The sequence below is a fragment of the Zingiber officinale genome, chromosome 6A (assembly GCF_018446385.1).
Source record: "Zingiber officinale cultivar Zhangliang chromosome 6A, Zo_v1.1, whole genome shotgun sequence".
NCBI lineage: Eukaryota > Viridiplantae > Streptophyta > Magnoliopsida > Zingiberales > Zingiberaceae > Zingiber > Zingiber officinale.
Window position 1 is genome coordinate 13,248,527 of NC_055997.1, and position 72,089 is coordinate 13,320,615.

General features: G+C 39.0%; 3 protein-coding genes and 2 long non-coding RNA genes across 7 annotated transcripts; 2 read left to right on the forward strand and 3 right to left on the reverse strand.

Moving 5' to 3' along the window:
- Positions 1 to 16,018: 16,018 nt before the first annotated feature.
- Positions 16,019 to 18,423, reverse strand: LOC121993732. The gene is made up of 2 exons (XR_006115380.1): positions 17,502 to 18,423; positions 16,019 to 16,255 (listed from the first exon to the last, which is right to left on the reverse strand). It is a non-coding gene; the product is annotated as an uncharacterized LOC121993732 (long non-coding RNA).
- An 8,756-nt stretch (positions 18,424 to 27,179) lies between these two features.
- LOC121993733 lies at positions 27,180 to 29,394 on the reverse strand. Of its 3 annotated transcripts, none has more exons than XR_006115383.1 (4): positions 29,018 to 29,394; positions 28,807 to 28,950; positions 28,640 to 28,720; positions 27,180 to 27,356 (listed from the first exon to the last, which is right to left on the reverse strand). It is a non-coding gene; the product is annotated as an uncharacterized LOC121993733 (long non-coding RNA). The 3 variants fall into 3 exon arrangements; XR_006115382.1 differs by having other exon boundaries at positions 28,640 to 28,731; XR_006115384.1 differs by having other exon boundaries at positions 28,640 to 28,739.
- A 2,568-nt stretch (positions 29,395 to 31,962) lies between these two features.
- On the forward strand, positions 31,963 to 39,189 carry LOC121995866. The gene is made up of 23 exons (XM_042549635.1): positions 31,963 to 32,417; positions 32,492 to 32,597; positions 32,688 to 32,789; positions 32,930 to 32,989; positions 33,063 to 33,141; positions 33,288 to 33,435; positions 34,139 to 34,262; positions 34,404 to 34,584; positions 34,827 to 34,855; positions 34,963 to 35,111; positions 35,463 to 35,565; positions 35,660 to 35,755; positions 35,842 to 35,882; positions 36,003 to 36,126; positions 36,260 to 36,322; positions 36,434 to 36,493; positions 36,571 to 36,732; positions 37,295 to 37,368; positions 37,433 to 37,526; positions 37,961 to 38,097; positions 38,175 to 38,255; positions 38,786 to 38,891; positions 38,986 to 39,189. Exons 1-23 carry the CDS (start codon positions 32,026 to 32,028, stop codon positions 39,058 to 39,060), a joined length of 2,586 nt encoding a protein of 861 aa, XP_042405569.1. The 5' UTR covers positions 31,963 to 32,025; the 3' UTR covers positions 39,061 to 39,189.
- An 82-nt stretch (positions 39,190 to 39,271) lies between these two features.
- LOC121995865 (protein PROTON GRADIENT REGULATION 5, chloroplastic-like) lies at positions 39,272 to 40,272 on the forward strand. The gene is made up of 2 exons (XM_042549634.1): positions 39,272 to 39,735; positions 39,970 to 40,272. The coding sequence occupies exons 1-2, from the start codon at positions 39,469 to 39,471 to the stop codon at positions 40,072 to 40,074; spliced, it is 372 nt and encodes a 123-aa protein (XP_042405568.1). The 5' UTR covers positions 39,272 to 39,468; the 3' UTR covers positions 40,075 to 40,272.
- Positions 40,273 to 40,403: 131 nt separating this feature from the next.
- On the reverse strand, positions 40,404 to 42,006 carry LOC121995864 (putative F-box protein PP2-B12). The gene is made up of 3 exons (XM_042549633.1): positions 41,622 to 42,006; positions 41,335 to 41,453; positions 40,404 to 41,068 (listed from the first exon to the last, which is right to left on the reverse strand). Exons 1-3 carry the CDS (start codon positions 41,895 to 41,897, stop codon positions 40,612 to 40,614), a joined length of 852 nt encoding a protein of 283 aa, XP_042405567.1. The 5' UTR covers positions 41,898 to 42,006; the 3' UTR covers positions 40,404 to 40,611.
- Positions 42,007 to 72,089: the final 30,083 nt, after the last annotated feature.

Here is a 72,089-nt window from a genome sequence, read left to right on the forward strand (position 1 = left end):
TCTGGATCGATCCATGGATCGATCCAAAGCCTCCCCGATCGATTGGGAGCAATCCAATCGATCGGGATCCGACCGTTGGCGTCGATTTAAGCCGCAGGCGTTCGTTTCCTTCGGCAGAGCTTCACACGTTTCATCACCGATCTACAGCAGCTTCTCCACAGCGATCCTTCACTCTCAACGCCAGTTCTTGAAGGATCTTGGAGGTTCTTCCAAGTCAAGAGGCGTGACTACTACAAGAAGAAGATGCTAGGGTTAGGGCATTTTGTACTCATTGTAAGCTTGTGCTTGTATTTCATTACCTTTCCCTTTCTTCTTGTATTGAGAGTCTTGTAGGGCTTCTCCGCCTTTGGTAGTAACCATAAAGGAGTGTTTTATTAGTGGAGGGTGCGTGAGTATGTGTGGATCCTTGGACTAGTCACCTCTTGTGAGGTGGATACCAAGTAAACCATCCTTGTTAGCGTTGTGTGTTTTTGTTTTCTTGTATATTTCCACTGCATCTTTGAAGAAACAAACAACGACGAGCACCTAGCACGCGAAGAGCTATTCACCCCCCCCCCCTCTAGCTACTTTTCGGTCCTAACACTCTACATGTGTAATTATGAATGTGTTGAAACAATCCCTAATTGATGAATTGATGAGTTTGGACATCGTTGATTCTGTGAGACTAGCATAAGTTATACTCCTTGGTCTAACTAATCAGCTATTCCTCACTATTGAAGACATTGGATGTTGAGAGTTAAACATGGCTATTAGTTATGATAACTAGTTTATTGGAGTGACCTGCTTTGATACTTCATATGATTCTCTACATATATAGATATGTCAATGAAAATCTCATTGCAGTTCAAGTGCAAGTTTCCTTTAACTTAAGGTATTCAAGTCACTTCGATCATGAAGACTTATACTTTGACATCTTAAATAAGAATCTTTGTAGAGGTATGGATTAGGAAATGATTGGGTATAAGTTGAAGGACCCGAAGGTGTTTGAATAACTTACAGAGGATTCACCACTCCTTGCAAGGAGATGTATACTCTATAGCCACTTATCAGAATTAGTATTTAAAGTCTTTGGTCAAAGCATCACATGTTAAGAGTATTGTACTCTTGGGCACATGTACGAGTAATTTGAATCCATAGGACGAGGAAGTATTTCTTGAGCTAGGTGTAACATAATCAGTTTAGTGGGGGTTGACACATAGACCATGTCCTAAACTAAATGGGTATAAGATGAGTGAAAGGAACAAGACACGACTGATTGTAGTTGCTGAAGGATTCAAAAATAGTTCTAGAATCAACTGTAATTTTCTGGTCAATTGAGAATCATGATGTATTACTAGGTATCACTCATAATCATTCCATAATTAATAGTTAATTATGGACAACCAATATAACCAGGAATCTAGAAGGTTACACGCACTACGAGTTTATCTTAAAGACTTAAAATGAGTTTGAGAATTAGGTTCTCAAATCGAGAGAGAGACAAAGTTTGGTTGGACTAAATAAAAGATAAATGTGGAAAGATATTTGTTAAAATGAAAGTGCAGACAGACCATGACTAATGTAGGAGAAATGGATTCATTATGGTTTGATAATAAATCAAAAAGGTTATAGTTTAGTTATGAAATAAATTTGTTTAATAGTAAACCAAAAGGGGTTGGTTTAATTATGAACTAGGATGGTTTGGTTTTGAACCAAATTTAATCTTAATGATAACAGATTAGGTTAACTTTGCTTATTAGATTTGAGAGATCACTTGTTCTCCATGTCATGTAGAGGTGTATAACTACCCCTCTATGAGGAGAAGAGATGAGTAATTTTTATTATTTGAAATAAAACTCTAAATTAGGGCTTCTTCTCATCCTCTTCTCCCTCTCCCTCTATCTAGCCGCCGCCCAAGCTCTTGTCACCCAATAGTTACCACCGGCTATCTCTAGCCACCGAATTCAGTGTTAAGGAATTCAGTGTTGATGATTTCAGTGCCTACGATTTTGATGTCGACAATTTCGGTGTAGAAGAATTCAGTGTCGATGATTTCAGTGCCACGCCACCCACCAAATCGTGTTGTGGGGGTTATCTTGGATTGGTTCATCTTCACGCTTGGCTAGTACTGAATGGAGACGAATGACTTATGGCTTCGTGAAGTCGTCTCAATGATAACTCAGTGTGGATACAAGTAGAGGCAAACTCCGTTGAGTTTGCTAGTTGATGCCCTTTCCACTTCGCATTATCCGTTAGGTATACGAGAGTAGAATTTATTTTATTTTATAATCATGTCATTCCATGTTGTATCCTTGAATGCGTGTGGTGCGTGATGCATTAATTAGAAATTATTATATTTTTATTTCCGCTGCGTATGCTTTCTAAAATGTGTTTTAGCACACAACCCCATCGGACATTCCCTAACAGTGGTATCGAAGTCTCATCATATTTCAATATGATCATAAAATTATTTTATGAGTCATAGTTGGTCATAAATTAATTTATGAAATTTTTCCTATTTTATTAAGAATTTTCATTTTTGGAAAGTTTTTTAATTTATTAAGAAATTCTAATTTAGAAAAGTTCAAGAATAATTTAGGAAATTTTATTTTACAAATATTCTGAAAATTAATTTCTAGATTTTTTATTTTATTATAAATTTTAAATTTTGGAAAGTTTCCTAATTTGTTAGAAAATTTTAATTTTAAAAATATTCTATAAATAATTTAGAAAATTTATTTTGGAAAGATTCTTAAATTATTAGTAAATTCAAATTTGGAAATTTTCTAAAATAATTTAGAATAATTCTAAATATAAAAGTTTCTAAATTAATTAAGAAATTCTAATAATAAATTTTCTAATTTGTTAGGTAAATAAAATTAAGGAATTATTTCCTAATTAATTAGATTTTCTTGATTGGGAATAATTTACTATATAAAATATGTAATTAAAATTTAGAAAATTATTTCCTAATTTAATTAGAGAATCTTGATTTATGAAAATTAAATTTTTAATCATATTTTATATAAAGAAAAATTATGACAATATTTATGGGATGTCGTATTTGTATGTCATGTAGATGTATTAGATGTATATGATGTGTTATTCTATTATTTATTTCATGCATGTGTTGTGGCATGTCATCATTTATGTCATCTATGTGATTTCATGCATGATGATGATGAGACCTAAATCTTTTACATCAATATTAAAGTATACGCATTTCGTTAATATGATAAGAACTAGAGTTTAATTTCTTATTGTTGGGCTCACTCCAAGCTCGACCTGAAATTAGATATGTTCGAACCATTGAGATATGATCTTGTGATTAACGAGTCAGCTTTAACTTGAAAGATTAGCTTGTTGGACTCACTCCAAAGTTAATGTGGATAGGGGTAAGTTGGGTGATATACAAATGATATATACTTGTTAATGAGTTAATAACCTGATGTTTATGTGAATATTTAAATAGTTGATAGTATAATGTGATAGTTATATATAAGTGATACATAATCGGTATTTGTGATACCTACCACTATATCTAAGAATGACTTGTTAAACTCACTCCAAGATTATTCTTATTTATGGCGGATATCAATACATTTGGAGAAAAACCTATGATCTCTCTAATTTATAGTAAGAGTTCTTAAATTCGATAAGTGAATGAGATTCTTAAATGTATGTAAATTGTTTACAAATATATCATAAAATCATCTCTCTCATATTATTCTCAATTTTATATTTTCTAGGTTAATAATTTCATCATGACGTCTTTAAATTTGCGTTCGATTTTGGACTCAAATAAACTGACTGGATCATACTTCTTGAACTGGCTTAGAAACCTGAAATTGTTCTCAACATTGAAAATCTTATATATTCCCTTGATGAGCCTCTTCCCACTAATATAGGAGATGATGCAACTACAGACTAATTGTTGGTCCATCAGAAGCATACAACTGATTCTGAGCTTGCTAGTTGCATCATGCTAGTTTCGATGACTCCTGAGTTATAGAAGCAACATGAGCATATGGATGCTTATAGTATTATCAATCATCTTCGTGAGTTTTTTTATGAGCAAGCTAGATCCGAAAGGTTTGAGGTCTCCAAGCTTCTCTTTCTCTCAAGATGCAGGAGAGTTTATCTACGGTGCAATATGTACTAAAGATGAATGACTACATTGAGTGGATGGGATCACTCGAGGTTATAATCGATCTAGAATTAAGACTTAATTCTATATAGTTTGCCCAATTGTTATTCACAGTTTGTGATGAACTATCATATGAATAATCTTAAATCCACCATTCCTAAAATGATCAACATGCTCAAGACTGTGGAGCCTTCTATTAAGAAACAGCAAAAGACTTAATGTTAGTTGACCCCTTAAGAAAGATTCTAAGTGAAAGTAAAAAACATCAAGCTAAAGGGAAGAAAAAGGCTAATAAGGAAGAATCAAAACAAAAGGGCCCATGTCACCATTGTGGCAAGATGAGTCACTAGAGAACAAACTGTAAGATCTATCTAGAGTCGCTAAAGAAGAAATCGACATTCGATGCCCCATCTGCTTTAGGTATCTTCGTTATTGATTGTTATGTTATTTCCTCTGACACTTGGATATTGGATACTACGTGTGACTAATATATATGTAATGACATACAAGGCCTAAGAAATAGTAAAAGACTTGCCAAGGGAGAAGCAAATCTGTGAGTTGGAAATGGAGAAAAGGTTGCAACTATGGCCATCGGAACATATTTGTTGAAGCTTCCTAGTGGACTTGTCTTAGAATTGAATAATTGTTATTTCGTTCCTTCATTAATAAATAGCATTGTTTCTATTTCTTGTTTAAATAAAAAGAATTTCCATTTGACATTTAGTAACAATTGCTATTACATAACCTTGAATGACGTTCTTTATGGTACTAAAATTTTATGCAATGACATCTATGCGTTAAATACATCTGGTGGCATATTTAATATCAAAGTGAGCAACAAGTATGCTTGAAAAGATGATCAAATAACCTCCTACTTGTGGCATTGTCGTCTTGGCCACATTAGCAAGAAATGCATGTTTGAATTACAAAGACTTGTAATTATGGAATCATTTGAATTAGATTCATTTGATTGAATCATGCTTAAAAGGCAAGATGACCAAGTTGTCTTTTTCAGGACAAAGTGAACAAGTGGGAGAGTTGCTCGACCTTATACATATTGATGTATGTGGACCGATGTCAACTCAAGCACGAGGAAGTTATAACTACTTCATTACTTTTATCGATGATTACTCACAATTTAGGTATATATATTTAATAAAATACAAGTCTGAGGCCTTTGAAAAGTTTAAAAAATTTAAAAATAAAGTAGAAAAATAACTTGGCAAAAGTATCAAGATACTTTGATCCGATCGAAATGGTGAACACTTAAGTCAAGAGTTTGAAGATTATCTAAGGGATAATAGAATATTGTCTCAATGGACTTTGCCTGATACACCACAACACAATGGTGTATCTGAAAGGTAAAATCGAACCTTGTTAGATATAATTAGGTCAATGATGAATCATGCAAGTCTTCCCAAATTCTTTCGGGTTTACACACTTAAGACAACTGTTTACTTGCTAAATAGAGATCCGACCAAGGTAGTCTCTACTACTCCATATGAGATATGGGCTCGTAAGAAACTTCAACTATCTTACTTGAAGACATAGGGTTGTCCTACTTATGTGAAGAGGATAGTATCAGATAAGCTGGATGCTAAGTATGATAAGTGTTTATTTATTAGTTACCCTAAGGAAACAAGGGGTTACCCTAAGGAAACAATGGGTTACCAATTCTATTATCTCTTAAAATAAAAGGTGTTTGTTTCAAGGCATGTTGTATTTCTAGAGAAAGAGTTTCTCTTACAGGAAAATAGTGGAAGTATGGTTGAATTTGAGGAAGTTCAAGAGACTCCAATAGACATAAAAAAGACACCTAGTCAAGAACCACAACTGATTACTCATAATGATGAGCCATCGGATGAACCAATGGAGACACAACCTCTTCGTAGATGAAATAGGACACGTAATATTCCTAAGAGATATAGATTTCTCGTAAGTGAATTGAATGACATGTTGCTCATTGAAGATAAAGAACCTACTGATTATAAAGAAGTTCTGAAAAGTTTAGAAAGGGAGAAGTGGCTAACAGCCATGAAATCGAAAATGGATTCTATATATGAAAACCATGTTTGGAACTTGGTGGACCCACCTAAAGGCATCATGACTACTGGGTACAAGTGGGTTTTCAAGAAAAAAAACTGACATGGATGGTAATGTAATTACCTACAAAGCGAGATTAGTGGAGAAAGACTATTGTCAAAGGCAAGGTGTTGACTATAATAAAACCTTTTCACGAGTAGTTATCCTTAAATCCATTTGGATTCTCCTAGCCATATCATCTCATTATGATTATAAGATATAACAAATGGATGTGAAAATGACATTCCTTAATGGGAAATTATTTGAGGATGTGTATATGACACAACCTGAGGGTTTCATATCTGTTGAAAGAAATAAAATATGCAAGCTTCAACGGTCCATTTATGAACTAAAGCAAGCATCTAGGAGTTGGAATATTCGTTTTGATGAGATAATCAAAGAGTTTGATTTCTCACAAAATCCTGATGAACCTTGTGTGTACAAAAAGGTTAGTGGGAGTTCGATTGTGTTTTTAGTGTTGTATGTCGATGACATATTGCTCATAGGAAACAATGTATTAGTCTACAATCAATCAAAGTTTGATTGTCCAAAATACTCTCCATGAAAGGCATGGGAGAAACAACCTATATCCTCAAGATTAAGATCTATAGAGATAGATTGAAACGGTTGCTTGGTCTTTCATAGTCTACATATATAGATAGAGTATTAAAGTTGTTTAACATGTTTGAATCCAAGAAATGTTTTATACTCATTAGGCATGTGATTCACATTTTGAAGTCTATGTGCCCATGCACAGAAGATGAAAAGATTTGCATGAGTAAGATTTCTTATGCGTTAGCAATATGATATATCATGTATATTATGTTATATATGAGACCCGATGTATCATATGCTTTGAGTATCACGAGCATGTTGAAACCAAATTCTAAATTTGGATATCGTGTTTCTACACTCCTATGCACAGCGAAAATTTAATTTTTATTTATGATTTAACAATTAAATCAAAAAAGTGTTCGTATGGTTTTAAAACAAATATAAGCATGATTTTTATCTAAGCATGCATTACAATCTAACTGTATAAGTAAGATCCTAAAAGCATAACAAAGATAAACTATCATGTGATTGATTCATATAATGCTAATTTAATCATTTTATTTAAGCATGCTAAACTATCTAAAATAAACATATTAGATCATTTAAGCATAACTTAAATAAAACTATTAACACGCATGTGTATGTATATATATATATATGAACCAAAGTAAATGCATAAACATACCTTCCAAATAACCTGTGTTTGGGAATGACTCCAACTATTCTGATTGTAGTGAAATAACTCTTCGTTGATTGTCACGAGCTCGTAATTCATTCATTTAATCTGGTCCACGATCGGAGTCCTCTTTCCAACACTTGATCACACTAGAGATCAAGGGTCGTTTTTCATCGAGATTGTCGAAACGTCTTCCTTGAAGATGAAGAAGAGGCTGCTCAATTACCCCTTCACAAGGCGATGTCTAATAGCCCTTAACAAGGGGCTACGCCTTCTAAAATTCTGCAAGAAGGTGGGTGGCTACAATGCTTCTCAAAGAGGCGAAGCAACAACAAAGAGATGAGACTTTTCGATAGAAAAGAGGGAGAAGATCTCTATCTTCTTTCTTTGAAAGGTGACTACCAAAATTCTCAAGTAGAATAAGGAAAATGCTTGATGTCTGAATTTAGCAAAGCTCTAGAAAAATGTGGTTGTCGTATCTCTTTTCTTCAAGCAATTAGCCAGAGAGCTTTCTACTCTAATAGTTTAAAAACAAGAAAACGAGAAAACAAAACGTGATTTTATTATTTCCAAAATGTGGTGGAAGTGGGTTAGTGGATGAGTGGAGGAAATGCCCTCCATTATTTCCAAAACGTGGAGGGTAAGAGGAAAAACAAATTTTCTTGATCTCATCACGTTGAAACTAAATCCTCCTTTTTTTCTATTTTATTTTTTTTATTTTTCATGATGCAATTTAATTGTAATTGTATTTTTTTCTTGGGCTTGAACTTTCCAGGGTCATTATCTCTTCTATCTTTATCTATCGGATGTTTAGAATTTTTCTATAACTTAATAATGTGAGTCCATTGTAATCATATCAACGATCCAATATTGTTGACGCGACAAACACACTTGCTCGCTATTACAATAATATAAATCTAATTTATAGAGTTTGTGTGGAACTCTTTCACTCTCCTTGTTTCCATTGAGTAGAAATCACTCTAACATTTGATCGATCATATTAAACTTTCTTTGTTAATACACTGTTTGATCACATCAAACTTTATTCGTCAAATTTAACTACTTGAATTTTACTTTCTCAATGAGAAATAGGGAAACCAATACTTGTGTGACCCTCAATGGTTCAGGGATACAGCTAGCCGTGGGTTCACAACTCTTTATGATTTAAGACTATACTTGTCCTTTATTCGGGCATACTCTTAATAGCCTCATCCTAGGATCAGCTCCTTAATTGTAGGACGTCAAAACTAATTTTGATTCACACCCAATGAATCATGGTAAGAGCATCTAGTAGCACTACCCCATGATTCCCTAGATATCACCGAATAGTGTCTGCAAGAACCAATCAATTATGGTTAATGTACAATCCGATCCCTTCATCTCATATATATATCCCGGTCGAATCTACAACTATTGGTACATCGAGGGTTGTATATTGATTCAACAACCATGTGATATATCTTATAGTGATATCACATGTGTAATTAGGAAACTCTTTTCCTAAAGTATATCTTATAGCTCTGATCAGAGACTTCATACACTATAAAATAATATATTACATAGGATATCCATACTTGTGGGTGTATGGTGAATCCCCGATTACAATACACTGACTTCTATATGTTTCATTATTACACTCAATTTCACCACCTGGTGACCCTAATAGAGTCGGTAAATGATTCAAAGTGCAGCCCTAGCATATAGAGTCTCAGTGTTGTTCCGAGTCATAAGGACTACTAGTGTACAACCACAACCAAAGACTTATCCACTCGATAAATGATTACCACTTGAAAAGTCTATATGAGGGATGTTCGATGAACTCATCGTATATCACACATCTGTATGTTTAAACATCTCTATGTCCTTACCAATGAAATATAGTACACTACATCATAGATGCTAGTCTCTAGCTCAAGCAACCTTTTATCCTTGTTTATTAGGAGACCTAATTGACTAGGAATAAATTTAGAATATACATTGAATATTGATGTATTTCATGATGACCATCATATGTACCACCACATCTCACTATAGTATATTCAAGGACTTTATCTATGCATCTAGCATGGGTATAAAGATAAAGTAAATTGCCAAACTGAATTAAATTATATTAAAATAAAGGTTACTTATTTACAATAGTTAATAAATCCCTAAACAACAGTTGACTTGTAGGAACCTACTCTAACAGAGCAGATATCAGTCAAATCTAGGAATGGATCATTGGGTGGCTATCAAGATAATCCTAAAGTACTTAAGAAAAACTAAGGATGTGTTCTTAGTATATGGAGAAGATGATATGATAACATGAAGATATATAGATGCCAACTTCCAGATGGACAAGGATGATTCCAAGTTTCAATCTAAATACATAGTCATATTAAATGGAGGTGCAATAAGTTAGAAGAGTTCCAAGCAGGACACCGTCGCTGATTTGATGACTAATGTAGAATACATTGCAGCTTTAGAAGCAATAAAGGAAGTAATTTGGATCAAGAAGTCCATCACTAAACTTAGAGTGGTTCGGAGCATTGTTGATACATTACTAGTTCACTGTGACAACAATGAAGCCATAGCACAGGCTAAGGAACCCAAATCTCACCAGCGATTTAAACATGTGTTTCGTCGCTATCATTTGATCAGAGAGATTATTAGTAAGATAGAAATACAAATTGAGAAGATTCCCATTGAAAGGAACCTTGTGGATTCTTTAACAAAGGCTCTGTCACAATGTAAGTTTGAGAGTCATATCTAAACATATAGTATTAGATACCATAGCGATTGACATTAGGTCAAGTGGAAGTATATTATATTTGAGAGGTGTCCTAAGGCAATCATGTTATGATTTGTACTTATTTATTGGATAAATAAAGTTTTACTAATTGAGTATACATTCTCTATGTGCATTATTTGATCTTAAACTCATTTACTGAATGTTCATAATACGATTCATAACATGAGAGAATTTGTAATTGGATCACAACTTGTGAGCATCTATACATGTATAATTATGAATGTATTGAAACAATCCATAATCAATGAATTGATGAGTTCAAACATCATTGATTTTGTGAGACTAGTACGAGTTATACTCCTTAGTCTAACCAAGCAGTTGTTCCTCACTGGCTGGAGACATAGAGATGTTGAAAGGTAAACATGGATGTTAGTTATGGTAACTAGTTTATTGGAGTGACCTGCTATGAGACTTCATACGATTCTCTACATATATAGATATGTCAATGAAGATTTCATTACAACTCAAGTGCAAGTTTCCTTCGACTTAAGGTATTCAAGTCACCTTGGTTATGGAGATTTATATTTTGACATCTTAAGCAAGCATCTCTGTAGAGGTATGGACTCGGGATGATTGGGTATAAGTGGAAGTGTCCGAAAGTGTTTGAATAGCCTAAAGAGGATTCACCGTTCCTTGCGAGGAGATGTATATCCTATGGCCGCTTGTTGGGATTATTATTCAAAGTCTTTGACCAAAGCATTACATGTTAAGAGTATTGTACTCTTGGACACATGTATGGGTAATTTGAATTCACAAGACGAGGAAGTATTTTTTGGGCTAGGTGTGACGTAGTCAGCCTAGTGGGGACTGATACATAGATCATGTTCTGAACCAAGTGAGTATAAGACGTGTGAAAGGAATGAGACATGACTGACTGTAGTTGCTAAGGGGTTCAGAAATAGTTCTGGAATCAATTGTGATTTTCTGGTCAATTGAGGATCATGATGTACTACTGGGTGTCACTCATGATCATTTCATAATTAATGATTAATTATGGACGACCAACATAACCAGAAATCTATAAGGTCACACGTACTACGAGTTTATCTTAGAGACTTAAAACAAGTTTGAGAATTAGATTCTTAAATCAAGAGAGAGACAAAGTTTGGTTGGACTAAACAAAAGACAAATATAGAAAGATATTTGTCAAAATGAAAGGCGGATGGATCATGACTATTATAGGAGATATGGATTCATTATGATTTGATAATAAACCAAAAGGGATTTGGTTTAGTTATGAAATAAATTGGTTTAATAATAAACAAAAAGGGTTTGATTTAATTATGAACCAAGTTATTTAGTTTCGAAGTAAACTTAATTTTAATAGTAATTAATCAGGTTGACTTTGCTTATTAGGTTTGGGAGATCACTTGTTCCCCAAGTCATGTAGAGGTGTATAAATATCCCTCTATGAGGAGAAGAGATGAATACTTTTTATTATTTGAAGTAAAACTCTAATTTAATTAGGACTTCTTATCATCCTCTTCTCCCTCTCCCTCTCCCTAGTCGCCATGCAAGATCTTGCTGCCCAAGAGTAATCGTCAGTCATTTCTTGCCACTGAATTCAGTGTCGATGATTTCAGTGCTGACGAATTCAGTGCCGATGGTTTCAGTGTCAATGATTTCGATGTCGCACTTGTTAGAGTGTATACTAAAAGCCTAGCTTTTGGTATAAACATTTATCTAGAAATAAGAATCACATTGGTCAAATGTCTACATTTGTGATAAATGTAGTTGTTCAATTAATTTATATTGTAGATAATATGGTGTGTGGTGTCACACACAGAAGATCATGTTATCAGTACCTTATAAATTATAAATAATAGCTCACGACCATGATGGAAAGGAACAAACCATTGGAAGGTCGTAGTGTAATTAGGTGTTAGTTTATCTTAACTATATAATTACACTAGTACACTAAGAGTGTATTGAGTAGGACCATTAGAGGTCGTTTCTTTTATACTGACTTTATAAAGGGACAAAGACCTCAGTTATTATGGAAGTGTGTGCTCTTAATCCTAATATAATAACAATCACATATATTTGATATTTATTTCTTTAATTTATCAATGAGTGAGATTTAGTTCGATGAATCAATAAGCCCGATAAGTTGGGAAATGATATTACTTATAGTGTGTGTTGTTGATTATAGAAGGAAACTGTGTCCTAGAGATACTAGGTTGATAATGTCCTCAAGAGGAGCTCATAAGGATTGTCATGTTAAACCCTGCAGGTGGACTTAGTCCGACATGAAAATAAAGTTGAGTGGTACTACTCTTGGACTAAGATATTAATTAAATGAGTTGTCAGTAACTCACTTAATTAGTGGACATTAGATATCTTAAACACAGGGAGACTAACACACTCATAATAAGAAGGAGCCCAAAAATGTAATTTGGGATTGGTGCGGTAGTTCAATAATAGTTCTCTAGTGGAATGAATTATTATTGATAAAATTAAGTTGTGTGTTCGGGCCGAACACGGGATGCTTAATTTTATCGGGAGACCAAAACCAATTCCTCCTCTCGGTCCCTATCGTAGCCTCTTATTTATAGAGTACTATACCCACCTTCTATACCCACCAATAGGGGGTCGGCCAAGCTAGCTTGGGAACCAAGCTAGGGCCGGCCTAGGTATAAATTGGGGTGGCCGGCCCTAGCTTGAACCCAAGCTAGTGGGGGCCGGCCAAATTAAATTAAAAATAAATTTTAATTTTAATTTTTATTAGGTGGAAGAAATAATTTATTAAATAGAATTAAAATTAAAATATCTCTCTTGTAAAAGATCTACAAAAGATTAAAGAAAGAGATTAGATCTCTTTCCTTATTTGTAGATTGGTGAGATATTTTATTTTCTCTTTAAAATTATCCACATGTTGATAAAATTAAAATTATAGAAATTTCTTTTTATCAACCATGAAGAGATTTTTAAAGAGAAATTTTAATTTTTAAAAATTTCCGGAAACAAATTAGGAAGTTTTAATTGTTGATTAAAACTTGTCTAATTTACTTCTTTTGATGTGGCCGGCCATTAGAGATTAATTGGGGAAATTTTATTTTATTTTTCTCAATTAAATCATGTCAAGGGAATTAAGGAAATTTTATTGTAATTAAATTTCCTAATTTGCCTAGGTCAAGGAATATAAAAGAAGGGGTGAGGGTGCCTTCATGAGATACAACATCTATTATTTCTCTCCCTCTTTTATTCCTTGGAGTGGCCGGCCATCCTCTTCTTCTCTCCCTCTTTGTGGTGGCCGAATCTCTCAAAGGCTTGGAGCTCTTGTGGCGGCCGGATACTACTTGGAGAAGAAGAAGAAGAAGAAGGAGAGAAAGCTAGCATCTCTTGGAGCTTGGTTGGTGTTTTGTTCTTCATCCTTGGTTAAGCTATTTGTGGCCGAACCTAGCTAGGAGGAGAAGAAGGTGGTTGGTGGTTTCTCATCTCGGAAGATCGTTGCCCACACAACGTCCGAGGTTAGAAGAGGAATACGATAGAAGATCAAGAGGTCTTTCTAGAAGGTATAACTAGTAGTTTTTCCTTTTCCGCATCATACTAGTTATTTATGGAAATAATACCAAATACAAGAGGCTTATGATTCTAGAATTTCGAATATGTTTTTCGATGTTGTGTTCTTTTGTTTTTTCTTTTCCTTATGATTTGATTGTTCTTTTCGGTTAACCTAAAGTTATTGTAGGAAATTAAATATTAGCTTTCTATAAAAGGTTTTGTCTAGTCGGTGGTGGTTGCTCCCATATCCAAGAAGGCCATGTGCCTCGCCACGTCAGTACTGGGAACCGATTATGGAAATTAATATTTAATGGAATTAATAACTTAAGGTGATTTGGGTCGAACGTGTTAAGTTCCGCAGGAGACCCAAGTCAAAACCTAAAAGAACGAATAGATTAAGTTTTGGATCAAACGTGTTAAGTTCCGCAGGCGATCCAAAATTTAATTTAAAAGAACACATGGTAGGTAGGAAAAGGTTCAGACCTTTGTACAAAATTTTTGTACAGTGGAACCTCTAGGTTTTCCGAGTAGCAACCAACAGCACTTCCTACCAAATCGTGTTGTGGGAGTTATCTCTGATTACTTCATTTTCACGCTTAGCTAGTATCGATCAGAGACGAACAACTTGTGGCTTCGTGAAGCCATCTCAATGATAACTCGATGTGGATACGAGTAGAAGCAAACTCAGTTGGGTTTGCTAGTTGATTCTCTTTCCACTTCGCATCATCCGTCAGGTATACCTAGTGTAAAAGTTATTTTAGGAAATTTTATTTTATGATTATGTCTTGTTGTATTGTATCCTTGCATATGTGTGGTATATGCGATGTAATAATTAGAAATTATTATCTTTTTATTTCTGCTGTGTATGTTTTCTAAAACGTGTTTTAGCACACAACCATATCGGGCACTCTCTAGCAATCACGTGGTAAATTTATAGAATTGCGCAAGGAGCAATTCTCGATGAAGTCGATATAAAATATCCTCTCACATGGTGACCTATTCGATTTCATAATTTAGATCTCTACATATGACTGTAAGGTTAGCTGTGTGGAGCGCTCGAGGTCAGTGTATGACCTTTTACAAAACTATTGGAAAAATATGAATAAAACAAAGTGATGGATGGAAATAGACATTGATGTGAATGAAATATTAGTTCTACATTGGGAGTTGCGTGAAATTAGGATTGAGACATAGTTGTTGATATTCAAATCTTGAGCCCAGATTTTTATAACTCACTTATGTGTGAACGCTACCGAATGTAGCAGACACAAGCCAGTGTTTGTCACACATCATTTTATTGTTTAAGTCTTTGATAAAGATTTGTTACTCAAGCGAATGAAAAAACTTATTGTTCAAGGAGGATTCCTTTTTCATTGTTTTGTGTTGGTGCAGGAAGCATCCGATGATCGAATCTGTGTTTTGATTATGTCAAAGGGTTCAAAGTTAAGTTGTTTTGTTATCTGATATGTTTGAATGAGCTTTGCAAGAAAGTCCTAAGTATACTTAGGTAAAAGTCCTAGCTACGGTTAGGCGGGTGGAAAACCCTAGGGGTAGGTACTAGGGGGTGGTAACCCTAGGTCCTAGGGGGTGGCAACCCTAGGTAAAGAAAAGTCCTAGCTGTGATTAGGCAAAGGGAAAACCCTAGGGGGCGGTAACCCTAGGTCCTACGGGATGGTAACCCTAGGCGGAAAGTCTTGGCGAGTCGAAGTCTTGGGCAAAAATCCTAGAGTCGGGGACTCTAGGTTGAAAGTCCTAGTGTCGCGAACCAGGAGGAAGACTGGACGGGTCGTGGAGCGGATGTCCAGCATGAAGACCGGAAGACTCGAGCGCCGAGCAAAAGTTCAGTCGGTCTGGATGATCGGACTGGCAACAGGTACACTCTCCTGAGAGGAGTAGGTGAGGGTGCGTTCCCCGATGAGGGAACAGGAGGCATCAGTTCGACCTAGGGTGTTTGGTCAGGAATCCGAAGTCAGAATTGGGCAGTCAATGACTGTCAAATAATCATATTTATTGTGTTTAATTGTGCAAACTCTGTTTTGCAGGATATGTTTTTGGATTCTGGACTAATCTATTGTCACGCCCCGGAGGAGTCCTTGTCCGAAGAAATTTCGACAACATCTCCCCTGTACGGCGGACAATCTGAAAACTTTACTACATCACCATATACCTCAGCCACATGCGGCTGGAATAATAACAATAATAATAAACAAACAACCACACCATCCACACAGTTTAATAAGCAATGATAATAAGACTCAAAATCCACCCTACTCAACTACACTCATAAACTTAAATCCGACGATAAAATCAACTTACCTCTTCTGCCGTCTAGGTAGGCATGTAGTAAAACAAATCCAAATCCAAACCCATCAATATGTAAAAACAAAATCCATACACAAGATCCAAGTATCAAAACGTAACAAGTCTAAATACAGACTAATAAATAAAACCACAAGATCAACGCTCGTCCTCGTGGACTGCAGGGGACTAGCGACTGGAACTCTCTCCTGACAGCATCAACCTGAAATAGTAAATATCCACGGGGTGAGTCAACTCCTCACCGGGTAACAACTGATATATATAGTAGAGAAATAACATCTAGCACTAATCATGCGTACAGTCTCCTAATATAAGAAGGATAAAATGCAACTGTAGTAAACAGGAGAAAACTGTACTAACCAGGACCTGGTACAAGGATAAACAGTCCGAGAAGTATAGAAATCCTGTATGCATGTCAAGCATGACATCCAACCAATATGCAACAAATAAATGCAGCAAACACAATCACAAGAAATAAATGCATCAATGTGTATGATGCCAATGATGCGTCCTGGTCACCCCTAACACCAGTCAACCATCTCACACACAATAGTGAGACAGAGTGGGTAGGGCTGTGACAACCGTTCTTGATGAGTGACCGAGTGGACGGGATGCTTTGAGTACACCTATCCTCCTACCCCAAATCATAAATGGGGGAGCTCAATGCTCTCATCTCGAGGAATCTCTGCCGGCTACCACGCTGCGTCACACTACCCATGAGCGGACCAACGAAGCCAAACAAAGTCCCTGCTGCAACACACTCTGCCTGAATCGACCACTAACCCATGAGTGGTGGTGTGTGCAGATCCATGTAACTGGCGATGTGCTCAACAATAATGGAGCGGACTATAACACAGCATGCAATCATGCGAATGGTGCATGACACTAACCATGTAAATATCCTGAGCTAAACAATATATATATAGAAGGTGCACCTTAAGTCAATGAATCAAATCAAAGGTACACAGATAAAACAAGGTATAAAACCTAGGTCCTGAACATGGTGAAGCATGGTATATCACTGCCCCCTATAAGCATGTATAAGCAGGTAAGAAATAACATGATATGCAAAACAAGTATCAACCAAGCATGTAATAAGTATCGGGTAGTGACTAACCGAAACAAATAAGAAACATAATTATTACAATTTGTTAAATTCACTACTATGCATATCAAACGACATAAAGTCAGGAGTACCTGCCTCCAATAGGAATGTCCAAATCCGACATCGAGATACTCGTCTCGCGTCAAAGTCCTGTATCCAATAGATATACGATTATTTAGCTAAATTCCTATAAATAGCTAAATAAATTCTTTAACCCTAAATTAGGGCAAAACCCTAATTTAAAAAACACATAAACCTAATCAACATGCACATGATCGTCTAACCAAATCCTCCAATTCGGAACATGATCTACAACAAGTATTCAAATACGCCTAATCCTTACCCTAATTCACAGATCTCTGCTATTGATCCGCAGCCAAAGAGGTGCTGCCGAAACCAAGATCAATCCACAGCAAAGCAAGCCCTACAGGAAACCTTCCCCACTGCTCGGATCAGATTGAGACACAAATCACCAATCAAAAATCCTAATTACATAACACAATTTCTTACCTCCCAGATCACAGTTAGGGAACTAAGTCAGAAATTAGGGCACGGGAGGACACCGACGTTGTTGGAGAGAGTTGCTGCTGGAACTAGGAACAGCCCACAACACCCAATTTCTAAATCCACCGAACACCACAACGTGGAGGCAACCTGCACTCGAAAGAGAAGGAGAAGGGTCGACACTAGGGAAAGATCTCCCACAAGGGAAACTGCCTACCGGCGGTGGCTTGCGCGTCGTCGGCGCATGGGAAGATGAAGAGAAGAATCGGGCGGAGGATGGCTCGGCTAGGGCACAAGAGATTGGTACCGAACCTGGTGGCCGGCGCTCGGCCTCGTCTCGGCGCGACAACACAACTCGAGAGAAGGCGTTGATGCTGCTCCGTGCGGTGCCGATCTAGGGCAGAGGCGTCGCGAGGGAGGAGGAAGAGGGATTGGCCGGCGATGCTACTCGGTGCTAGAGAAGAAAGGATCGGGGAGAAGCGGCTGTCAGCAGAGGGAGAGTGGAGAAAAAGAAGCGAGAGGCGCCGGTTAGGGGCAGTTAGGGCACGGGGTTTCGGCGGCGTCGGGCGCAAGAAGGGAAACGAAGAGAATAAAAGAAATAAAGAAAAAGGAAAATGAATAAACAAATTCGACTTTTCCTCGCTTTAAAATGGGTAACCTAAACAGGCTTTCTTGGACCCCGTTTTTATCCCTGTTAACTCGTCCGTACGAACTCCGAAAAATTCTCGAAAAAATTCCAAAAATTTCGAAAAATTCCCTTATTAACATTCGCCTATTTTCATTATTTTACATTCTCCCCCACTAATAAAAATTTGGTCCCCAAATTTTATTATCTACCATCAGTAAATATTAACAACAGGTAAAGTGTATAAATGTTGAACGGTAAATAAATCACATACCTCAAGTGAAAAGATGGGGGTATCGAGCTCGGATAGTATCCTTGAGCTCCCAAGTAGCATTCTCATCCGAATGATTCTGCCATCCGAATTTAACCAGCCGGAAGGTCTTGTTCCACAACTGACGCTCCTTCCGGTCCAAAATCCGTACCGGAACCTCCTCATAAGTGACGTCAGGCTGAACTGGAACTGAGATATCTGTCAGCACATGCGTCGGGTCAGGTACGTATCTCCTCAGCATGGATGCATGGAATACATCGTGGATGCCTGACAGGGACGGTGGTAGTGCCAGTCGGTAAGCTACCGCTCCGATCCTCTCCAAAATCTCGAAAGGGCCAATGTACCGCGGAGCTATCTTACCTCTGATGCCAAATCTCTTCACCCCTTTCGTGGGTGAAACTCGCAGAAATACATGGTCGCCAACAGAGAACTCTAGTGGTCTGCATCTCCGATCAGCATAACTCTTCTGACGGTCCTGCGCCTCTGACATCCTCACCGATCAGATTATGCGGACCAACTCTGATCGTCTCGAGCTCATGAGGTCCCAACATCTGGGCCTCTCCAACCTCATCCCAGAGGACGGGTGTCCGACAAGGCCTACCATACAACGCCTTAAATGGTGTCATTTGGATAACTGAATGAAGCTGTTGTTGTAGGCAAACTCTACCAACGGCAGATGGTCCTCCCAACTGCCTTCGAAATCCATAACACATGACCTCAACAGATCCTCTAAAGTCTGAATGGTCCGCTCACCGCCCATCCGTCTGGATGGAAAGTTGTATCAAACGGAGCTGTGCCCAAGGACTCAGAGACTCGCCGAAACGAGGCGTGAACTGGATCTCTATCCAAATGATACTCAACGGAACACCATGTAGTCCACGATCTCACTCCGGATATGCCAACGATCCAGGGGATCAGTCCTCCGAATCGCTAAGAAGTGCGCGGATTTGGTTAATCGATTAACGATAACCCAAATCGCGTCATGGCCTCGTCGTGTCCTCGGCAATCCCACCACAAAGTCCATAGTGATATGTTCCCACTTCCACTCGGGAATAGGAATCCGCTGAAGTAGCCCGGCAGGTCTCTGATGCTCAGCCTTCACTTGCTGACAGACAAGACATCTAGCTACAAATTCCGTGATGTCTTTCTTCATACCGTTCCACCAGTAAGAACGTATCAAATCTCGATACATGCGGGTTCCGCCTGGATGGATCGCAAATCAAGAGCGATGAGCCTCCTAAAGTAGCTCCTGTAAGACCGGATGAGACTGAGGTACGCATAATCTGCCTCGGAAGTATATAACACCCTCCTCGTCTCGTGTGAACTTGGTCTGCTGCCCGAAAGCTATCTGGCTGCTAATGAACTGCAAATGCTGATCACCAGCCTTGGCCTCTCGGATTCTCGTCCTGATCGACGACTAAGTAACCATGGTAACAAGAATACCCTGCTCTGTATGTCCCTGCTCCTCAAGATCTAACTCAGAGAAACCCTGAACCAAGTCTGTAACTGAAACTCGGTGGCAAGCCAAAGTCCCTCTAGACTTCCTACTGAGTGCATCTGCAACCACATTAGCTTTCCCCGGGTGGTAGCTAATGGTACAATCGTAATCTTTCAGGAACTCCATCCATCTCCTCTGTCGGAGATTAAGCTCCTTCTGAGTGAAAATATATTTGAGACTCTTATAATCAGTGAGAATCTCAAATGTAATACCGTATAAATGATGCCGCCAAAGCTTTAGAGCAAAGATGATGGCAGCTAACTCCAGATCATGAACTGGGTAGTTCTTCTCATGCTCCTTCAACTGTCGAGAAGCATAGGAGACTACCCTGCCGTGCTGCATCAGAACAGCACCCAAACCCTGAAGAGACGCGTCGGTATAGAGCACAAATCCGTCCTCTCCAGAAGGTAAAACCAAAACTGGAGCCGACACTAATCTCTGCTTCAGCTCCTGAAAGCTGGTCTCGCAATCCTCGGACCATGTGAACTTCACACCTTTCCTGGTAAGGCGTGTCAGCGGCTTAGCAATACGTGAGAAACCATCGACGAACCGTCTGTAATATCCTGCCAGTCCCAAAAAACTGCAGATCTCCTGTACTGATTTCGGCTGCTCCCAACTGGTGACAGCCTCGATCTTCTGAGGATCTACTGAAATACCTCTGCTCGAGACCACATGTCCCAGAAAATCGACTGAGGATAACCAGAATGCACACTTGCTGAACTTCGCGTACAGCTGATGTCGTCTAAGAGTCTCCAAGACTATACGAAGATGTTGTGCATGCTCCTCCTCGGAATGCGAGTAGACCAATATGTCATCAATGAAAACGATAACAAACTGATCCAGATACTCTAGAAAGATGCGGTTCATCAAGTCCATAAACACCGCTGGAACATTGGTAAGCTCAAATGGCATTACTAAAAACTCATAATGACCGTATCTCGATTTAAAGTCATCTTCGAATATCCAGTCTCGACCTCAATCGATGATATCCGGATCGCAGATCAATCTTAGAATACAGTGATGTACCTCGAGCCGATCAAACAAATCCTCGATCCGTGGTAAAGGATATTTATTTATGGCGGTCATTGCATTCAGTTGTCAATACATAACCTCATAGTGTCGCCCTTTTCTTGACAAATAATACCGGAGAACCCATGGAGAAACACTAGGGTGAATAAATCCCCTGTAAGCTCCCGGAGTTGAACCTTCAACTCGCTCAACTCTTTCGTGTCATACGATAAGGAGCTTTCGACGCGTCGACGCGGTTCCCGAATCACCAATAGCAACTCCACGGCCTTCGGGAGGCAAACCAGTAACTCCTCCGAAACACATCCGGTACTCACGGACCATAGGAGAGTCGGACTGAACTCTGCCTTCGATTAATCGAGATAATAGAAGCGTGACAAGCGGCGAGACACACTGGATCGTCGAAATAATCGAGATGCTGTCGTCTCTGATGCCAGTGAAACTCCACGAGGGTTGGTTCGGAGGCTGGAAGGTGACCACCCTCGTCTGGCAATCAACGGTAGCATGATATACTGACAGCCAATCCATGCTAAGTATGATATCAAACTCGACCATCTCCAATACTAAAAGATCTATAGTAAGTATCATGTTGCCAAAGTCTAACGGGCAACCTTTGACCTCCTGGGTGACGTCTAAAGTATCACCGGACGGTAGGGAGACGGTCAGTCGCTGCAGTCTAAAAGTAGGTAATCTACCAACCTCCCGCATAAAGGTACTGGATATAAAAGAATGTGAGCTACCAGTATCAATCAATATATCAGCGAAAAATGCATGAATGGAAATTGTACTACGGAAAACGGATTCGTCAGCTCGCTGCGCATCCTCTCTAGTAATCGCATGAATACGTCCAGTCTCTGGCGGACGAGGAGGTGGTAACGCTGCCAGCGGCTGCTACGGCTGGGCAGAAGCCTACCACTGAAGCCGTGCTGGATAATGTGCCAGAGAAGACTGAGAGGGCGGTGACTGATACTGTGCCGATGGCTGGGACTGAGTCTGGTACTGACCTAGAGGCTGAGGCTGCATCTAATACTGCCCCTGCGTCGGATAATAAGGTCCTGGAACAGAACTCTGGGGTGCTATGGAAGCACTGGAGTACTCCTGTCCAAGCATGCCAAATGCCGCTGCTGCAGGTGAAGCTATCCCCTGCTGACGATGTAAAGATTGGGCTTTCTGCCCTCCTTGATATGCCCCCATCTGACTAGACTGTCCCCTCTGACCTGACCCTCCGGAAGCCGTGTGCTGAACCTTCAGCTGACAATCTCGGCTCTAGTGCCCAGACAGTTTGCAATAAAAACAAACTGGCTGTCCCAGAGAGCAGGCTGGGGTAAGGTGATCTCTGGACCCACATAGGAAACAGTGAGTATCGCTGGAAGGTGGTTGTCGGTTCTGCTGAGAAGTCCGGGAACGTCCTGAAGATGACCGCCCTGACTTCTAAGGCCTATGCAAGACTCCAGAAGTGTAACGACCCAAATTTCCTCATTTGGAGTTCTAATAGTGGTTAAAAATATTTATAAATATTTTAGAAATATTCTAGAGATTTTTAGAAATTTTTAGAATATTTTTATGTAATTTTTGGAGGTCGTTTGATATTTTTACTAGACGAAAGAAGTTTTTGACAAAAAATGTCCAAGTCAAGATTCGAACCATGGACCTCGGACTTGACCGGAGACTTAACTGAACTCAGCCAACCAACTAGTCTGCAAATGTTTTGTTAATCAATTATGGAACGAAATATATTTAAGTAGTAGTTAGAAGCTTTTAATAAAAAGGTTCTGGAAAATGGCCGAGCCGAGGCTCGACCCGGCGATCTCCGGCTCAACCCGGGTTTTAAGCGGAGCGGCTGACCAGCTGATCCAGCGGTCGGTTCTATTTAGGAAAGGGTAACAAACTTACTTAAAGAGGTTAATAGAAAGATTAGAGTTATAAAGAGAAAAATTAGGGCTTGATGTTACCGTGACCTAGTTTCCTCTCGTCTCCCTCACGAGTGCGCGACGATTCTGCCCGAGCGAAATCGAAGCAAGATTAGGGGTTCTTTCTTCTTCTCCGGCGTCGGCATAAGGTGTTCATCAAGGAAAGCTTGAAGACACGAAGGGGGATTGGAGGTTTGAGCTCACCCGAAACCCTAGATCTCTCTCTCTCGGCTGTAAGTCCAAGAAACCCAAGGTAAGTTGCTTACTCACTTGCAGAAGAGTAGTTTTGGATTTCCCGTTAGCCTTTTCTTTTTGATTTTGTAGCATGTTATTAAGAAGGTTTGCTTCCTTAAGTTGCTGCCGCGAATTGAGGATTTAAATCCTTGTATCGTCTTGATGTTTATTTTGAAACATGTTGTAAGGAATAGGTTGTAAAGGGTTAGTACACAGTTTGAGTTTTATAGAATTTGGATTTAAGCTGTAAGATTTGTTGCTTAAGCTTTCTGCCGTGAGTTAAGTTCAATTCACCAAATGACTTAAGTCTTCTGCCGTGAGTTAAAAGGAAGAACAGGAAAGGATGAGTATGTGGGGAAATTTTGTTTCTTAGTTTTCTGCCGTGCTACAGTTCCAGGAGGAATTTCTTACATGGCTTTCGGGTTTTAGGTTGTAGAGAATCTTGGTTGCTTATAAAAGTTTAAGCTATGAATTTGCGTTAATGGAATCCTTAGATTTCAGAATCTGGTGCATCATTGTTTTCTTACAGTATTAGGATAGCTTGAAGTTTAAAGGGCAGCAAGTACTTCATTGTTTTCCTTGGTTCGGATTTCTTCCTATGGTTTCCGGATCATGCTTTACATTTCCTTAGTTTAGCTTGATCTCAGATTAGTGCCAAATCCAGATTAGTTTTAGATCAGCGTTAATTCTGAGCATGAACAGCTTTAATTCAAGTGTGCAGTCCAGATTTCTTTTGTATCTCCATAAGCAAGAACCGGCCACAAATTGCATACTAGTTTTAGATCTTTTGCAGATTTAATATGAGCAGTTTTCTTGTTGTAGTAGAGCAAATTTTGTTATGTAGCATGCAGATTTTTGTTAGTTATAGTATGCAAAATTATTTGTTTAAGTATTCACTCTTAGTATATTCAAGTGTAAATTTCAGTTTATCTAAGCATTTCAAAGTTAGAATTTGTATGAGACATTGTTTTAGAGGTATTAACAAGTATAAGAAAGATAAAGAAAAGAAAGAAAAAGGTCAAGGCCTTAAGTAGATCCCAAAGTCAAGACTTTAGGGATTTTGGCACATAAGGTGCTTATTAAAATGCCGAGACATTGTATATTAGAAGTATTAAAAGATAACAAGTATTTTACTTTTATCAGTGGTACTGTACTGGACTCTCAGTTGTCCTTGGGTTGGGCTCCCATAGTCGTCCCTAGGTTTAGATAACCTAGTATGCAGGACTCTCAGTTGTCCTTGGGTTGGACTCCCATAGTCGTCCCTAGGTTTAGATAACCTAGTAAATCCTACTAGATTCGAGACCAGCTATCTCGGGTCTAGTTAGGGATGCGCGCATAGCAAGTACAGTTGTCGGGCCCAAGAAGAAAGTTGATTATTATTTTGAAGTATTATAAGTATAAGTTTTTGAACAAGTAAAACGAGTTTTACATAAACATAAAGTATTAAAGATTATGTTTAGAACAAATGAAATAAGTTTCATATAGTTCTAAAAATCAGTAAGTTTAGTTCTTTATTCTACCATGTTTATCTAGTAGATGAGTAGTTTTTCATGTTTACCTATTAGATGAGCAGCATGATTAGCTATTAGAATTACATGAGTAGATTTCTTAGCTTTTTTTTGCTATTAATTTGACATGAGCAGTTATGTTTATGCTTTACTTCCTTTTAGAGCATATAGTTTCTAGTTCTTTTTTTATACATACATATTCATGTTTTTGTGAGTTAGATAGCGCTTACTAAGCATTTTGCTTATAGATTGCATTTCCTCTTACTGCAGATAAAGGAAGACGGCGAGGAGGTGCGGATGGTGTGTGATGCCAGGACTATGGAAGTCTTGGGACTTAGTCTAAGAATTTGTTAGATTAATTCTGTATATAGGTTGATAATAAAATTTAAGCTGTAATTTATTTTGTTTCCTCTATTCATTACTTGCATGATTTGAGTTTATTAAACTGCGTGGTGATGTTATTTCTTTTGTGTGTTTGATATATGTTCCAGCCACCTGTGGCTGATGTATATTATGTTTGTATCCCAGTTTAAGGTCACCGGTACAGGGGAGACTCTGTCAAAATTTTTCGGTAGAGACTCTTCGTGGTTTCGATCATACCGGTTAAGTAGAGTTAGTAGTTAAGTAACGATCACCTTAGAGAGTAGTATAATATAGTAAGAAGGGTGGTCGTTACAAGAAGTACCCTGACATGGCCGACTGCGACCACTCTGATACTGTCCTGTCGCCTGTGTCTGCTGGATCTGCCCGGATGCCTGACCCGTATGCTTCCTCTTCCTGTCTGAAAATTCTCTCTGCTGAGCTAACTCTATCATCAAGGCTCGATCCAGTGCATCTGAGTAAGATGTGATCCATAAATCGGCAAGCCTTAATTGCAGATGACCGTCCAGTCCCTGAATAAACTGCATCATGCGGGATCTGTCCTCCCCAACTAACTCTGGACAAAACCTAGCCAACCGGTTGAATTCAGTATTATACTCTATCACCGAGCGATTGTTCTGCCGCAGACTCATAAAATCATGCTGGCGAGCCATCTGATATGCTAGTGGAAAGAAACGGCTCTCAAAAGCCTCTCTGAACCTGGTCCAAGTAATGCTCTGCTCAGGTGATGGAACCGGTAATCCACCAGCGTTAGCCTCATCCCGTAAATGAAAAGCGACCTATGCTTTCTCCCACTCGAGCAAGCCGTATAGAAGAAGGTGCGCTCCATAGTCTCTATCCACGATAAAGCCATACTGGTCCAGTCTCCTCAAGAGTGTGAATCGACTCTTCATCGACTCTTAATATGGAATCCTAGCTCGTGTCGCGGATGTCGGTGAGGTATGTCGGAACTGCGAGGAACCGGTGGAACTCGGGTGGTGCAGCCGGGTGGTACCGAATAAATCGAGGAGGTACTCCGGTCTTTATAAGCGGAGCATGCGTCGGTGACACTATAGGATGAACATGGGTGGCTACCGGAGGTACAAGAGGTATGAGTAATGATGCGGATGTGGGCGGTAGTATCATATCTGTGAGTCTTTGGGGCAGGTGCCGGTGTGGATACATGAGGTCTAGGTGGCGGTGGTGCCGAGTCGCTGCAGACGGGCCGGAGGGTATCTTGGTAGTACCCACGGTGGTGGAAATCTGAGGGATAGGTACACTTGGCAATCGAGGTAGGTACCTCTATAGAGCCATTGGGGTCGAGAGCCCGGCGTGCTGATATCCGAGTCTATCCTCGGATGATGGACTCATTGAGGGCATCTCTGGGGAATCCAGAGATCCTAAAGTCCTCGTACGTGGTCGTCCAGCACCACGTCTCGCAGCAACACGTGTAGATCTCCTCATATCTGTTAAATTATATTATAGATGTTACTACAAGTATAAACAATTACTAAATAACATCATACCTAATTTCTGTCTGGAGATGTTCTGTCGCTGTCCAGTCCCCATACTGACCTCGGAATTCCGAACGAGTAAATCGCCGGGAATCTATACAAATCCGAATCGAAAGTCCGAAATATAACCATAATGAAAATCCGTACAAACCGAAATAGATATCCAAATATCCAGAATACCAAAAACAGGTATCATAACCCGCTCTGATACCAATAAATTGGTATCAGATAAATCTCAAAAAAATCTAACACACGGAAATCAAACAAGTATCGCCAACCTGGCTCTGATACCACTAAATTGTCACGCTCCGGAGGAGTCCCTGTCCGAAGAAATTTCGACAGCATCTCCCCTGTACGGCGAACAATCTGAAAACTTTACTACATCACCATATACCTCAGCCACATGCGGCTGGAATAATAACAATAATAATAAACAAACAACCACACCATCCACACAGTTTAATAAGCAATGATAATAAGACTCAAAATCCACAGTACTCAACTACACTCATAAACTCAAATCCGACGATAAAATCAACTTACCTCTTCTGTCGTCTAGGCAGGCATGTAGTAAAACAAATCCAAATCCAAACCCATCTATATGTAAAAACAAAATCCATACACAAGATCCAAGTATCAAAACGTAACAAGTCTAAATACAGACTAATAAAGAAAACCACAAGATCAACGCTCGTCCTCGTGGACTGCAGGGGACTAGCGACTAGAACTCTCTCCTGACAGCATCAACCTGAAATAGTAAATATCCACGGGGTGAGTCAACTCCTCAGTGGGTAACAACTGATATACATAGTAGAGAAATAACATCTAGCACTAATCATGCGTACAGTCTCTTGATATAAGAAGGATAAAATGTAACTGTAGTAAACAGGAGAAAACTTACTAACCAGGACCTGGTACAAGGATAAACAGTCCGAGAAGTATAGAAATCTTGTATGCATGTCAAGCATGACATCCAACCAATATGCAGCAAATAAATGCAGCAAACACAATCACAAGAAATAAATGCATCAATGCGTATGATGCCAATGATGTGTCCTGGTCACCCCTGACGCTAGTCAACCATCTCACACACAATAGTGAGACAGAGTGGGTAGGGCTGTGACAACCGTGCACTCTGTCGTCACTGCTCCTGATGAGTGATCGAGTGGACGGGATGCTGTCGGAGTACACCTATCCTCCTACCCCAAATCATAAATGGGGGTGCGCAATGCTCTCAACTCCCGGTACACGATGACGGGTACGAATCTCTGCCGGCTACCACGCTGCGTCACACTACCCATGAGCGGACCAACGAAGCCTAACAAAGTCCCTGCTGCAACACACTCTGCCTGAATCGACCACTAACCCATGAGTGGTGGTGTGTGCAAATCCATGTAACTGGCGATGTGCTCAACAATAATGGAGCGAACTATCACACAGCATGCAATCATGCGAATGGTGCATGACACTAACCATGTAAATATCCTGAGCTAAACCATATATATATAGAAGGTGCACCTTAGGTCAATGAATCAAATCAAAGGTACACAAATAAAACAAGGTATAAAACCTAGGTCCTGAACATGGTGAAGCATGGTATATCACTGCCCCCTATAAGCATGTATAAGCAGGTAAGAAATAACATGATATTCAAAACAAGTATCAACCAAGCATGTAACAAGTATCGGGTAGTGACTAACCGAAACAGATAAGAAACATAATTATTGCAATTTGTTAAATTCACTACTATGCATATCAAACGACATAAAGTCATAAGTACCCGCCTCCAATAGGAATGTCCAAATCTGACATCGAGATACTCGTCTCGCGTCAAAGTCATGTATCCAATAGATATACGATTATTTAGCTAAATTCTTATAAATAGCTAAATAAATTCTTTAACCCTAAATTAGGGCAAAACCCTAATTTCAAAAACACATAAACCTAATCAACATACACATGATCGTCTAACCAAATCCTCCAATTCGGAACATGATCTACAACAAGTATTCAAATACGCCTAATCCTTACCCTAATTCACAGATCTCTGCTATTGATCCACAGCCAAAGAGGTGCTGCCGGAACCAAGATCAATCCACAGCAAAGCAAGCCCTACAGGAAACCTTCCCCACTGCTCGGATCAAATTGAGACACAAATCACCAATCAAAAATCCTAATTACATAACACAATTTCTTACCTCCCAGATCACAGTTAGGGCACTGAGTCAGAAATTAGGGCACGGGAGGACACCGGCGTTGCTGGAGAGAGTTGCTGCTGGAACTAGGAACAGCCCACAACACCCAATTTCTAAATCCACCGAACACCACAACGTGGAGGCAACCTGCACTCGAAAGAGGAGAAGAAGGGTCGGCACCAGGGAAAGATCTCCCACAAGGGAAACGGCCTACCGGCGGTGGCTTGCGCGTCGCTGGCGCATGGGAAGATGAAGAGAAGAATCGGGCGGAGGATGGCTCGGCTAGGGCACAGGCGATTGGTACTGAACCTGGTGGCCGGTGCTCGGCCTCGTCTCGGCGCGGCAAGACAACTCGAGAGAAGGCGTTGATGCTGCTCCGTGCGGCGCCGATCTAGGGCAAAGGCGTCGCGAGGGAGGAGGAAGAGGGATTGGTCGGCGATGCTACTCGGTGCTAGAGAAGAAAGGATCGGGGAGAAGCGGCTGTCGGCAGAGGGAGAGTGGAGAAAAAGAAGCGAGAGGCGCCGGTTAGGGGCAGTTAGGGCACGGGGTTTCGGCGGCGTCGGGTGCAAGAAGGGAAACGAAGAGAATAAAAGAAATAAAAGAAATAAAGAAAAAGGAAAATGAATAAACAAATTTGACTTTTCCTCGCTTTAAAATGGGTAACCTAAACAGACTTTCCCGGACCCCGTTTTTATCCCCGTTAACTCGTCCGTACGGTTTTCGAAAAATCCCCGAAAATTTTCCAAAAATTTTGAAAAAATCCCTTATTAACATTCACCTATTTTCGGTATTTTACATCTATTTTGCAGGAAGAAACCCTCTCGCAGCAAGGCGCTACGGCGCCCTCATGGAGCTTGAGGGCGCCCCTAGATGCTGAGCAGAGGGCACCCTCATGGAGCTTGAGGGCACCCTGGACACTGGCGTAAGGCCGCCCCATGGAGCATGAGGGCGCCCTCATGGATCTTGAGGGTGCATTGGACATTGGTGTGAGGGCACCCTCATGGAGGTTGAGGGTGCCCTCAGGCGGATAAACTGCGAAGTGGTCAGAGCTCATCCACGCTGCAATTCGGTGCGGGTGAGGGTGCCCTCCATGGTGTTGGAGGCGCCCTCCACGAGTTTTATATGCAGGATTCGACCAGCAGCTTAGGACATCATTTGAAACACGATCCATCTTCCATGTGCTGCTTAAAGAACGTTCCGACAAAGCCGTAACTCAACTCCAACGACCAGACGCTTCAACTTCACTGTTTTCTTGTGTCGTTGGTATATTTTATTGTTTTGAATTGTACTTCAAAAGTTGTAAATATTTACAAATTGATAGTGATTGTCCACCGAAAGCGATCAACGATCGCGGGCTTTGGAGTAGGAGTCGCTCAAGGCTCCAAACCAAGTAAATCTTGGTGTTTGCATTGTTTGTTCTTATATCTACTGCGTTTACTCGTTAAGTCTTCTGAAAAAAAAAGTAAAAGCCACGAGCACTATCCTCCCCCCTCCCTCTAGCGCTTTCAATCCAACACTTTGTTTATTCAAAGTCTTTGATATTCTCAAGAAAAAGCTCTCCATATAAGGAGAGTTGGGCTTGAGGAAGAAAGCATTCTCAAGCAAGTGGTTAAGGAAGAGAATGTTCTTGAGAGAGAGATTCTAAGAAAAATTGTTCTTAGATTTCAAAGGGTAGAGATCTTTCCACCTTGATTCTCTTATTTTGTCTTCATTCTTTCTACCATGCAATTCTCTTATTAGTAGATACCAGTGACAGTGTTCAGATAAACATTCAGCTTGTCATGACAACCTATGTTAGATTGTGATAGTGGTTTCGTCATTTTATAATGGAAAACATATGCCTAGCGTAATATCATAGCACTACTGAGACGAATTTGTTTTAAAGAGACTGTATTATCATAGGACTCAATATTACTTGACATTCGGCTATACGAAGTGTCTTAGTTGAAAATGGCATTTGAAACCAACATAGACCGGTTGAGATAATTTGTTCAAGGCATCTCAATAGATAAATCTGGATGATGTATATTATAATTTCAATTTAGACTACACTCTTTATATCTCCAACAAACGTAATGTAATTGTGGAATAAACTTCCAACAGTTACATGATCATGTTTGTCGTCGGTTGATCAAAGAAAAATTTATTTCTGTCATCGAGTATAAGCCTAAATACGATCATTAAAGTAAATGAATTGCATTGTTTATGTTTAACGCTATTGTTATTGATGCGGCAATAAAGGGGAGTTCATCTGTCACGGGTCAATTAACACGGTGTCGGTCAAAGTCAAGGTGGTCAACGACGGAGCTTACGAACAAAGCCTCAGCCAAAGGTGATTGTCTGGTTATCTCGGTCGACAAAGGAGTGGTCAAGTGGATCACCTGGCTGATAAGACAAATGGACATCATGGGTAGGTCGGATGAATGGACAATCTGTAATTGATTGTTTCGATCGGTAGAAAAACGAGCTCGGACCGCCAGTTCGGTACGAAAACCAGCCGCTCGAACTGTCCATCCGACGCAACAATGACACTACACAGGAGGAGACGAGAAAACAAAAGAGAACATTCCGTCTATCATCATTAAATATAAAGAAGTCAATACCAAGAAGAACACTCCATTTATCATTAATGCACAGAAGTCAAGACAAAGAAGCCTTCCTCTAACAATTAACGCCAGGTACAAGGAAAGGTAAGATTGATCATTTTCTTGATTACTCATTCTCTCTTTCTGATTTTGACTTGAGTGTCAGAGGGTTAACGCCAGAGACCCTTACCCTGATTTAGTTTTGTTTTGTAGAATTGAAGTCTTCATCCCATCAATGATCATCTCATCCCCGACTTTTCAACTTCCTTCGATAGGATCAGCTATATTATTTACATAAACACTCATCCAATGTAATCAGCTGCTACTAAGGTAGACCCACATAAACAACTCAAGAAGTGATTGTTTCGTTGACAATTAATAAAAAAAATAATAATGAAGAACGAACGAAACGCGAGGATGCATTATATATTTTTACGTGCTATAAATAATTAACAAAATCAACGAAGGAAAAAGAAACATGGAAAATAAAAAACGTGCTCGTATTTTATTCACTCCTCAGCCCAATGATCCATTATTTAACCATCTCCTCCCGCTTCCTTCTCCACTCACTACTCCAATCGGCCGGGGGCTCTCACGTCGATCGGTGGCAGCCGCCCGAGGCAACATTCCGGTCGCTATGCGGGTAGCGGTGGTGGGCGCGGGGATCACTGGGCTGGCTGCGGCCTACACATTGGCGAAAGCCGGTGCGGAGGTAGTGGTCTACGAGAAGGAAGGCTACTTGGGCGGCCATGCTAAGACGGTCTCTTTCGATGGCATTCTCCTTGACCTCGGCTTCATGGTCTTCAATCGAGTGACGTATCCCAATATGATGGAGTTGTTCGAGAGCCTTGGCGTGGAGACGGAGGTTTCAGACATGTCGTTTGCTGTAAGCTTGGACGACGGCAAAGGATACGAATGGGGAAGCCGGAATGGCTTCTCTAGCTTATTTTCGCAAAAGGTCAATCTACTCAATCCATACTTTTGGCGAATGATTCAAGAACTTGTCAAATTCAAGGGAGATGTCCTCAAGTGAGCTTAATTTCGCTAGACCCTTAATATTTTTCTCGTTATGTTTGGAGAAAATCAACCATTAATTCTGAAAGGTACCTCGAGAAGCTGGACGGCGATCCAGATGTAGATCGCAATGAGACGCTGGAGCACTTCATCAAATCTCATGGTTACTCTGAGTTGTTCCAGAAGGGTCATCTTGTGAGATTAATCACTAGAACCTATATTCTTTTTCGATGTTATTGTAGTAACTGATGTTTGGTTTGTACAAACAATTTTGTGAGGTTACAGATTCCGATTTGTGCCACTTTCTGGTCATGCCCTCCCAATGCAGTACTGCATTTCCCAGCTTATTATGTCCTTTCCTTTTTCCGTAATAGTCACCTTCTTCAGGTTAATATTCTTCTGCCTTAACTTTGCTGTTATTTCTACTTTGGTTGTGATCATCCATCTTGTTATTCATTCTAACTAGTGCTCTACAAGCCTCTTTAGTATTATTAAGTTAGCACTTTTCACTCCATACCACATGTCAGCTCTCTGGTGGCCCACAGTGGCATACTGTCAAGTCACGTTCACAGAGCTATATTGGCAGGGTAACCTTGTAAACTTGTGTATCTATAAATTTGGTCAGAGCTATATTTTTAACTAGATGCTTATTATAAGCAGGTAAGAGAAGAACTGGAGAGAAGATCATGCACAATTAGAACAGGATATGCTGTGCAATCAGTTTTTAGTACTGATGGAGGTAAAGTGCTTTCTTGTATATGTTGTTGATCATTGACCAGAGATATCAATTGGATCCTCTTGATCAAATTTATTTTGATAAACTCACAGATCAAGATTTTTTTATGATCATCTTTGGTTAAATACAATGATATGGCTTTTTGGCAGGATGCTGTGTGGTAGGAGCAGATTGCTCGAAAGAGATGTATGATCAGTGCATAATTAGCGCCCATGCCCCGGATGCTTTGAAGCTTTTAGGAGAACAAGCAACCTTTGAGGAGGCAAGGATACTTGGTGCCTTCCAATATGTACATAGGTATGTTGCTGTTGTTGAAAACAGACATGCTAAACAGGGTAGGAAGTAAGATGGAGACATGAGGCTCCACCTTTAAGTCTTGTATTGTTTAGTGAGACTTATTAATCGTATTTAAATACCAAGATGTCGCTGATTGGAGTGCCTTGGCATTTTGGGTAGGATTGGACTTTGACGATGACTTTAACATGATATTAGAATCAATGTTGAGCGTAACAAGTGAGAAAGAGAATCCTAAACTCTACCTCTTAATTTAAGAGATTAGTACACATAGATGATAGTTATTAGTTTTAACTAAGTATGATTTCAGTTATGACTTTTGATTACTTGGGTTATCATTTAAATGCATCTAACCAATTCATAGATGTCACATCTGATTATATGCTCTAGAGTCATTAAATCAGGCTTATCTCTGCATAATACTTCTTGTTCATTTGATATAGAAATTGTAGCTGAATTAGATCTTTAATTTATCACTAAATTGTAAGAAAATGAGGTCTATATTGAGCTGGAGAGTGAAGCTTCTTGAACATGAAACAACCTTTTCTTTGGTTTTTCGTGAATATGGTCTTCTTGGATAATAATGTTATCAAATTTCAATTCAAATATTAAACTTGAGGAAAGCTCACACATACATGTTCTTATAATATTATTACTTCATATTTTCTAATTCCTCGCCAACAGTATAGTGTGTTTCTGTGTACAGTGATATTTATCTTCATCATGACAAAAGTTTGATGCCTAAAAATCCAGCAGCATGGAGTGCTTGTAATTATCTTGGGGCAACACACGATGGAGTGTGTGTCACATATTGGCTAAATGTGTTGCAGGTTTGCTGTGCCTTTTAGTTTTTAAGCACATATCATTAGTTTAACATCATGCATTCTTTGAATTTGGTTTGTTAGGAAGAATATCTCTTGAAAGATTACTAACTGTCAGTGAAAAAGCTTATGGTGCAAATATGTCTGCAGAATCTAGGTTCAACCAAGCTACCGTTTCTTGTAACTCTGAACCCTCCACGTGTTCCAAAACACACCTTACTTAAATGGTGCACCAGCCATTCTTTTCCATCTGTTGCTGCCTCAAAAGCTGCCTTAGAGCTAGAAGACATACAGGGAAAAAGAGCAATATGGTTTTCTGGAGCGTACCAAGGTAAGCTGTGGAAGTTGTAGCAATCAAGAGTTAGGTGTCAAATTGAGAGTCTTCTTCTGGTACCATTTCATTCCAACATTTTAGCGAGTGTTGCACGAAAAGAGCTAACTGAAACCAAAAAACATGAATTGACAAAGCCAAGTTGAGAAAAATTTAACTGAAAGGGCTAAATTTCGAATCGAATCAAACTTCAAATAGAAATTGAAATTGAAATTCTCAATTATTTGGATGGTGATTCACAGGTTATGGCTCCCATGAGGATGGACTGAAGGTGATAGAACTACTTGCATTTGGATTTAAACACAGAATGCTTTATAATCATTAAACAGAAACGATATGAAATGCTTGATGTTTGCAAATCGCAATTCTTTTTTACAGGCAGGCATTATTGCTGCCAACAATGTGCTTGGAAAAGATTCTATTCTATTGAGAAACCCAATACATATGGTACCATCATTAATGGAACGTGGAGCAAGATATTTTGTGATTAGATTTCTTGAGAGTTATATCTCAACTGGTTCCTTAACGTAAGTGTGTTGATTTGCTTGCATATTTAGATTCCCCTTGGAAAAGGTCATTTGCTTATTGGTGCTTGTAAAACTGTAAGTTGTGATCATAGTACAATGGCAACAATGTGGAGTACATTATAGACATCAAAATTAAAAGAAAGGGTATAAATCACACAATTACCAATACTTACAAGTTAGAACATCATTTTTTTTCAGGAATTAACTAATACATGGTTTAATATAACCTGAGAGCAAGCAATTGAGATGGATATCTGTCAAGCATTAGGCTCTCTAGAAACTATCCAGTCTCTGCAATTTTAGGCTTCACATGCTACATTCCTTTGAATCCATGCTACATCATAATTGCAGATTGCTAGAAGAAGGTGGCAATATATACGAGTTCAAGGGAACGAGAAAGCAAAACACGAAAAAGGCTATTCTTAGAGTTCATAATCCTTTGTTCTATTGGAAGGTCCATTTGTTTGCCTTTTATGAACAGTCCTAGTTTGAATATCAATTACAAGTGCACCAGGCCAAAAACTTACCCATCATATCTATCTTGACAGATTGCCACTGAAGCTGATTTAGGTCTTGCAGATGCATATATAAATGGGTACTTTTCATTTGTTGATAGAGAAAAAGGTCTTCTGGATCTTCTTTTGGTAAGTGCACAAGCTGAAAGATTAGATGCCAGTTTCTGTCACTCAACTTGCAATTTTAATTAATGTTTTCCTTTTTTTTTTGGTAGATTCTTATAGCTAACAGGGAACTGAGGAACTTTTTTGGAAGGTATTTTAGGTGTCTCCTTTCATTGATTTTTTTTTTTGGTTTTGCTGAATGCATTACTGATACTATGCACAAATATGAAACTTGTTTCTACTGCTAAAAATTTTCTGACAAAATAACCAGAGGTTGGTGGACACCAATGTTTGCAACAGCAGGATTTGCATCAGCAAGATACTTTTTTAAGCATATGTGGAGACAAAACACTATAAAACAAGCAATTCAGAACATCTCCAATCATTATGATCTGGTTAGACTTTAGCTACTATGCAAACTCCTTGTAAACTTTTTCATTATTGTAACTCTAATAATTGAATGAAAATCTATATTAAGTGGAATCTCTTTTTTGGTTTAATCTGGTAATTAACTTCATCTCATGACAGAGTAATGATTTCTTTTCTCTGATTTTGGATGAGACAATGAGCTACTCCTGTGCCATTTTCAAGGTTCAGAACTTCTATTTTGCTTGGTTTGCTTTGCATTATTCTTTCTAACATTATATACAACTTGCGGTTCATTTATTAGATTCTAAAATTCCTTCCCAAACAATTTTTCAGACACTGAATGAGGACCTGAAAACAGCACAGCTTCACAAAATCTCTCTTTTAATTAAAAAGGTGAGCATGTTGTTGGAGCACTTAGGTGTCTCATTGCATTGTTAGCTCAATTCTTATCGTTCTACTTTAACATCAAGGCTCAAATTGATGGAACGCATGAAGTTTTGGAGATTGGTTGTGGTTGGGGAGGTTTTGCAATCAAGGTTGTTAAGCAAACTGGCTGCAGATACACAGGCATCACCTTATCTGTTAAGCAACTGGAGTTTGCAAAGAAAAGAGCTAAAGACGAAGGACTTGAGGTTTGTATTCTTCATCTTGGCACTTGTAAATATTTGACACAAGATTCGTATTGGGGATATCATGGCATTCTACTTGGGAGATGAGATAAGCTAAGGTTTACAAAGGCAGCCAATAAGATGGTAAATGGTTCACAGCATCAACTTGTACTAGTGTATGCTTTGTTCAGTTACTAGTCCAGGATGATATGATTTTTATAGTAAAGCTTCTCAAATGAACACTAGGTGTAAATGTATTTAAGGAAGACGAAAACCAAAGTAGACAACAGTCCCAAAGTATAAACCGAAAAGTATTCATGGCATAAGAGGTTGGTCTCTACTGCTATCTTATGGAACTAATGGGTGTTTGCTTTAATACAGCTAACTGATTTTTACACATCAACAGATTATTTTAACTTGCTAATTCATTTGTGATGAAGACTTTCTCTACAGGAACAATGTGAAGATTATAGAATATGTTCTTTTAGGCAAACAATAATGATTTCAGTCTTTGTTAGAACTTTATAGCATATAGATTCCTTAGATTTAATACATATTCTTTACAAAAGCAGTGGCCTACTTTCAGGGTCGCATTAATTTCATGCTGATGGATTATCGTCATCTGCCAAAAAATCATAAATACGACCGTATCATCTCTTGGTACTGATCACTCAGAACTTACTGTTTTGACATATCGTATGACTCCTACTAATACTAGTTACAGTGAGATGGTTGAAGCAATAGGTCACGAATTCATGGATGAATTTTTCAGCTGCTGCAATTCAGTTCTGGCTGAAGATGGCATATTTGTGCTCCAGGTTCACTGAATGGCTATTATGTTTAATTTATCATGACTGCCTTAGTTATATGTTTGATCTTATGCATTCGATACAAAGTTTGATCATTGAACTGTTTGGTTATCCTCATTGATAGACATTTTTGTTCTATTTTATCAAGCAAATCATATAAAAAAAATAGAACAACAATAATAATGTTTATCAAGCTAATCATATAAAGTATATCAACAAAACTAGGAATGAATAATTTAAGAAAATTAGAACATTCAACATTGCATATACAAATGAGGCTAATATTAGATCAATTAAACCACCTGAGTTCAAATGAGGCTTGAAGATTTAGGTTCATAGCATTTTTACCCATTTAATGTTACTATTAAATCATGTTTTTCTACAGTAAATTATTGCATCAATGGCAGCTGAATCTAATGTGTTTGATCACGGTCGGCCTGCAGTTCAGCAGTATTCCAGATCAACGCTACGATGAATACAGGAGAAGCTCTGAGTTCCTCAAGGAGTACGTGTTTCCTGGACTATGTGTTCCTAGTTTGAACAGAATAACAACAGCTATGATGGCTTCATCTAAATTCTGGTAACAAGTTTCACAAATGAATTTATGTGTAGCGATTTCAGTATCCCTTTGGGTTTTCATGTGTCTTCATGTTGTAGCATCGAACATGCTGAGAACATTGGCATCCAGTACTATCAAACAATCGCAAGCTGGAAGAACAATTTACTTGCAAATAAGGAGTAAGTACCTATCGTTTATCAGTGTTAACAATACCTTTACTACAGCTCATGATTCTGGGAGAACTAGAGTAAGAGGTCAAGAGTAGAATATCTCAAGTTAAGTACTCCACCTACACACTTTAACAATCACTAATGTACTACCATATCTTGTGAGGAGCAAAATCTTATAACTGATTCTATCATCAAAGCCAAAATGGAGATGGATTAGTTGCTTATGAACCTAAACAAAGGATGAATAAAAGCACTAATGCTCACTTTTCTCCGGAGGATAGATCATTAAAGGGGTGAAAATGACTGAAGAAGGATAGATTATCATTTGCAGTTACTTTTTGGCCTAAAATCTTGATCTTCCTTCATCCATTTATTATCTGTTCTCTAGAGTAAACTAAACATAACTATTCAATCGACCGAAAACACACGGTAGAGGACAAAGTTCTGGATTCATCAGATAGCTGGCTAGTTTTTTCTTCTATCTAATCTTCGCGGCATATCATTTAGTATAGATACTTTCCTGGCACTCTGTTTTTCAGCAAAATTATTGCTCTGGGATTCGACGAGAAGTTCGTGCGTACCTGGGAGTACTATTTCATCTACTGTGCTGCTGGTTTTCAATCGTGCACGTTGGAACTTTATCAGGTATTTGAAATCATATATACAAATGCTTGGAAACTAAAAAAGAGTCACTTTAAGTTACAAATCACTGATTCTTGTTCATGTTTGAATGATGCAGATTGTGCTCTCTCGTCCCGGAAACGTTGGAGCTTTTGGCGACCCATTCAAGCTCCCCCACCGCCATTATGTTTGAGCTTTTATTATAGTTGCATGAACTTTTGAATCGCATGGTTGGATTGACAACAGACTTGCTATCGTATCTAGTATTTGCTGTATCTATTTGCTACCTCAATAAATGAGCAGAAATTGCATATCTTCAAAAGCTAGATATACACTCAATTGGGCCAATGAAAGCCCAAATCGTGTTTATATTGAACTTGTCCGGTAGCCAAGAGCTGACGCCAAGTCATCACAGCCAATCAACTCGCCTGCTCTTCGGATTTGGCTCCTGTGGCTCTCGCTCCTCTCCTTACCGTTCTAATTCTACTTCCTCCTACTCCGCCGCGCCTCTCCCATTCCTCTCCCCCTTCACCAGCTAATTAACTTAACTGACCGGGCGGCCTGCCACCGGCGGCGAGAGCTCGCACTGCCTAGATCGTCCATGGCCACCACTTTGACGGCCGGGTGCGGCTCCCTCCCGCGCTCCTCCTTCTGCGGCAGCTGGGCCACCGGCGAATGCGGCGTGGCCGAGCTGTCGCGGTCGGTGGCGTCGGTGCGGGTGGCAAGGCCGCAGCGGTCGTGGCCGAGGATGGGGAACGTGAACGAAGGGAAGGGGCTGTTCGCTCCGGCAGTGGTGTTGGTGCGCAACATCGTCGGCCGCAAGCGGTTCAACCAGCTCCGGGGCAAGGCCATCGCTCTCCACTCCCAGGTCACAATTAATTAATAGCTAACTCTTACGATTATAGATTAATAACTCCATCTACAAAATTTAGTTTAGATTTTATAAACGTAAATTGTATGTATACTTTATAACTGCTCTACACATTACTTAAGCATTAAAACAAATTAGCAGTGCTAAATAATGAATTAGAGAAAGATAAGATAAGATAGCTTCAACATTAATTGTGTGTGTGTGTTAAAAAGAATGAACTTTTATGATCAGGTGATCAATGAGTTCTGCAAGACCGTTGGGGCGGACAATAAACAGAGGCAAGGATTGATCAGGTTGGCCAAAAAGAATGGAGAAAAGCTTGGATTTCTGGCATGATATCGCACACCATCGATCTCAAGATCAGGAGATGCATGTAATTGAAGTCGTATGAAATTAACTTTTGTTGCAAAAGTTTTCGTTTAAATATATAGGGCCATGTATAATATTCGGATTGGATGAGTCGTCCATCAAAGATGAAACTTTGTTTCTGGTCGCGAAATATTCTAGCAACAGGAAGGTTTATCTATTACTTAACCCTAGTATGTTGGTTCGTTTGGGAGTTATTCTATTTTCGCAGCCATAGGCTTCAATACTTCTGGTGATGGAGGTTTTGATGACTTATCTACATATTGTGAAACAAAGTATCTCTAATCAGACAGCTGAAATAAGAGCAATTATAAGGATCTTTCACAGTGGGAAACGTACTCTGATGATGCCCAAAATGTTCATGTTAATGAAGAATGGAGCCTCTAAGAAATTCTGGGTTCGAGTTCTCCAAACACAAGCAGTTGAAGCTACAATAGACTACACGAGATCAATCAAGAACATGCGACTACTACTTCAAGAAACATAGCTAAGCATAACTACTAGCTACTACTTCCTGTGTTTGGGCCTGATCTCAATTCCCTCGACGATGAGACCCTTCTTCCAATGCCCACCCTTGATCTCCGTGAAGCTTATGGCGACCTCCCCATCTTCCCCCTCGTCGTTGTAAAACTCCCCTATTGCCACTTCCATCCACCCATTATCCCTCGCCAGAGGCAGCGTTGGAGGATCACTCTCTCCCATTCGAATTCTCCGCTCCCGCGCGGCGGCGCTGCGAGGCTGCAAGCAGACAAGTGTGGTGGATGAGCGGAGGCCGACCTTGACAGAGGCTTGTTGAGGGGGGTCGTCGAGGCCGCGGGACCGGTAGGCGAGCTTGAAGATGAGATATGCAGCGTAGGTTGTTTTGGGGGTCAGCAACTTGCTTTGGATGCTGCCGCGAATCTCCAGCCAGCATACGTTCACCAGTTCGGCCACCTCTGGGAATCTGACTGCCACCTCTGGGAATCTGACAACGTGAGCCAACAGGTGAATGAGACAAAGTAAGAATTGTGAAGACATGCTACGTTCATTTCTCTCCCTTCTTCCCGAATAAGGGTAAAAATTACTTTCCCTTTACTTACCCTTCCCTCACACCCTCCCGAACATAAACGAAATTAAGATATCAAGCACAACTCGGAGATAGAACAAGAATAACAGAGGAAAATGAGATGCGCATGAAGAAGAAAATGAGTTGAAATTTGCGACAAATAGATACATAGAGATTGACATTACCTGGAGTCGGGCAAAGAGATCCACCGCAAGTACTCAGGCGTTTCGCCCCACACGATCGTGAGTTCCCGGACGGAGATCATGTAGCACTTGGCACCGGTCGATCTCTCCAACCACATACCCTGCAACAAAACCAAACCCAACACGCACCAGTCGTTACCATCTAGATGCAACGATCGAGGATGAAAGGGAAGAGGATTAAAAAAAAAGTGAAGAATCGAATGGATCGGAAGAGGAGAAAGTGAGGAAGAGATAAAAAAAAAGGGGAAGGGATATGATCGGATCGGTACCATCTTGCCGCCGTCGATGAGGATAGGGTCGCAGAGTCGGAAGAAGAGATCGCGCTTGGAGGAGTACTCGAAGGGACGGAGAGCGCTCGAGAGGATGGAAGGGGTGTCGGCGGGGAGGAACCGGCCCCAGACGAGGTCGGAATCGGCAGCGGCGCGGAAGGCGGTGGAGACGGCGGAGGAGCGGCAGGCGTCGAGGGGCGACGTGTGGGCGATGGCGTGGGCGATGCAGCCCTCCGGAAGCTTCTCGATCCCCGAATCCTCCTTTTCCTTCCCCATCCCGATGTAGAAGCAGCGTGCGCGATGATGAACTAACTACGCCTTTCTCTATCTCTTTGCCAGATATCTATAAAAACACGATGACGAAGAAGGGGATGTATAATTTTGTGTCCGCAGAGGGGTTTCATGCGGTGAGTACGCGTATAAGGGGCAAGGGAGGAAGCTTAGCCGCGAAGGCTTTTTTCTTTTAAAAAATATGTCGTGAATTTGTGAGGTTGCCTTTTCTACATGGGAGTGGAAATGCTGTGGGCCCCAGTGATCTTTATATTAATATTATTTATTATCAATAAAAGATAAATTATTCAATATTTTTAACTACTTTCTCAGGTAAAGAAAATAGACGAAAGAATTCAGATAAATATTTGTACTTTTTATATATATTGGATGCGAAGGATACTAGTAACGTGGTTCTATGGCTAATTGAGAAGTTGCTTTTGCAGTTAATTAGAAAAAGTCTCTTCGTTATCCTATAAAATCAGGAGTTTTAGTATTGGATCGGGGAAGGGATCTCGATATTAATCATTCAACGTTTAAATCAATGATATGGGTATGAGGAGAAGAAGAATAGTAAAAAGATTATAGTAAAAGCGCATTCAAAAATGAAACATGGTATATCTTCATTTGTAGATGAAAATCTCTTTTTATAATAGTACTATAATATCTGTACACACATCCTAAAATGTGCGCATGTTTTCTAAAACAACATAAGAAAAGATAAATTAAAAAATATCTCAGATATCTTTCTTAAGTGAACACTCAAATATATGATGTGGTAATCTAAAAATTTTTAAAGTACGATAGCACAAATTTCTAAAAAAATACAATAAAATGTGTTTGTTGGTCTTGCTATTAGTCAACCGGTCACCATTTGATCGAGAGATCGTCAGCTTTTCAGTAAAAAAGAAGCTACTAATATGTCTTTCACTAGACTTTCCTATTGTCAGAAGTCTGCCTTGCATCCCACCGGATATAAGGTTCGATCAATAAGGACCGTGGATCAAAAAATTACTATTTATCTTTTAATCTCTACCGTAAATTACGGTGCACGATCGTTCAAATGGTCACATCCGATCAACATTAAAAGCTCGTTCGACTAACCTCACCTAATATGTAGTCCTGCGTAACTTTGATTTTTATATCAGCCTGTCTTTTCCATCTTGACTGATTCTATATTTACCTCCATATTAATATATATAAAAGATTTTATTAGGAATGTACTATAGATACGGCAATTTACCAAAGAGCGCACTTGAAAATCTGAATTTACCAAATGGCGTACATTACTTTGGTATTAACCAAAGAGCGCACTTTTTTAAAAGCATTTCCTATTTTACCCTCCTGATAATTTGACTTTTTCTATTGTTTTCCTTTTTTCATTATATTTCTCTCACTTCTCTCTCTCCTCTGTCGGCAGAATATAGGAATAACATTAGTCAACTTTTAATCATATTTTAATACATTTGAAGAAGCCAAAATAAATAATGGACACCATATTTGGACTCCTTGCAATTTTAGAAATCCGAAAATGGGTGCGAGCTTTCAGTCGATCGGTGAGTTTGGTCAAAACCAACCGATGGATCTGAGAGCCGATCGACTCATTTCGCTTTATGATTTCAAAATTACAAGGAGTTCAAATATAGTGTACATTATTTAATTTTTTATAGATGTTAACAAACAAAATCAAAGCCCACGTTGGGCCTGATATGGAATCATATCAGGCCCAACGTGGGCCTGATATCATTCCATATCAGGCCCACGTTGGGCCTGATTTGAGTCCATATCAGGCCCAATGTGGGCTTTTTTGCTGATTCTTTGATTTTGCTTGTTAACATCTATAAAAGCCAAAATAAATAATGGACACCATATTTGAACTCCTTGCAATTTTAGAATTCCATAGAAGCTGAAATGGGTGCAATCGGAGCTCTCTAGATCCATTAGTGGGTTTTAACCGAAACCCACTAATCGATCTAGAAAGCTCCGATTGCACCCATTTCAGTTTTTATGAATTTCTAAAATTACAAGGAGTGAAAATATGGTGTCAATTATTATTTTTGGCACTTCTAGTGGTGGACCAGAGGTTTTGAAAAACCCTAAATCTCTCTTTCTTTTTTTTTCCTTTTTTTTGTTTAGGCCTGATATGAAGAGATATCATGCCCACGTTGGGCCTGATATCTCTTCATATCAGGCCCAATGTGGACCTGATATGGGAGATATCAGGCCTAGTAACAACAAAAAAATAAAAAATAAAAAAAAAGAAATAAAGAGAGATTTAGGGTTTTCAAAACCTCTGGTCCACCACTAGAAGTGCCAAAAATAATAATGGACACCATATTTTAACTCCTTGGAATTTTAGAAATTTAATGCAATCGGAGTTTTCTAGGTCGATCAGTGGGTTTCGGTCAAAACTCACTGATGGACCTAGAGAGCTCCGATTGCACCCATTTCAGTTTCTATGGATTTCTAAAATTGCAAGGAGTTCAAATATGGTGTCCATTATTTATTTTGGCTTTTTATAGATGTTAACAAGCAAAATCAAAGAATCGACATAAAAGCCCACGTTGGGTCTGATATGGAATCATATCAGGCCCAACGTGGGCCTGATATCATTCCATATCAGGCCCACGTTGGGCCTAATTTTAGTCTATATCAGGCCTAATGTGGGCTTTTTTGTCGATTCTTTGATTTTTGCTTGTTAACATATATAAAAAGCCAAAATAAATAATGGACACCATATTTGAACTCCTTGCAATTTTAGAAATCCATAGAAACTGAAATGGGTGCAATCGGAGCTCTCTAGGTCCATCAGTGGGTTTTGACCGAAACCCACTGATCGATCTAGAAAGCTCCGATTGCACCAATTTCAGTTTCTATGAATTTTTAAAATTACAAGGAGTAAAAATATGGTGTCCATTATTATTTTTGGCACTCCTAGTGGTAGACCAGAGGTTTTGAAAAACCCTAAAACTCTATTTTTTTTTTCCTTTTTTTTGTTTAGGCCTGATATAAAGAGATATTATGCCCACGTTGGGCCTGATATCTCCCCATATCAGGCCCAATGTGGGTCTGATATGAGAGATATCAGGCCTATTAACAACAAAAAAATAAAAAAATAAAAAAATAAAAAAATAAAAAGAAATAAAGAGAGATTTAGGATTTTCAAAACCTCTGGTCCACCACTAGGAGTGCCAAAAATAATAATGGACATCATATTTTCACTCCTTGTAATTTTAGAAATTCATAAAAACTGAAATGGGTGCAATCGGAGCTTTCTAGATCGATCAGTGGGTTTCAGTCAAAACCCACTGATGGACCTAGAGAGCTCCGATTGTACCCATTTCAGTTTCTATGGATTTCTAAAATTGCAAGGAGTTCAATATGGTGTCCATTATTTATTTTGGCTTTTTATATATGTTAACAAGTAAAAATCAAAGAATCGGCAAAAAAGTCCACATTGGGCCTGATATAGACTCAAATCAGGCCCAACGTGAGCATGATATGGAATGATATCAGGCCCACGTTGGACCTGATATGATTCCATATCAGGCCCAACGTGGGCTTTTATGTCGATTCTTTGATTTTGCTTGTTAACATCTATAAAAAAAGCCAAAATAAATAATGGACACCATATTTGAACTCCTTGCAATTTTAGAAATCCATAGAAACTGAAATGGGTGCAATCGGAGCTCTTTAGGTCCATCAGTGGGTTTTGACCGAAACCCACTAATCGACCTAGAAAGCTCCGATTGTACCCATTTCAGTTTCTATGAATTTCTAAAATTACAAGGAGTTAAAATATGGTGTCCATTATTATTTTTGGCACTCCTAGTAGTGGACCAGAGGTTTTAAAAACCCTAAATCTCTCTTTATTTTTTTTTTATTTTTTTTTGTTGTTACTAGGCCTGATATCTCCTATATCATGCCCACATTGGGCCTGATATGAAGAGATATCTGGCCCATCATGGCCATGATATCTCTTCATATCCGGCCTAAACAAAAAAAAAAAGAAAAAGAGATTTAGGTTTTTTCAAAACCTCTGGTCCACCACAAGGAGTGCCAAAAATAATAATTGACACCATATTTTCACTCCTTGTAATTTTAGAAATTCATAGAAACTAAATGGGTGCAATCAGAGCTTTCTAGATCGATCAGTGGGTTTCGGTCAAAACCCACTGATGGACCTAGAGAGCACCGATTGCACCCATTTCAGTTTCTATGGATTTCTAAAATTGCAAGGAGTTCAAATATGATGTCCATTATTTATTTTGGCTTTTTATAGATGTTAACAAGTAAAATCAAAGAATCGGCATAAAAGCCCACGTTGGGCCTGATATGGAATCATATCAGGCCCAACGTGGGCCTGATATCATTCCATATCAGGCCCACGTTGGGCCTGATTTGAGTCTATATCAGGCCCAATGTGGGCTTTTTTGCCGATTCTTTGATTTTTGCTTGTTAACATATATAAAAAGCCAAAATAAATAATGGACACCATATTTGAACTCCTTGCAATTTTAGAAATCCATAGAAACTGAAATGAGTGCAATCGGAGCTCTCTAGGTCCATCAGTGGGTTTTGACCGAAATCCACTGATCGATCTAGAAAGCTCCGATTGCACCCATTTCAGTTTCTATGAATTTTTAAAATTACAAGGAGTGAAAATATGATGTCTATTATTATTTTTGGCACTCCTAGTGGTAGACCAAAGGTTTTGAAAAACCCTAAAACTCTTCTTTTTTTTTCCTTTTTTTTTGTTTAGGCCTAATATAAAGAGATATTATGCCCACGTTGGGCCTGATATCTCCCCATATCAGGCCCAATGTGGGTCTGATATGAGAGATATCAGGCCTATTAACAACAAAAAATAAAAAAATAAAAAAAATAAAAAGAAATAAAGAGAGATTTAGGATTTTCAAAACATCTGGTCCACCACTAGGAGTGCCAAAAATAATAATGGACACCATATTTTCACTCGTAATTTTAGAAATTCATAAAACTTAAATGGGTGCAATCGGAGCTTTCTAGATCGATCAGTGGGTTTCGGTCAAAACCCACTGATGGACCTAAAGAGCTTCGATTGCACCCATTTCAGTTTCTATGGATTTCTAAAATTGCAAGGAGTTCAAATATGGTGTCCATTATTTATTTTGGCTTTTTATATATGTTAACAAGCAAAAATCAAAGAATCGGCAAAAAAGTCCACATTGGGCCTGATATAGACTCAAATCAGGCCCAACGTGGGCTTTTTTGTCGATTCTTTGATTTTGCTTGTTAACATCTATAAAAAAGCCAAAATAAATAATGGACACCATATTTGAACTCCTTGCAATTTTAGAAATCCATAGAAACTGAAATGGGTACAATCGGAGCTCTCTAGGTCCATCAGTGGGTTTTGATCGAAACTCACTGATCGACCTAGAAAGCTCCGATTGTACCCATTTCAGTTTCTATAATTTTCTAAAATTACAAGGAGTTAAAATATGGTATCCATTATTATTTTTGACACTCCTAGTGGTGGACCAGAGGTTTTGAAAACTCTAAATCTCTCTTTATTTCTTTTTTTTTATTTTTTTGTTGTTACTAGGCCTGATATCTCCCATATCATGCCCACATTGGGCCTGATATGAAGAGATATCAAGCCCAACGTGGGTATGATATCTCTTCATATCAGGCATAACAAAAAAAAAAGGAAAAAAAAAAGAAGAGAGATTTAGGGTTTTTCAAAACCTCTGGTCCACCACTAGGAGTGCCAAAAATAATAATTGACATCATATTTTCACTTCTTGTAATTTTAGAAATTCATGGAAACTGAAATGGGTGCAATCGGAGCTTTCTAGATCGATGAGTGAGTTTCGGTCAAAACCCACTGATGTACCTAAAGAGCTCCATTGCACCCATTTCAGTTTCTATGGATTTCTAAAATTACAAGGAGTTCAAATATGGTGTCCATTATTTATTTTGGCTTTTTATAGATGTTAACAAACAAAATCAAAGAATCGGCATAAAAGCCCACGTTGGGCCTGATATGGAATCATATCAGGCCCAACATGGGCCTGATGTCATTCCATATCAGGCCCAACGTGGGCCTGATATGATTCCATATCAGGCCCACGTTGGGCCTGATTTGAGTCCATATCAGGCCCAATGTGGGTTTTTTTGCTGATTCTTTGATTTTGCTTGTTAACATCTATAAAAAGTCAAAATAAATAATATATACCATATTTGAACTCCTTGTAATTTTAGAAATCCATAGAAACTGAAATGAGTGCAATCGGAGCTCTCTAGGTCCATTAGTGGATTTTGACCGAAACCCACTGATCGACCTAGAAAGTTCCGATTGCACTCATTTCAGTTCCTGTGGATTTCTAAAATTGCAAGGAGTGCAAATATGGTGTCCATTATTTATTTTGGCTTCTTCAAATGTATTAAAATGTGATTAAAGATTGACTAATGTTATTCCTATATTCTGCCGACAGAAGTGAGAGAGAAGTAAGAGAAATATAATGAAGAAAAGAAAAACAATAGAAAAAGTCAAATTATCAGGAGGGTAAAATAGGAAATGCTTTTAAAAAAGTGCGCTCTTTGGTAAATACCAAAGTAGTATACTTCTTTTGATAAATTCAGATTTTTAAGTGCGCCTTTTGGTAAATTGTCGTAGAGATATGTATAAATTATATTTCAAATTTATTAGAAACGAGGACAAATGACAGGTGGTTAAGGAAAAGATGACAAATGACAACTTAAATAACTCTTCTAAAATATGTATATAGATATTTTTTAGATAATATGAAAAATATGCTCGTAAAATTTGAGAAGGATCAAAATAATATCGATAAATTATTCTTTCAACAAAAGACTTTAAAGCCTACAAGCATTTATCATTTCACGCTTATTTTTCTTTTAGGTAGATATATCATCGGTAGAACATTACATTTTTTGTTTAACCTAATAATTTTACTATCTTACTATTTTATTAAGAATTCCCCCTTTATTAACTAAATCTGATGAAACCTAAAATAAAAGTACATTAATATCTTTTTTTTATTATTTATATCAAAAATAATTCTAAGGTTAACTAATAATTTTCATAAATATATTAATCAGTGATCTAGAGTTTGAGACTCAACGGCAACATATTATTGAGAATTTTTTTCATTAATCAATTAGAAATCTAAAATTCTTTTTAATTTAACATCTTAGAATTAATAACTTATGAGCAGAGAAGAAGCATACTTTTCTTAGTTTTTTTAGCTAAGATCAAATATGATATTAAATTAATTTTTTATAAGGGAGAGTCCGTCATGAGGCAGGCGCACCCTTACCTAATTTATATATAGATGGTATTTTGGATAATATAAGTGTAGTATTTATTCTTATCAGTTTAGTATCTAATATAAAGAATTAAATTAATTTACATGTATAAGCAAGGGCGGAGTTGGTGGGGCATTTGTCCCACCTTAATTTTTTGTAACCCTTAGAGGTGTATACAATTATAAAAATATTAGAGTCTTACTTCACTAAAAAAAAATAAAAGTTGGGGTAATTCTTGAAAATTAAAACTATTTTTTATAGGTCAATTCTTCTTCCCCTAAATCTCTGCCTGCATTGACCCACCTGATATAAAGGGTTTAGCTCATGCAACGCATATGCACAATCACTAGTTTTAATAATTAATTAAGGTGTGAAGTGGTCTGTTCACTTGGGTGATCATCTAGCTATTAAAGGTACATTTGGTTCAAGTTATCATGTATAACCTTCGTTATGCGATTACCAAATAATCACATAACCAAAGTTATAGGGAATAAAACATAATCAAATGTTATTTGGTTCAACGTAGGTAATGTAACAAAAATTTATTTGTTTTAATGTTTAGTGAATAACCTATTTTAATATTTTACTATATTATCCTTAGTTATAAATCAATAATATATTATTATTATTATTATTATTATTAAACTATACATGTTTTTATTTTTTTCACATTTTTTTTTATTTTTATGTGTATTTTTTAAAGTTTTTTTCAATTTTTTTACATTTTTTACATTTTTTTTCTTTTTTTCTATTTTTCTATTTTTATGGTTTTTATTTTTTCCCATTTTTTATTATTTTAAAATTTTTTAATGTTTTTTCTATTTTTTAAATTTTTTTAAAGTTTTTTATTTTATTTTATATATTTTTTATTTTTTTTCTTTACATTTTCTTTTTTATCACATTTTTCTCTTATTCGAGGATATTTTGGGTAAAAAAAATTCGTTAATCCCAGAATCAAGAAAAACCTTAATTTTTCAAGATTTTTCGATTCCGGGTTGCATGCCCCTTTTGCTAACGTGTCGGGCATGGAACATTATTCGAGAATTATCGATTATCTAAACCAAAGAAGGTTTTCGTTAATAACCTTGAATGGATAACCCCCAACCAAACGCACCCTAAGAGTTGAGTTTATCCGAACTCAACTTCGATCTTCTCCTCGAATTCTTCCTCCCCGGCTTTTCATCCCTCGAAAGCGTCGCTCACATCCTTCTCATCCGCTGGTGTACTCTTACACAACTTCTCATCCCTCAGATGCAGGGGCGACTTTAAGCATCGTCTATTAAGGCCTATGCCTAGGGCCCCATTTTTTATTGGGCCCCGTTATTTTTAATATATTAAATATATTTTTATATTTTTTTTAAGGCCCACATGATAAAAGATGTACAGGATCTCATTTTCTAAAAACTTGGGGTCATATTTTTAATATATTAAATATATTTTTATATATAAAATTTTAAGAGAATGAAAATGAATAAGGCCACAAGATTAAAGATTTGTATAATCTCATTTTTATGATAAAGCTTTGGATTTCGTATAGATCTCATTATGGTTCCAACCGATATATAGAGTCATAAATAAGCTCGTTTTTAACATTTTAAATTTATTTTTAATTATACATATTATTTTATAAGATCTAATGTATTCCTTTTTAATATCTCTCAATCCTAGCCTTCTCTCATTACATTTCTCTTTCATTGGTCATGCTTTCTCCTTTGATCAATAAGAACATGAATTAGAAATTTTTTATCTTATCCATACAATGCAAAATAAAAATGATAGTTTTATTTAGTTCCCCCTCTTCCCCTGTTCCAACTCCTCCTCACTATGCTACTTTTTCTCATTGAGATTGGAAAAGAGAAACTGCACCTAACACTATCATGTTGATCCTGTTAGTGCTATTATACTCCTTGTTTGATTAAATTCAAATGTTGATGCATTCATCCATATTGTGTCTGATCGAAATGGAGGATTTTATTATTTTTTATCAATAACGAATTAGATATCTCTACCATTTCACTTCCTTGATAGACATTAAGTTTAACTTTTATTTAGATGCATTTACAATCATAAATTATTCTATTTCCCCTTTGTCTCCATTATATCATTTACAACTGTTATAGTTTATTATTTCTTTTGCTCTGTGCCTAAAAAAATCTCATTTAGTTTTTGATAAACGATAATACTGGTTTGCTCTCGTTGCGATATTTATTTTCTAAGGATTGTATTAAGTTTTGTCATTTTGTACATGTATTTTTTATTTATTTATTTTTTGTGCTTCGTAGATGATGATAAGTTGAGCACGGGAGCATAATTTTTTTCTATTGTTATCTTATTACATTATTCTTATTTCCTTTAAAGTGTATTATTATATCTAATAATAATACATTGTTTAATACCGTAAAGCTTATACTTCTCTTATTTGGTTATCAATATTTGAATATGACAATTTAATTAATAAATTTGCATCTCAAATAGTGAGAAAATTAAATTTTATATAAAAATTTACTTTTAAAAATTAATATTTTAATTTGTTAAAAAAAATTAAACCACCGTTTTTGGCCCAAATCTGAAAGTTTGTTGGTCCCAAGTCAGAATGAAAAAGGGCGAGAGAATTTTTTTCTTGCCTAGGGCTAGGCTTTAGCCAGCCCTGCTCGGATACACCGAGCATATCGACTCGATTATCGTGCCACCATTCTCGCTCGCTGCGTCTTTCACTCAACTTCTTGTGTTCCTAATTTACTACACACTTAGACACAAGGCATTAAAATCGCAAAGCTTAATTTAACTCGGTTGATCATATCAAAACCCACCCGAGTACTTACAATCTCCCCTTCTTGATGTACATCAACCCAAGTGAAGTTAGAGTTAAAAACAAACAATAAAACTATTTAAACAATAAATTTACAATTATAACAAGTAATAATTGTTGGGACCAAAATGTAGCTAGTGGGGGGGGGGGGGGGGTGAATAGCTCGGCGCGATCCTCGTGCTTGACGTTGCTTGTTTCTTCAAAGATATGCAGCGGAAATACAAGAAACAAAACATACAACGCTAACAAAAAGGATTTACTTGGTATCCACCTCACAAGAGGTGACTAATCCAAGGATCCACACACTCACGCACCCTCCACTATGAAAAACACTCCTTTATGGTAACTACCAAAGGAGGAGAAGCCCTACAAGCTCACACTACAAGAAGAAGGGGAAAGGGAACAAAATACAAGCAAAAGCTTACAAGTTTGCATAAGAAAACCCTAACCCTAGATTTCTTCTTCTTGCTATAGATCCGCCTCTTGACTTGGAAGAACCTCCAAGAACTTCAAGAACTGGCGGTGAGAACTCTGTGGAGAAGCTCTGTGAAGATCTGTGCTCACTGGAGAAGAAGGTTATCAGTGCTACTGAGAGAAGCGCTCACCAATAGCTATATCCTGCATCAACAGTCGGATCCCGATCGATTGGATTGCTCCCAATCGATCGAGGAGGCTTTGGATCGATCGACCGATCGATCCAGAGCGCCTCTGTCCTCTCGGGAAATGCCTGGATCGATCGGCTGATCGATCCAGGGCTTATTGCGCAGAATCGCGACTCCTAATTAATCGGCTGATCGATCGGAGGCTCCCAATCTATCGGCTGATCGATTGGGAGGCTTTCTGTTCGCGCGACACTTCTCCCCAATCGATCCACTGATCGATTGGGAGGAAGCTTGTCGCGGGGACTCACCCAATTGATCGGCTGATCGATTGGGCATGAGCCAATCGATCGGTTGATCGATCCAGCTCTTGTTTTTTTTCCCAAAAACAAGTCCAAAGTCCCCTAAACCAACATCCGGTCAACCATGACCTGTTGGTACATCATGCCTAGCATCTGGTCACCCTTGACCTACTATAACTCCCTCACCAAGTGTCCGGTCAATCTCTTTGACCCACTTGGACTTTTCTCCTCGTGCCAAGTGTCCGGTCATCCTTGACCCACTTGGACTTATCTCCACCAGGTGTCCGATCAACCTTGATCCACCTGGATTTCCCATGCCAAGTATCCGGTCAATCCCTTTGACCTACTTGGGCTTCCCAACACCAGATGTCTGATCAAACTTGACCCATCTGGATTTCCTGTGCCCGGCTTCACTCACCAGGACTTTTCTTCTGCCTAGCTTCACTCACTAGGTCTTTCATTTGCCTGGCTTCACTCACCAGGACTTTCCATGCTGCCTAGCTTCACTCACTAGGTTTTTCACCTGGCTTCACTCACCAGGATTTTCCATATTGCCTAGCTTCACTCACTAGGTCTTTCACCTGTCTTCACTCACCAGGATTTTCCATATTGCCTAGATTCACTCACTAGGTCTTTTACTTCTGCCTGGCTTCACTCACCAGGACTTTCAGTCTGCCTAACCTCCCAGTTAGGACTTTCACCTAGCTTCACTCACCAGGAGTTTCCAGTCAAGTATTCAGTCAACCTTGACCTACTTGACTCTCCTTCAAAATCTCACCACATGAACAATTGCACCTGCAATATCCATGTATTGTTAAACATCGAAACCCAAACATCAAGATTCAAGCTTGACCCGATTCAAGCTCAGTCAACCAGGTTAACCTTGACCTAGGAAATATTGTACCAACAATCCCCCCTTTTTTATGTTTGACAATACCACTAGTAAGTTAGGCTAATCCCATAGCCTCAACTCATTTCATGCCAATATGAGAGTGATGGTTTCCTTCATTCTCCTCCTTTTCTAGAGGGCAACCTCCCTCTTAGGTAATAAAGGTCTAACTTAACCCTACATTCTCCCCCTATCGGCACACATCAAAAACTCTCCCCCTGAAGAGTTACCCAACGTTGTTTACAACTTCACTTGTTGTTCACAACACAATAACGAAGGTCCCATACCCTTCATTATTCTAAACACTCATCCTTGAGCATATACCACTTGGTATATTCACACACGATTCAAATGAAGGTCCCATACCCTTCATTGTCATCAATTTGCTCCTCCGTGAGCAAACACCACATGAATAATGAAGATATCCACTCTTCATTTCATTCAAATGCCCAACCTTGAGCATTTTCGCTAAAGAAGGTTGACCACCATCTAAGGTGTATGAAAAATAAATTTTCATGTCCTTAAAGAGTAACTCCCCCTAAAGACATGCACGTAACTTCTGTCATTGCACCAATAATGACTTGGAATCCCTAAACCTTTAGGAAACCCAAAATTAGAAGTTTTGAGGAGGTTCAAAAATTCAATATTGAAACAAAACTTCAACCTAAACTTCGACTTAATCTTCCTTAACCAATCCATCCTTGTTTTCATCATGAAAACTCCCCCTAAATGTATACAAATATGTTTTGAGGGATTAGGAATGGTTACCTAGACTAAAGATGGTTCAAAATGCTGAAATCAGGCTTTACCAGCCAAAATCAGCAATCCCAATCGATTGGAGTTGGGTCTCAATCGATTGAACCTGCTTGAATCGATCCACTGATCGATTCAGGAGGGCAGGATCAATCGGTGGATCGATCCAGGAAGCTTCTGTTCGCGAGAAGCTTGCTCTCAATCGATCGCCCCGATTGATTGAGACCCTTCAATCGATTGGGTGATCGATCCATTTCAGTCAATTTCAAAAACCCCTAGAAAAATCTACAAAATTTCAAAAATCATAAAAATCGTTGTAGACATTATTTAGGGCATATACCATCAAGGAAAAATAGTTTTCTAAGAAAATACTTCATATTTTCCAAGTTTGACACAAACTAGAAAACTTGTAAACACTTTAGTGTTTTCTTTAAGTTTATGCTCAACTATTCAATGATGATTACTATCAAAAGATAGCCTTCACCAAGGTTTTCCAAAAGCATTTTAAAATGATTTTCAAAACCAATATCCAACCATGTTCCTTGGGCTCAATGCACATGACTTGTACATTAGCTTTCCCAATGATTGGAAAACACATAACTATGTGTTTTGATGAATTTAAAACTCAAAATAATGCACTAAATCAACATCTTGAGTTTTGTTCATCATCCTAACATCTCACTTGTATCTAATGTGCACTAAACCACATACAAGTCACCTTATAGTTCTTTTGTGAGATGAAAAGTTTGGTTTTACCCTAATCTAGGGATCATGCATATCTACCTAGGCATTTTGAGGTTATGAACATCCACCAAGGATGTTATTTGTCAATAAATGTCATTTGTCCTTAAATTGCAAAAAATTAAAATAATGCATGATATGTTATGATATACATCAAAAAAGAAATAATTTTCAAAAGAAAATATCCTATAACTACATGATGTATGTATGACATGACATGATATTTTTGTGGTTTTCATAATAAAATATGAATGCAAAAAAAAAATAAAAAAATAAACATGATGTCATGACATATGATGGGCAAACAAAGCATGACAAGTTTTAGTATTAATGAAATATACCTAGATTACCTATCTAAGTATTCTAAAACCTTAGCTAAATCCTAGATTGCCCAATTTCATCACAAAAATGCCAAAACCCAATTTTGACATTTTCTTTGCCTTTTCCTTCATTGTGCCAATTTAAATTAAGCATATTCCTCAAAGTTTGGCACAAATTACTCTCTCAAAGAGTAACCAATTAAAATAAGGCTTAGATTTGCCTTTAACTTCCCAATAAAATGCCAACATCCCAACTTGACATTTCTTTAGACTTGATTTCTTGTGGCAATAAAAATTAAATCCAAAAACTCAAATTTTTGGCACATCTTACTCTTTCCAAGAGTAAGCCATTAATCCTTATTATTTTCAAAGGTTAACAATAACCTTGAAAATGCTCTTATAGTGCCAACTTTATCATGATTGGGTTAACTACCCTTTCAATTAGAGTTGACACTCTCTAACCCATCTAAGGGGTAGAGAAAATGCTCCTAGGAACCCAAAACCTATTGGTTCTCCTTGGATACTCTAAGTATTCACTAGGGATAACTTCCCTAGATACCTTCCTAGTGACCTTGTTAGGCTTCTTAGAAGCCTTGGTCACACTTTCTAAGTCAACCCTAGGGATTTCTTCCCTTGTGACCTTTTTAGTGACTTTGTTAGACTTCTTAGAAGTCTTAGTCACCTTAGTTGCAAAAATACTCTTAGGAATAACCTTCCTAGTATTTTTGAATTGACCATTTGACCTAGGGTTGGTTCCATAACTATATGGAACCCTATGGTAAGAAATTGCATCCTTCTTAACCTTAGGTTTGTATCCCAAACCTCTATGGTCATTGGATGGCTTTTGTACTCCTAGACCTAGGCTATGCTCATTTTGTCCTTTTAGGATATTTTCCATCATTTTTATGGTCTTTTCTAATTTATCAAGTCTTGACCTCAAGACTTGATTTTCCACCATTAAGTCCTTAGTTTTAGGTTTTTCAATGAATTCATGAGCATTTTTATTTCTAGACCTATAACTAAAATTCTTAATTTCCTTGTCTAGATTTTTATCTATCTTCCTAAACCTAGGTGTGGTAGTTTTAGGATGTAGAGCCATATGTTTTTCTTTAAAGCTCTCATGCTTTCTATTCTTATGGTAAATAGCATTAAAATGATAAAAATTAGAACTAGCATGCTTTTTACCATTATTCAAGGGAGTAGGCTCAATAAATGATACCTTTCTTTTTACCTTGGAGGCTCCCCCTTGAGTTGTGCTTCCTCCATGAGCCTTGACCGCTTTCTTCCCCTTGGGACATTGACTCCGATAATGTCCCTTTTGATTGCAAGAGAAGCACACAATGTGCTCCTTGCTCTTCTTTGTTCTGGGGATGATCTCTTTGGGCTTCTCCTTGCCCTTTAGTGCCACTTGACCCTTCTTCTTGGCCAATTTAGGGCACTTGCTCTTGTAGTGCCCATGTTCCCTACACTCAAAACATACAATGTCTTTTTTATTTTTAATTGAATTAGTTATACCTTCATGTGTAAGGATGACACATGATCCTCCATTTGATGTTTCTTGACTTTTAGAGGATACATCGTCTTCTTCTCCATTTCACCCGGATGTAGAAGCTTCTCCTTCTTCTTGATCCGGCGTCACCAAAGGTTGCTCCCCCTCAATCCTAGAGGTGGAGGCTACTTCATCTTCATCTTCTACAAGAAACAAAGAGTATGCACTCTCCTTGCCCTGTTCATTGCATTCCTTTGAAGATGAAGCTTTTTGGACTTCTTCTTCTTCGGAAGTTGAATATCTCTCAACTTCGGAATTCTCCTTCTCTTGGTCTTACTCCAATGAGTTACCCTCTTTGGATTCTTCTTGGTTTGGTACAGTGGAGGGGATCTCATGAATCTTTTCCAATTTGCTCCATAGCTCTTTGGCATCTTCAAAATCTCCAATTTGCTCCAAGATGTTGCTTGGCAATAAATTAACCAAAAGCTTGGTCACTTTGTCATTGGCCTCACATCTTTGGATTTGTTCTTGGCTCCACTTGCTCCTCTTGAGTACTTTGCCCTTGGAATTTGTTGGAGCTTCAAATCCTTCCATTAGAGCAAACCATTGCTCTATCTCCATCATCAATAAATTCTCGATCCTTGATTTCCAAAGATCGAAGCTTGTTGAAATAAATGATAGAGGCACCCTTGTATCGAATCCAAGTCCGTCTTGAAATTCCATTGAAGTTGAGCTTGATAAAATCTTTGACTCGAAGAATTTTTCTCCAACTTCTTCACCCTCTAACTCTTTTCCCTTTCCGGCGATGATTCCGGTGAAGAGCAACCTGGCTCTGATACCACTTGTTAGGACCAAAATATAACTAGAGGAGGGTTGAATAGCTCGGCGCGATCCTCGTGCTTGACGTTGCTTGTTTCTTCAAAGATATGCAGCGGAAATACAAGAAACAAAACATACAACGCTAACAAAAAGGATTTACTTGGTATCCACCTCACAAGAGGTGACTAATCCAAGGATACACACACTCACGCACCCTCCACTATGAAAAACACTCCTTTATGGTAACTACCAAAGGAGGAGAAGCCCTACAAACTCACACTACAAGAAGAAGGGGAAAGGGAACAAAATACAAGCAAAAGCTTACAAGTTTGCACAAGAAAACCCTAACCATAGATTTCTTCTTCTTGCTATAGATCCGCCTCTTGACTTGGAAGAACCTCCAAGAACTTCAAGAACTAGCGATGAGAACTCTATGGAGAAGCTCTGTGAAGATCTGTGCTCGCTGGAGAAGAAGGCCGTCAGTGCTACTGAGAGAAGCGCTCGCCAACAGCTATATCATGCATCAACGGTAGGATCCCGATCGATTGGATTGCTCCCAACCAATCGGGGAGGCTTTGGATCGATCGACCGATCGATCCAGAGCGCCTCTGTGCTCTCAGGAAATGCCTGGATCGATCGGCTGATCGATCCAGGGCTTATCGCGCAGAATCACGACTCCCAATCGATTGGCTGATCGATCGGAGGCTCCCAATCGATCGGCTGATCGATTGGGAGGCTTTTTGTTTGCGCAACACTTCTCCCCAATCGATCCACTGATCGATTGGGAGGAAGCTTGTCGCGGGGACTCACCCAATCGATCGACTGATCGATTGGGCATGAGCCAATCGATCGGCTGATCGATCTAGCTCTTGTTTTTGTCCAAAAACAAGTCCAAAGTGCCCTAAACCAACATCCGGTCAACCATGACCTGTTGGTACATCATGCCTAGCATCTAGTCACCCTTGACCTACTAGAACTCCCTCACCAAGTGTCCGGTCTATAACACCCACGAAATATTTAAGCTATACATATGGATATTCTCTTTTAGAATAAAAGGGAAATGGAAATAGAATCAAAAAGAAATAAAAAGAAAGAGAAGTTAAGGCTTGAACCATGAACCATCTCACAATAGATAAAGCTAAATGGGTATGATAACCACTAGAGTCATGAATGATATATGATTATCAAAGAATGGAAATTGTAGTTAAAAGTAAGAGTATGATTAAGTAAGGGAGCAAGAGAATGTCAAGTAGCTTTCCTCCTCTTCCTCTTGGAAGGAACAAGCAAAAGACAAAAGGCAAGTTGCCTTTTTCTTCTTCTTCTTTCTATTTTCGTGGGAATGAAGAGGATGAGAGAATAGAGGAGTCAAGAGGATGAATTGGGATATTCTTCCTTTTTCCTCATTAAGGATAAATAGGAATGAGAGAAGAGAAGGGAAAGAAAGATTGGCTACTTCTTCCTCCTTCTTCTTCTTCCTCCTTCTTTCTCCTTCTTCCTCCTCCACCGAGACCTAGAACTCTTTTCTCTCCCATTTCAGAATCCAAGCTAAGGTTTTCTCCCTAGGAAAACTAATTCACAAGAAGAAGTCCTCAAGATCTACTCCTTACAAACAAGAGAAGCAAAAGGGAGAACTAGAAGGAGAAGCTTTCTTCTTCCTCTTCACAAGGGTACCTTCTTTTAAGAAAAACCAAGCAAGAGGAAGTAAATATCCCCTCACCTGTGGTACAAGTAGTTCATGTGTTTTTCCATGAGTTTAGATTGCTTAAAAATCTAGGGTTGCTTCTTGAAACTTCGACCACCAAAGTATAAAAACTTAAGGAAGCTTAAGTCCTAAACTAAACATGCTCACTATGTTTTTATGATATGTACCCTATGATAGAAGATTAGTTTAGTGTTCTTATGCTTGTACGTTGCTTAGAACTTAGATTCATGTTCCTTAACCATTCGGCCATGATAAGATTAAAAGACCTAGGAAAGCTTAAGACCTAACTAAACATGCTCACGATGTTCCTTATGATATGTAACTTAGGATATGAGTTTTATTTAAAATTCTCATGTTTTTATTTATGTTGCTTGTAGTCTAGACCTATACCTAGAAGGTTTCGGTCATGATAGAAATGAAGGCCTAGGAGAGTTTAAAATTTAATCTATCATGCTCATGATTTTCCTTATGATATGGTGTGATGAGTTCTTAGTGTTTTCATGCTTGCATGTTGCTTAGAACCTAGATGCATTCCACTTAGAGTTTCGACCATGATGAGATTAAAGGTCTAAGAAAACTTAGAATCAAATCTAATATGCTCATGGTTTTCCTTATGATATGATATGAAGTTAGTTTGATATTCTTATGCTTGTATGTTGCTTAGACTTAGTTTCATGCTCCTTAAACATTCGGCCATAACAAGATTAAAATACCTAGGAAGCTTAGAACCTAAACTAAACATGCTCATGACATTCCTTATAGTATATGATATGAAATTGGTTTAGGATTCACATGCTTTTATGTTACTTGTAACCTAGGGTTAGGCTTGGCAAGTTTCGGCCATAACAAAATCAAAGACCTAGGAAGCTTAGAACCTAAACTAAACATGTTAATGATGTTCTTTATGATAAGAGTTATGAAATTGGTTTAGGGTTCATATGCTTTTATGTACTTGTAACCTAGATTTATGTTTGACAAGTTTCGACCATGATAGGATTAAAAGACCTAGGAAGCTTAGAACCAAAACTAAACATGCTAATGATGTTATTTATGATAAGTGTTATGAAATTGATTTAAGGTTCATATGCTTTTATGTTACTTGTAACCTAGATTATGTTTGGCAAGTTTCATCCATGATAGGATTAAAAGACCTAGGAAGCTTAGAACCCAAACTAAGCATTGTAATGATATTCTTTATGATAAGTTTTATGAAGTTGGTTTAGGGTTCATATGCTTTTATGTTACTTGTAACCTAGATTCATGCTTGGCAAGATTCGGCCATAATAGGATTAAAAGACCTAGGAAGCTTAGAACCTAAACTAAACATGCTCATGATGTTCTTTATGATAAGTGTTATGAAGTGGTTTAGGGTTCATAGGCTTTTATGTTACTTGTAACCTAGATTCAATACCTTGTATGTTTCGGCCCCTTCATGGAATTAGGGTTAGAGACCCTAATTATGATTTACTATATGTCTCACATGCTATGATATGAATTAGGAGATGCTAGTTTATGTTTTTCCATGCATGATTATGTTTCCCTATGATATGTTATATGCTCACTTATGTATGCTTATGAATCATGCATGATAATGACTTTTATGATGGGCTATATGCATAATTATGCATGCTTTATGATATGACAAGAAAAGGCCTAAGAGATGCTTCCCTATTAGTTGGGATTAAGAGCACTCTTTATGATATGACAAATAAAGGCCTAAGAGTTGCTTCCCTATTGGTTGGGACTAAGAGCACTCTTCATGATATGATAAGTAAATATGACATGCTATTTTACTTTATATGGCTTGTACCAAGGGTGGGCTCCATAAGTGCCCCTAGGTCGACGATCTATGAAACAGGCCTAGTTAAAGGGATGGACTCCTAAGTGCCCCTAGGTCGATGGTCTATGAAATGGGTCTAGTTCCTAGTAGGTTCAAGATTTGCTACCTTGGATCTACTTAGGATGCGCGCATTTATGTATGTATGTGGTATAAGCCGGGCCCTCATGTTAAGATTATATTTAAGTATTATATGATATTTTTTTAAAAGACATCTTGCACATGACATGATGCATGTTTTTGAAAGACATCTTGCATATACTTTTATAATATGATAGGTTATTGATCCTGTCCGAATCGCCGATACAAAGGACGCTGGGCACATGGCGCGCTCCTAGTCGATGGCGTAGGCCTCCGTCGGGTCACGCGAGGCTCCGGCGAACCTGCACAGAAGTCGGGCCGGGAAAGGTTCCCGGCGGCGACCCTCCGACGCTCAAGTCAGGCAAGCAAACAGTGTAAAAGGGTGGCTCCAGAGATGTTTCTTGCGCGTACCTCCGGCGAAGTAAGAGGCTCTATATATAGAGCGAGGAGAGAACTAATACACGTTCACCGAGGTGCATACGTGTCAGCAACCCATACCTCGGTATGCACTTGTCAGAGAGCTTACCTGACACCATACTGCTACAGTCCGAGCATGTCTTCGATGGGACAACAGGACACCCCGTTGTCAGACTAGGAGTATGACGTAGCCATACGACTTGATGGCTGTCAGAGGGTGTTCCCTTCCTTTACCTACCGCCCGGCCGGGACGTCCGTACGGCCGACCGGGCGAAGAACGTCGTCCGGACGGCCTTAATTCCCTGCGTCGGCCGGGCGGCACGTCCTTCCGCTCGGTCATTACGTACTGTTTCATTGAGCGTCGGAACCCTGGTCCCTACCAGGGTGCCTTTTACTACCAGATGTCCCGTTCTTCCAAGTCCGGTCGGCTCGTCCTTCTCCGGCGGGCCACTGGGCCCTTTGACCTCCCCGTGGCGTTGACCCCTCGTTATGGGGTTCCGGATTTTTACCACCGGATCAGTTATGATATGATATGATATGACATGATACTCTTTTATGATATGATATGATATGACATAATGCTCTTTTATGATATGATATGATATGATATGATATGACATGATGCTCTTCCATGATATGATAGGTATGACATGATACTTTTATATAGAATGATATAATATGATATGTTATGATGCTCTTTTACATGATACAATGTTTTAGATGATTATGTCTCCATGCTATATGCTTATGTGATTATGCTATGAAATATGGTTTTTGTGAGTAGGAAATGATCTTACTAAGCCTGTGTGCTTATAGTTTACTTTCCTTGTACCATAGATAAAGGTAAAGGATGGATAAACTAAGGGAGTATCAGGAGAGGCAAGAGATGTGTGTGGTGGTGGCTCGGCTAAGGAAAAAAGACCCGCTTATGTTAATTTAAGTTTGATATGAACTATGCCTACCTTATGTGAATGTTTTGCATGATTTCTTATTACTTATTCATGCTTATGTTAGAAATCGATATCATGACTTCTTAAATTTAAAGTTATGCTAAACATGCTCATATGATTATAAATGTTTAGATAATTAGATATTTGGGTTTAAAAGAAAAGTAAAATAAAATTATAAAAGAATATGTAAATAGATACTTCCGCTGCTTTAGAAATTAATTAATATGCATGTATGTTTTCCGTTCCCGTAACCCCGCCCTACCAGGAGGGGCGGGCGTTACACGGTCAATCCCTTTGACCCACTTGGACTTTTCTCCTCGTGCCAAGTGTCGGGTCATCCTTGACCCACTTGGACTTATCTCCACTAGGTGTCCGATCAACCTTGATCCGCCTGGATTTCCCATGCCAAGTATCCGGTCAATCCCTTTGACCTACTTGGCTTCCCAACACCAGATGTCTGATCAAACTTGACCCATTTGGATTTCCTGTGCCCGGCTTCACTCACCAGGACTTTTCTTCTGCCTAGCTTCACTCACTAGGTCTTTCATTTGCCTGGCTTTACTCACCAGGACTTTCCATGTTGCCTAGCTTCACTCACTAGGTCTTTCACCTGGCTTCACTCACCAGAATTTTCCATATTGCATAGTGATCCTGTCTAAGAAGCTAGACACAACGGAGATCCGGAAGAAAGAAACCCACCGTGCTAATGAAGAATAATGTCCGCAGAATACCGATCCGAGAAATCCAAAGCGGATCGGGAAAAAATAGAGTCACCAGAGGTTTTCCTCGCACGAAGACCCGATGACGAAGAAGAAATCCAAATCTGAAGAGAAGAAACCCAGATCCGAAGCTTCCCAGACTTCCTGCACACAAAAGACCAACCAACGCTATCGTCAGTGACCTAAGACCGGGGTGGGAATCCCTGGCTAGGCCCTCCGACGCTCAAGTCAGTGATCTTTTCTCCGTGTGGAAGAAGGAAGAAGAAGATGAACAGTAGTTGAGAAAATTAGGGTTATGAGTGTGTGCGATGATGTCCACTTACCTTGCCAACGGAGAGGATTCCCCTTTTTATACCACTTCATATAACCTCCGTAGTCATGAAGTGGACCCCGATTTGTTTGAGTTTGTTATGAGATGACATCAGCTATGTACTTGAGGTAAATGTCTTTTTAAAGAATCTTTTTTGTACCCCAGATGTACCGTCTTTGTCATTTAGTACCTGCAAAATAATATAAAAACACATTTCCCGCCAAAAAATATATAACATCTGTCATAGAGTCATGTATTGTGGATATCTTTATTAATTATCTTATTTGAAATATTTATCTCTATTCTTCCTCATGAAGCTTCTATCTGCGCCCTTCTATGTTATTTATACTACCTAGCAATAAACCATATTTTATCAGATATTTTTTCTAAGGTGTTGGTCGACCTGGCAGATATTAACCTTCTTTCTTCAGGGCCTGTCACAATCAATACTATTCTACATGCTTTCAAAAGTATCTCCCGGCCAATATCAGCCTTACACCTTATGTCCCGGCCGATATTAGCCTACCTCCTTTGAGGTATATAGATCTTCCTCCTAGGAAGTATATTTCGATCAATATAGCCTTACTTCTTATGTCCCGGCCGATATTAGCCTACCTCCTTTGAGGTATATAGACCTTTCTCCTGGGAAGTATATTTCGGTCGATATATAGACTTACCTCTTATTGAGGTATGTCCTGGCCGATATTAGCCTTCCTCCTTTGAGGTATATTAATCTTCCTCCTGGGAAGTATATTTCGGTCGATATATAGACTTACCTCTTATTGAGGTATGTCCCGGCCGATATTAGCCTACCTCCTTTGAGGTATGTAGATCTTCCTCCTAGGAAGTATATTTCGGTCGATATATAGCCTTATTTCTTATGTCCCGGCCGATATTACCCTACCTCCTTTGAGGTATATGGATCTTCCTCCTGGGAAGCATATTTCGGTCGATATATAGACTTACCTCTCATTGAGGTATGTCCCGGCCAATATTAGCCTACCTCCTTTGAGGTATATAGATCTTCCTCCTGGGAAGTATATTTCGGTCAATATAGCCTTACTTCTTATGTCCCGGCCGATATTAGCCTACCTCCTTTGAGGTATATAGATCTTCCTCCTGGGAAGTATATTTCGGTCGATATATAGACTTATCTCTTATTGAGGTATGTCTCGGATGATATTAGTCTTCATCCTTTGAGGTATATTAATCTTCCTCCTGGAAAGTATATTTCGGTCGATATATAGACTTACCTCTTATTGAGGTATGTCCCGGCCGATATTAGCCTACCTCCTTTGAGGTATGTAGATCTTCCTCCTAGGAAGTATATTTTGGTCGATATATAGCCTTATTTCTTATGTCCCGGCCGATATTAGCCTACCTCCTTTGAGGTATATGGATCTTCCTCCTGGGAAGCATATTTCGGTCGATATATAGACTTACCTCTCATTGAGGTATATCCCGGCCGATATTAGCCTACCTCCTTTGAGGTATATGGATCTTCCTCCTGGGAAGCATATTTCGGTCGATATATAGACTTACCTCTCATTGAGGTATGCCCCGGTCGATATTAGCCTACCTCCTTTGAGGTATATAGATCTTCCTCCTGGGAAGCATATTTCGGTCGATATATAGACTTACCTCTCATTGAGTTATGTCCCGGCCGATATTAACCTATCTCCTTTGAGGTATATAGATCTTCCTCCTGGGAAGTATATTTCGGTCGATATATACACTTACCTCTTATTGAGGTATGTCCCGGCCGATATTAGCCTATCTCCTTTGAGGTATGTAGATCTTCCTCCTGGGAAGCATATTTCGGTCGATATATAGACTTACCTCTCATTAAGGTATGCCCCGGCCGATATTATCCTATCCCTTTGGTTTTCTTACTTCCTTTCCTTTTCTCATCGGGGGACCCACAAAACCTAACCCATATCACTAGCCTTCCCTTCAAGTCTAGTCGAAGGAGGTGTAGACGACTGACTAGACATAAGCCTGGTTTTGTCTTTTCCTACCCGTGACTCTGCTCCAGATATTGAAATGACCTCACAGATTTTGTGTACAATTGTCTCACTAAACCAAGTATAGTGATCCTGTGAGCCTTTTGATCCTTTAAATAGGGTTACAACCTTCTCTTCATCCACCACCCATCTCAGTTCTTTTCCTTCCTGGCCACCTTTTATTGCTAAGGTTATGGTCTCGGATCCTCCTCTTTGGGGGCGACTTTTGTCGGACAAGATGAGATCTATATATGAGTTTATTGGGATTTTTTGCTCCGGATACCTCTAGGGTTCAAGGGATTGTCTTAAGAGATGAAGCTTCACAATTCGGATTTTTCATCCAAAGATGCCGATGCTCTGAAGGACTCAAGAAACTTCAGAGTGATTTTTGCTACTCATAGAGGGGCAGCCAAATGACCCATGGGTGCTGTGTGAAGGGCACAACACATGCTACCCTTGGGTTATGCTTGGTTGCTCCACTTGCAGAGCTCTAGGGCTTGAGAGGGGAAGTGGTTTTTACATTTACTTTTCCATCATGGTCTGTATGGACCTTTCTCCTTCCCCCTGCCCTTGAGTTTTTCTACTTTGTTGCTTTCTTCATCCCAGGTAAAATATTTCACTTATGAGCCTTGACAAGCCTGGGCGGTCTGAGGCTTACTGTTTTGAAGGAAAATGTAATGTTATGTACTTGATCAGATTCTAAGTGTAACAACAAACTCTTGTATTGAATTAAATGATTCTATTGAGTCCTTCTGTAATTTACAAGAATAAATGTGATGTTATATTCATTACCTCTCTGCATATCCTACGTGTCATTTATCATGACTAAGGCTATCTTAACTGTTGGAATACTTCTATATCATGACTAATATTATGCCAGCCAACATTGTTTCGTTGATTGACATCAATATTATACCTACCTAGCATAACCAAAGTTATATCGGCTAATATAAAATTATTTTGATCAATATTAGTTTGTATTTCATGAGGACGTTAATTCAAAATCTATCATTCGCCTGAATCTTCATCCTTAAAGGTTTTTGTCCTTAGCTTGGACTCTAGCCAAGAAAACCAGTCCTTTTCACTTTATCATGTCCAGTTAATTACGTCTTCTTTCGAAGCTTCCTAGTTGGTGATTGGCTTTTCTTCGGGTGAGAGAATGTTAGAAGTGTACCCCGAAGCGCTACTAACCCCAGCGTGATTCGACCCATCACATCCGATATAAATGTTTTTATGATGGTATGACACATACTTTTTCTAACCGCCACGTCATGTGGGCCTCTTGCCTTTCTCTTGTGATTCTCAGCGTCTGCTGAGATAAAAATATTTTGATCTAACGATGGTTGTGCGCTCTCCAAGCCCTAAACCCTTCGTCTCCTTTTAAACTTTGTTCCTTCTTCTCTTTTCTCTAGAGTTCTTTTCTTGTCGCAGTCTTCAACCAAACCCTGTGCTCACCGTTTCTCGGCGATCTCCTTTCTTGCCTTCAGTAAGTAATCTATTGTTTCACTAGCCCATACTTTTGTCCATGGCTGAGGAAGCAATTGCTTCTTGGTATGTCCATATGTCTTCTTCCTTTGATAAAAATGCGAGGCTAGCTATTTGTCGTCAGTATAAAATTCCTCGAGAATATGGCATCATAATCCCCACACCGGATGATCGTCCTCATCGTCCTCCTGTTAATTGCGTAACCTTTTTCAGGGACCAGTTGATAGGGGGCTTAAGGTTCCCCATTCCTCCTTTCTTAATTGAAATAAGTCAGTATTTTGATATTCCTTTGCAACAGTTTGCTCCCAATGCATTTCGTTACCTGTGCGGTACTTACATGCTGTTTCGTTTGCGGGATATTCCTCCTACTTCTCAAAATTTCTTCATGTTTTCTTATCCCAAATGTTCAGAACCGGGTGTTTTCTTGTTTCATTCACGGACTAAAATGGTTCTTTTTGAGGATATGCCCTCGTCTCTCAAATCCTGGAAATCCCGCTTTTTCTTCTTAAAGTTTTCAGAACCCATTTCTTGGTCTCATGCTTGGAAATCTTTCTTGCCCCCCCTGCCCGGCGTCAAGGAGTTTCATCTTCATCCTTCTTTCCCTATCTATTGTGAGAAATTGCTAAATCATCGACTTTATATTCTCAAGTGGCTACGGGTTGATCTCCTATACCTGTTTGGCTTAAGCCTTGTCAGACCTGATACTCGAGTTTCTTTAGGTAACACCTTATTTCTTTCTTCTTATTTTTAACTAACTAAACTATTTTTCTTCTCTATGTAGTGGATAGCTTCTATGATGCTTTGATTGACGAAGAACTACGTCTGGAAGAGGATGTTATTCGCGCCAAAGAAGCCGAACTTCTGGCTGCTATTGCTCTTCCCCCTCCACTTGAAGAACCAGCTCCTTTAGCTGAAGTACCCAGTTCTTTGGGTGCTCTTGAAGCCCCTGGAGATCCTTCTGCAGAGATCTTTCCCAATCCTGTACCCGCTGTTACTTCACCAGCGGCTGCTGCTGTCTCCTCATCTTCTCCTCTTCCCCTCATTGAGCTCACGTCTCCTGATAGCTCTGGTAAATCGATAACTGAACTTTCTAAGGGTAAACGCCCAGGGCGCAAACTTACCATAGCTCCTCCGTCAAAAAGGAGGCTCATCCTCCCTATTGACGAGCTAGTTTCAGAAGGTTTTGCTTCAGCTGACCTTCCTTCTGATGAGCCGACGTTGGCGGAACTCTATCCTTCCCTGAGTTTTCCTGCCTCACCTTTCGCTAATGCCAGTGCTTCTGGCGATGTATCTTTCACTTTTCCCCTATCTATCCCGACTTCTGGGTCTCTACCCTCCTCACCTTCTTCTTATTTAGTCTTTACCCCCCCCCCCCCCCCCCCCGGTCCATTCCTACTTCCTCCTTCTCTGCTGGTCCTTCCACCATTCCTGTCCTTCCCATATTACTAGGGGGCTCTTTTGCTAGCGACTGGGATAAAGTCTGTCCCCTTTTTGAGGAGCTTTCTATTCCTGAGGCAGTTGATCGCTTCTCTTAAAAGGAAAATCAGGTGTGCTTACTAACACCTGCTTCTTATTTCTCAGTTACTATCTTATGGCTTTTTATTATGCTTCCAGCGATGGATAGAAAATATGGGTTTTTCTCGACTGATGCACAACTTATATACTGAGAACAAGAGGTTGAAGTCTGAAAATGACAAGCTAAGGCAAGAGGTTGCTGAGCTATCTTCTGCTGCATTTTCTGCTGCTGCCAAGAAACAACTCGAAGCACAAATTGAAAGTCTTCAGGCAAAATTTAAATCGGTTACGGACCTTAACCAAGAATTGACCTCCAAACTTGGTGAACTAAAGGATAATTATGAAGCAGAATTAACTGAAAAACTCAAAGCCCTGCAGCTGAAAGAAGATGAAATACTTCTTTGAACACCTCCCTTAACTCAGTCAAGACCGAGGTTTCTGCAAAGGAAGCTGAATAGAAGACTTCTTAAATGGCTTTGGTGGTCTATAAGGGTAACGAAGATACCCGTTACAGGGAGCGGGCCACTGCCATGATCGAATCTCCTGAATTCAATAGGCCGATCATGAAGTCCATCTTGTCAGCTTTTACTGCGGGAGCTCAAGGGGCGATTCAGCAATTAAGAGAGGAGAATTACTTATCTCGTGACCCTCCTCCCAATTTCTTAAATCGACGCAAACTCATTGAGAATAAACCCCCTGATCTGTACCCTAAGCTGACTTTGACTTAAATTCAAATTCTTGTAAAGAGGAGGGTAGAAACTATGTAATGACGATCTCACGTAACGCTAATTATTCTCTTTTGGTTGTTAATTTTACTCTTTCTCATGATAGTTATCTATTTTATATAAATGTGTCCAATGTTGCTCAGTTTGTCACCATGCAACTTTTCCCAATAGGTTGTCACGTCTTGGATCGTTTTCTTATGATCGGACGATATATATCAAGATTGATAAATATCGCCCGATATTTCATAGCATAGTTATGTCTCGCCTAATTTGACACAGTTTTATCATGATGTCCCTAATATCGGTCGATTTATTTCATTTGATCAGTTTATCCTTATGTCTTCATATGTCCTTTTTACGTATTAATCGAGTCTCATATGGTTTTATCATAATGTATATTATTTGACTCATTATGATAAGCCTTTGGTCGATACATTTGGGTGATCTTTGTCTCGGCCGATCTATCAGAACCGTCTGATTCACATCTACATACCTCATCCAGTATCCTTGAACCAAGTCCCATCTGTTAACTAATATCTGGTGCTCAACTTTTATTTTATTACACCCATACCCTAGACTTATAATTACTGGACTAATTTTTCTCTGTACTTGTCAGGCTCTCTTAAGAATTACTTCTAGGGAAACTTCACATATTTTTCGAGGTAGATTACTTAACTTTACTTCTTCCCCTTGATTTTATTTTTTAATATTATTACTCATTTATGACGATTGGCATTCTAAGTACCTTTTACTCTCCTTTTTCCTTCTGCTGTTTCTGTTTGGGGGTTTTAGCACAGGGCCAGAAGAGAAACAAGGGTTTATGAAGTTTTCTTCCGCTTTCCTCCATCTCTCGTCCTCTTCCTTGATTCCTCTTTCTCTAATCGTTTCTCCATATGGCGGCTTCTCCTCCTGCGTGGTTTCTCTCATGCTCTTCCGACCTCATAGATACAGAAGAAGTGGACTTACAGGCAACCTATGGTTTTCCTTCTTATATAATCCGTCCCGCTCCTCATGAAGGTCCGCATCTTCCTCCTTTAGGGTGTATATCTATCTTCTGAGACCAAGTCCTACAGGGTTTTGGCTTTCCTCTTCACCCTTTTTTCTATAATGTCAGCCGTTATTTTAATATCCCATTCAACCAGTTTGTCCCTCAATCCTTTTCCGTTCTTATGGGTTTTATTGGGGTATCTAAACTGTTAGATTTCCCCTTGTCTCCACGTCTTTTTCATCACTTATTTATTCCTCGTCGAGTGGATGTTGGTGTTTTTAAATTCCGATCTCGTCCCAAGGCTATTTTGTTCAACCGCATTCCTCCTCAAGGGGAATGGTATCATAAATTTTTCTATATGCGTCTCCCTTCTCCCCCTCCGTTTCCTATTCAATGGATACATGACTTACCTCCACTTCCTAGCACCCATGGTCTTCTTGACGATCCCTCTGTTGCTTCTGCTCTACCTAAACTGAGGGGAGCAAAATTCAGCTTGCTGCATCTAATTATGGAGGGTTTAATGTTTCCTTTCGGAATAGGCAAGATTGACACCCCTTTGGATGGATCCTTTGGTATGTAAAAACATCTCAATATATATTTACTGATTAATACATCTCTTTTATAACGGTGTTTAATCCCTGTGTTTCAGCAGATGTTCTTCTTCCAACCTTTATGTACAAGAATCCTGCCATGACTAAGTCTTTTGTGAATAATCTTGGAGAAGAATGGTTACGCGACCGCCGATCGGGTCCTAATTTTTCCACCTTGGGTTTACTATCTGAAGAAGAACGACGAGCAGAGGCTGTCGCGGCCATGGAAGAGGAAGAAGAAGAACCCTTTGTTACCTTAGTTATAAAGCCAAATCTTATTGAGGCTTCTCCCTTTAGTGATTTCTTTGGTACTTTTGTGCAAGCTCCTCTTGTCCTGGCGCCCATTTCTTTCGAGAGAGGTAAGACACCGATAACTCCAACCCATATTATCTCTAATCCTGCTCTTAGGATGATGAGACCCGGTCTACTTATTCCTTCTTCTTCTATTATTTCAGCTCCCTCTGCTTCTGCTTCTGAGACGACCGTTATCCCTTCTGTGTCCTCTGCATCTTTGGCATTAGCCTTGCCTCCCTTGGCTTCTAGGCCTCGAGCAAAACGGACACCTTGCTGGAGATCTTCTTCCGGTGCCATTCCCTCGACTGTTAGTGTTCCTACAACTGCGTCACCTCCCCCTACACTATCACCTTCTATTCCATCTAGCTCTTCCTCTGCTTCTCTTGTTTATACTATTCCTTTCCCTTCTATTGCATCTTCTTCTTCTTCGCCTCCTTCCTCCTCCCTTCCTCGTCCTTTATTTAAACAGGCTGCGGGTTTACCTTCTCAATTAGGACAACCCTCTAGTCCACCTAGCTATGGCTCCCTACAACTACAAGGCCTATTA

What these genes read in the sequence shown, in the direction of transcription:
- LOC121995866 (XM_042549635.1), top strand. Translation starts at nt 32,026, where the DNA reads ATGCGGGTAGCGGTGGTGGGCGCGGGGATCACTGGGCTGGCTGCGGCC. An exon ending in ATTGGCTAAATGTGTTGCAG is followed by an intron (nt 34,263 to 34,403) that starts GTTTGCTGTGCC and finishes ATATGTCTGCAG; the next exon opens with AATCTAGGTTCAACCAAGCT. An exon ending in GTCTTCTGGATCTTCTTTTG is followed by an intron (nt 35,756 to 35,841) that starts GTAAGTGCACAA and finishes TTTTTTTGGTAG; the next exon opens with ATTCTTATAGCTAACAGGGA.
- LOC121995865 (XM_042549634.1), top strand. Translation starts at nt 39,469, where the DNA reads ATGGCCACCACTTTGACGGCCGGGTGCGGCTCCCTCCCGCGCTCCTCC. An exon ending in CCATCGCTCTCCACTCCCAG is followed by an intron (nt 39,736 to 39,969) that starts GTCACAATTAAT and finishes TTTTATGATCAG; the next exon opens with GTGATCAATGAGTTCTGCAA.
- LOC121995864 (XM_042549633.1), bottom strand. Translation starts at nt 41,897, where the DNA reads ATGGGGAAGGAAAAGGAGGATTCGGGGATCGAGAAGCTTCCGGAGGGC. An exon ending in TCATCGACGGCGGCAAGATG is followed by an intron (nt 41,454 to 41,621) that starts GTACCGATCCGA and finishes GTTTTGTTGCAG; the next exon opens with GGTATGTGGTTGGAGAGATC. An exon ending in ATCTCTTTGCCCGACTCCAG is followed by an intron (nt 41,069 to 41,334) that starts GTAATGTCAATC and finishes TCACGTTGTCAG; the next exon opens with ATTCCCAGAGGTGGCAGTCA.